The 72,089-nt window shown below is 36.9% G+C and overlaps 1 protein-coding gene across 12 annotated transcripts; it reads left to right on the top strand.

The window, feature by feature from the left end:
* Positions 1–17,096: 17,096 nt before the first annotated feature.
* Positions 17,097–69,346, top strand: NME8 (NME/NM23 family member 8). 12 transcript variants are annotated; one of them, XR_008526938.1, is made up of 17 exons: positions 17,097–17,290; positions 18,820–18,859; positions 18,938–18,995; positions 19,195–19,301; positions 25,856–25,927; positions 30,605–30,721; positions 31,856–31,922; positions 32,800–32,873; positions 33,977–34,069; positions 36,160–36,356; positions 45,275–45,450; positions 53,198–53,342; positions 54,040–54,147; positions 57,173–57,324; positions 63,387–63,531; positions 65,850–66,040; positions 69,184–69,346. XR_008526938.1 is itself a non-coding variant. In XM_054559293.1 (17 exons), exons 2-16 carry the CDS (start codon positions 18,827–18,829, stop codon positions 66,023–66,025), a joined length of 1,767 nt encoding a protein of 588 aa, XP_054415268.1. In that variant the 5' UTR covers positions 17,097–17,290; positions 18,820–18,826; the 3' UTR covers positions 66,026–66,040; positions 69,184–69,346. The 12 variants fall into 12 exon arrangements, 11 of the variants coding, with proteins under 11 accessions (XP_054415268.1, XP_054415266.1, XP_054415272.1 ...); XM_054559293.1 differs by having other exon boundaries at positions 65,803–66,040; XM_054559292.1 differs by lacking the exon at positions 17,097–17,290 and adding an exon at positions 17,385–17,618 and having other exon boundaries at positions 65,803–66,040.
* The last annotated feature ends 2,743 nt before the right edge of the window (positions 69,347–72,089 follow it).

Raw genomic sequence — 72,089 nt, 5'->3', positions numbered from 1 at the left:
GGAAGTTTAAAAATGCAAGTACTCATGGGAAAGGTAACACACTCTACATCTTAGCCACTGTCGTCCCTGACTGCACTGGCAGAGGATAGAAGGGGAGGGAAGAGCTGCGCGTATATGGAGGCGCATGTAGATTCTTTACAATTTGTCTCAGGTGAGGAAGGGTTAATGTGCGTGCTCAGATGTGCCAGTAAGTAAAGGAAAGAGTATGTTTTCAAGCTTTGCACCAAATGTGAAAGTCACTTCTTTCTTTTTTCCCTTTTAATTCTAAATCCGAGAAAAAGCAATGCTCTGCTTTGAATTTCAAATGTCTTCAACATTGAAGTCTGTTAATCAGGCTGTTTTCTTATCAGCTCTGAGTCTCAAATGCTGCATCTGTAAGAAGAGAAGTCCTTTCCAGTTCTAAGAGCAGTGACTGTGTGTGGCTTCAGGAATGATAATTACACATTCCAAAATGCATCCTGGATTAATTTCTTAATTCATGTCTACCAGAGATGTGAGTACCCAATGCTTAAAGAACTATGGTTCCATGACTAACAAGAAGGGATTCACTGAGCCCAACGAGCAATCTAATCTAATTGCCTCTAAGTGTTGTTTAGTAGGGGTAACTTGGCTATTTTAATGAAATATGAATTTTTAGAAATTGTAGACAACAAAACAAGTGTGTGTTCAGCAATTCCTGGCTACAGGAGTTCACACTCACTTAAGGAAGGCAAGGCACATGCAGTTGAAACAACTAGCGAAAAAACAATTCTAAATAAACTAGTGTTGTATGCCAATATGATTAAGTGCTAAAGTGTGCAGTTCGATTAGATAATATAAGAATTAGAAAAGAAAGGTGATAAAGTATGCCCCCAGACAAAATGGACTCCCTGTGGCTAACTGAGGAGCTCAAAGTTAAAACAGAACTAGGTGTCCATAGCTGGGTGACAGAATGGTCACGTGTTCTGTGCTCTCAGAAAGATGTTGTAAAAGTATCAAAGGACCTCCCTTTCTACAATCAAGCTGAACCAGCTTCTGTTCTGTTGTTGGGCTACAAGATAAACTGCTGCAAAAAGCACAGCACCTGCCCACACCTCCCAATGCTGCAAGCCCCAGGCCCCATTGGCCATTTGAAAGAAACATCTGACAGGGACTTCTGGTTTGGGGCTTGGGAAGCAACCAGAGATCACCTCCCCTAGCCAATTAAGGCTTAGCTGTTTGGGCCAATCAGAACTCAGCTCTGTCAGCCAGTCAAAACCAAACAAGACTCAGCCCTTTGTTTGCATAAATGGACCTGGTTGGGAACCTGGGTGGGGACTTTTCCTATAAAACCCCAGGCATGCCATCCCTTCATTCTCTGGAATGGACCTTCATTTTACACAGCAGCCTGCATATCTGCCTGATTTGCAAACAGTTCCCTGGAATAAAGTCTCTTTCCTCCAGATTCTTTTTCAGAGAGCTTTTGTTCACAAAGGGGATAAAAAGATTAAGCTAAGATGAAAATCAGAAAAAAAAAATAGAATCACTGCAATAATAAGGCTCATTATTTCCAAGATTTTTATGTATTCGGGTCTAAGTATGTCCGTCCTTAAAGCATACAAACTGAAAATAATAGGAGCTGGATTTATGGGTTTTGATCCATTTAAAATATCACAAAGTTTTCTAGTGAAGTTAAATGAATGTCCGCATGTAATTTTTTTACAGAACCCCAGTCGAGAAGGGCTGCAAGAATTAACAGTATTTTGAAAATATACCAGAGTAAGCAAAAATTGCAACATATAATGGTTAAAAAAAACAAGCTCAGTAGTATATCATACTAAAGATTTATATATTAAAGATAACAGAATTTAGAAATTATTTATGTGTATGGGACACTGCCTACCACTTTTTATCATTTTTTCACGTAGAGTTGTCACCATCATTCATTGTGAAGAACAGTATATTTAATATTCATAGGAACATAGTATAAACATTCTTCTATGTAATATTAAATTCACAACAAATGGAGTATTTCTTGGGTCACATGGGAAAAAAATAGCAGAATCTTGCTGAGCCTCCCCAGACAGATTCTATCACCAGGACAGCTCTTGAAGTTCCCAAATGCGGATGCCTCCCTTCCTTGGCAGAATGCCTGGTGGACTCGGCAGCTGCCTTCTCAGCCCTTATCACAGCTGAGGCTCCCTGAGGAGTCACGCTTCTCCTCTTCCACCCACTGTGGGCGTGGGGTGCCACCCCACGGCTTCTCCTGGTAGCTCTGATGCTGCCACTGCAGTGACCCTGGCACCATCTGGTCCTTGGATGTACTTGCTGACACTGCCATCAACATCACCTGCATCTCTGCCCCAAGACAAGGTTGAGGATATTTTTCCCAGACCAGTTTCCCCAGTTGGGGACATTTGTCCTAGGCCTAGATGCCATTCTAGAATCAGGAACTTAATCAAATCATAGATCTTTACTTGAAGAAAGCATAATGTTGATGGCCGTGAACCAGCAATTTTTCTTCCTTTCTCTCATCCCCCTACTCCTTTTTAGGACTATTCTGCCCAGCCTCATTTCCCCGTTCTGGATGGCAGATCCATCTTCTAGAAATAACTTTCAAGATGGAACTGTAATCCAGGTCTTTGGTTGTAATCGAGGTCTTCTGAGAGTTCCATTTTGGGATTCAGACTTATATCAAATCCTACATTTGCTTCTGGGGAAAGTTAAAATTTTGATATACAAGAGAATTTAAAAAAAATACTATGCCATCAGAGATTAAAATGCTAATGGAAAGTAATTCAGGAGAGAAGAAAAATTGATTATGCTAATAAAAATAATATCAATTTGGCTGAAAATGCAAAATACAGTTTAGGTCCTCAGGGGCCATGGTAGAGCGTGTGGTAGGATTAATGAGAGAATGAGTGGGGGAGTCCCTGCTTTGTGCGGGGTCTAGTCTTGCTGTTCATGGTTGATGTGTGACGACACCTCCATACTTGTATTGGAATCCTAGGAATTTCTGGGCATCGGGCCCCACTTCTAAAGACAGGGACTCTCCTGTGTCCGAGCTCTTGGGGTTCTGCTGAGAAAGGGGGAGGCTGAGTAGCAAGAACTATCTTGATTGATTAGTAACGTCTGCTACAAAAGTGGGAGGGTGGCGTACGGCTCATATGGCACATATTTATCACCTTACCCCATAACATGCTTTCTGGCTGTATTGTCAGGCTGCTAGGAAATCCTTTCCACTCGGAACTGAGACCTAAAACTGGAAACCAGGCTGCAGGACCACCTGGGTACGTGTGAATTACAGAGGTTCATGCATTTCCAAATAGGGGGCATGAGAACTGGGGCGTAAGATGATGAGCAACAGAAAAGACAACGCCGAGCCCCGGAATGTGAACTCAGAACTCTTTACATGTTTGATTCTCCAAATGGTCTAGGGCAGGGGGACTTCAGGGCCTTGGCAGCGGAACGTGGTCGCGTAGATGTTTATCTGATTTTCTGCTGCGCTGCTGCTCAACAGCCACTACAGAAGTGCACACTGCCACCTTATGGACATCTTGAGAAGTTACACTTAAACGTTATTAATTATATTAAATGAAATTCAAATGTAATAAATAATGTCAGGGGTAGTTTTTATAAACATTTGCAACGAAAATTCATGAGGACTTCAGACAGAATATATTCAGATGAAGAGTTGATTTCGATTTCACTGATGAAATTAAATAATAGGATCAAGATGAAATTCTCAGCTGTTTTAGCATTTTAGTGTTTTTCTGCTACTGAGTTGTAGGGGTTCCTTATATGTTTTGGCTTGTCATAAATATGGTTGGCAAATATTTTACCTGATTTTATAAGTTTTTTCACTCTGTTGATTATTTCCTTGGTTGTACGGAAACTTTTTAATTTTATGTAGTCCCACTTGTCTATTTTTTACTTTTGTTGACTGTGCTTTTGGTGTTGTATTCAAGAAATCACTGCCAAGATCATTATCATGAAGCTTTCTCCCTATGATTCCTTCTAGAAGTTTTATAATTGGGGTATTACATTTATTTATTTATTTAAAGACAATATATTGTTCTGTCACTCAGCTGCAGTGCAGCGGCACAATCAAAGCTCACTGCAGCCCCAACCTCCTGGGCTCAAGTGATCCTCCCATCTCAGCCTCCCAAGTAACTGCAGGTAACTACAAGTGTGCACTACCACATCAGGCTATTTTTTGTGGAGACAGGGTTTCTCTGTGTTTCCTGGGCTGATTTTGAACTCTTGAACTCAAGTGATCCTTCCATCTTGCCCTCCTAAAGTGCTGAGATTACAGGTGTGAGCCTCCAACCCTGGCCAGGTCTTACATGTAAGTCATTAATCTATTTTGAGTTGAATGTTGTGTGTGGTGTAATATACACATGTGAATATCCAGTTTTCCTAACATTTGTTGAAGAAACTACTGTGTATTCTTAGCATCTTTGTCAAAGATCAATTAATCATATGTGTGTGTGTTTATTTCTGCACTCTCTATTCTATTCCATTGATTTATGTGTTTATCTTTAAGCCAATACAATACAGTTTTAATTGCAGTAGCTTTGTAATATATTTTGAAATCAGGAACTATGATGCCTCCAGCTTTCTTTTTTTTTCTAGAGATTGTTTTGGTTCTTCTGGATCTTTTATAGTTTAATATGAATCTTAGGATTGTTTTTACTATGTCTGTAAAAAATACCATTGGGATTTTGATAGAAATTGCATTTAAACTGCAGATCACTTTGAAGAGTATGATTATTTCAACAATATTAAGTCTTCCAATCCATGAACATGGGATTTTGTGAATATTCTTGTATGGTTTTAGCCTAATTAGAATGTTTCTAATGTTTTGATTTTACATACAATGTTAGCTGTAAGTTTCAGACAGAATTATTTCTCAACTCTTAGTTTGTTCAGAGCTTTCTAAAATTATTATTAATGAAAGTTAATCATTTTTGGCATAGACTTGGTTTTTAACTTTGATTAAGTCCAGTTATTACTTTTAAAATTTTATGATGACTCTTTGTGTTCTAAGAAATATTTGATTACCATCCTAAGGTTGTAAAAATATTCTATACTTTTGGAAAACCTTTATAGTTGTAAACCTTTATGTGTAAGTCTGTGATCCATCTTGAACTACATTGCATATTTTATGAAGGTGAAGTTTCATTATTTTCCATATGGAGTTTAAATTTTTCCAGCATCATTTATTTGAAAGAACTTCCTTTCCCTGTTGAACTACTTTGATGTCTTTGGAGAAAATAAATTGACGGTATGTGTGGGACTCTTTCTGAACTCTGTATTTTTTTCATTGATCTATATATGGCATCACCACACCATTTTAATTGCTGTAGTTTAATAGTAAAGTGCATGTTTTCTACCTTTTTTCTTTCTGACTCTTCTGGGTACTTGACATTTCAAAATCAATTTTAGAATCAGATTGTCAAGTGCAACAAAAAATGGTTGGGATTTTTATTATTATTTCATTGAATCTATAGAATAATTTTGGTTAAAAGTGACATCTTGGGCCGGGTGCAGTGGCTCGCGCCTGTAATCCCAGCACTTTGGGAGGCCAAGGTGGGCAGATCACGAGGTCAAGAGTTCAAGACCAGCCTGGCCAACGTAGTGAAACCCCATCTCTGCTAAAAATACAAAACAAAAAAACAAAAAAAAAAATTAGCCGGGCATGGTGGCAGGTGCCTGTAGCCCCAGCTACATGGAAGGCTGAGGCAGGAGATTCGTTTGAACCTAGGAGGTGGAGGTTTCAGTGAGCCAAGATCACGTCGTGCCACTGCACTGCAGCCTGGGCAACACAGCGAGACTCTGTCTCAAATAGACCAAAAAAAGTGACATCTTGGCAATTAGTCTTCTAATTAATGAATATGATACACTTTTTAAAAATTTGTTTCTTTAATTTTTTTCAGCAATACTTTGTTGTTTTCAGCAATAAGATATATTTGTCTTTTTAAATTTATGACATACTTTATCTTCTTTGATGGTATTGTAAATTTGAAAGTTAATTTTATTTTCCAAACCTTCAATGCTAGTTTATGGTACACAATTAATTTTTTATATTTACCTTGTATTTTGCAACTTTGATTAATCATCTATTAGTTCTAGTAGATTGATTTTTCCCCAAGATTCCTTAGGATACAAAATTGTGCCTTGCCTATATATATATACTTTTTTCAATCTTTACACCTATTATTTATATTCCCCTTGTATTGCACTAGCTAGCACTTCAATATAACATTTAGTAGAAGTGGGGGAAGCAGACATTCTTGGCTTGTTAATGGTCTTATGGGAAAGTGTTTAATAATTGACCATAACATATAATGTTAGCCGAGGGTGTTTTATAGATACACTATATCAGATTGGAGCAGTTTGCTAAGAGATTGTGTGTGTGTGTTTATCATGAATGAATATAAAGCTTATCACATTATTTTCTTCATTTATTTATATCATGATATAGTTTTTCTCTTGTATTATGCTAATATGGTGAATAAATGCTTCATTTTCAAGCTTGCATTGATAGATAAACCTCATTTGGTCATGACACATGATCTTTTTCATGTATTATTAGAATCGATCTGTTAATATGTTACATATATTTACATCAATGTTCATGAGGTATATTGGTCGATAAGGGTTATGCTGGCCTGGAAGCAGACACATGTCAAGATATATTCCTCTTTGTTTATTTTGTAAAATAGTTCATATAGTATTAAATTATTTTTCTTATTTGGGCATAAAATTTCGTTTATAAAAATATTTTAATTATATACTCAATTTAAGTAACAGATACATGGTAATTCAGTTTCTTGTGACCCTTTGCTAAATTGTATTTTTCAAGTAATTTTTATTTCATCTAAGTTTTAAAAGCTTATGGCATAAAGTTGTAATATTCCATCATTGTATAACTTCATTGCTATAAGGTCTTTAGTGATACACCCTCCTTCATTTACAATACTGAAAATTTGTATATAGCCGATTTTTCTTATGTAGTCTAGCTTTGGGTTTGTCTTTTTTTATCTTTATTAAAAAAACCTTGTATGTTTGTCAGCTTCCATTTTTTTGTTTTCTATTTAATTAATTTTCTAACTTTTGTTAGTTTCTTCTCTCAATTCACTATGAAAAATAAGTCATTTATTTCAACTCATAAGTTGTAACTTACATCCTTATTTTGAACATATTGTATTCTCTAATATAAGCATTTATAGTTTCCCACTAAGAACTGCATTAGCAACATCCAACAAACTTTGATATGGTATGTTTTAATTATCATTCAATTTAAAATATTTTCTAGGCCGGGCTTGGTGGCTCATACTTGTAATTCCAGCACTTTAGGAGGCTGAGGGGGTGGGTCGTTTTGAGCTCAGGAGTTTGAGACCAGCCAGGGCACCATGGCAAAATCATGTCTCTACAAAAAAAATACAAAATTAGCTGGGTGTTAGTGGCTCACGCCTGTAATTCCAGCTACATGGGAAGCTGAAGCACAAGAATCGCTTGAACTTGGGAGGCAGAGGTTGCAGTGAGCAGAGAGAACACCACTGCACTCCAGCCTAGGCAACAGAATGGGATCCTGTCTCAAAAATAAATAAATAAATAAATAAATAAATAAAATACGTTCTGATTTCCCTTTTGATTTCTTGTTTAACTCATGGATTATTTGGTAGTATATTGTTAACTTTCAGGTATTTCAGATTTTACCATTATTGTATTGTTCTTAATTTCTAACTTATTTCTATTGTGATCAGAAACAATATAGTGAAAGATGTAAATATTTGAAGTTTATTGTGATTTTATTATCTGGCTTATGATTCATTAAATATTCAATGTGCATTTCAAAAGAAAGTATATTCTGCAGTTATTCAGTAAGTGTCAATTAGGTCCAGATGATTGACAGGGTTGTTCAGATCTTCAATAATCTTACTGATTTTATATATTTATATCAATTATTGAGATGTAATGAGTTATCTATTTTTCATTTAATTCAGAAAATTTTGTTTCATATATTCTGAATCTCTGTTCTTAAATATACACACATTTAGAATACTTAGGTCTCCCTAATGAACCCTTTTATCATCAGGAAATATTTATTATCTGTGAAAATACTCCTTGTACTGAAATCTACTTTGTCTGATATTAACAGGGTCATGTCAGCATTCTTACTTTTTACATTATATTTTTTCCATTTTTGACTTTCAACTCATATATATCTTTAATTGAAAAAGCATGTCCTTTTACCAGATGCTATAAATCATGGGTATTCTAATTTTGCATTTTGAGTATAGAAATGTATGTCAATTGCCTACTAGAATAATAAAATAGAAATGTTTAAAATAACACAACAGAACTCAAAATTGTTACAAGGCTGGCTTTATTATCTACAATGTCCAGTTTTATTACTAAAATTTACCAGATATGTAAAAAGATGGAAAAGTATGACCTATGCAGTCAATAGAAATTGACTGAATGGGCCCAAATGTTATAATTAGTACACACAGATTTCAAAGCAGTTGTTAAAAATATGTTGAATAAATTCAAAAAAGTTCAATAATTAAATAAAGTATAATGTTAATTAATAGACTAGACAGAAAATCTCAATAGAGAAATGCAAACTATGGAAAATGTAAATTCTAAAGGTGGAAAGTAAAATAACTGAAATAAAAAGGATTCATTAGATGAGCTCAACAAATAATAAATGTATAAACTTGAAAATAAATCAACATATGTTATCTGCACCCAAAGAATGAATTAAAAGAATAAAACTAAACAGAGTTACAGAGACCTGTGGGGCAATATCACACTCTCACATACATGTAATTGGAATACAAGATTGAGAATAGAGAAAGAAGGCAAGAAAATGTTAGAAGGAATATGATCAAAAACTTGAAATTCAATGGAAAATATTAACGTAGGAGTCTGAGAAACTCACAAAACACATGCAGAATTAATTCAAAGAAAACCACCACTAGGCATATCATAGTCATTTTGTTGAAAGCCAAATTAAGGAGAAAATCTTGACAGGCAGAGAATAATGACATATTGCATACAGCAGAACAATGATAACATTAAAGACTGATGTCTCATCAGAAACTATGGAAGCCATCATACTTTAGAAAGATACATTCAAAGTGCTGAAGAGAGGAAATTAAAAACATGTCAAGCAAGAACTCTCTATCCATAAAACATTTTTAAAAATGAAGGAAAAATTAATACATTTTCAGATAAACAGAACTGAGAGCATTTGTCACTAGAAGACTTACATTGCAAGTAATCCTATAGTGTTCTCCTGGCTGAAGAGAGATGAAACGAGATGGCAATTCTGATGCATAGAAGAAATGAAGACAACCAAAAATGATGGTAAGTATGTGGGTTAGTAAGTTAAGAACTCTTCTCTCTCTCTCTCTGTCTCTCCCCTCACCACATATGTGTGTATCTGTATTTTCTAAAAAACATGACATTTTAAAACAAAAATTATAGCACTTTATTGATGAGTTTACAAGATATATAAATATAATGCCTAAGATGATAATAACATTAAGGATGGGGGAGAGATGACTAGACATATACTGTTGCAAGTTTTCTATATTTTACCTAAAAAAAAAAATCAATACTAATTCCACGTAGGTACAGATAAGTTATAGGTGTGTATTTTACACTCTAAAGCAATGAGTTAAAAATAATTTCAAAACATATAGTTAGAAAACTAAAAAAGACATTAAAGTGGAATGCTTAAAAATATTCAATTAAAATAAGACATCTAAGAAACAAAAGACAAAAACAGATAAGGCAAATAGAAAAATGGGACACCTCAGTACAACCATATCAGTAATTACATTAATGTATATGGACTAGATACTCCAATAAAAAGGCAGCAATCAAGATTTTTCAAACTGTGTAAAAAAGTAAGAACCGTCAATATGCCATCCACAAAATAATGCACTTTAAATATAAAAACACAAATAAATTGAAAATAAAAGGATGGAAAACAGTAAACATAATAAAGTGGAGTAACTATACTAATATCAGCCAACATGAAATTTAAGACAAAGATACTTACAAGAGACAGAGGGACATTTTGTAATGATAAAGAGACAGTTCAAAAGAACACATAACAACTGCAAACATATGAGCCTAATAAATGAGCTTCAAAATATATACAGGAAACTGACAGAACTAAAGGAAGTCAAGCACCATTCCCACAGTCATAGTTGGAGACTCTATCAGACTTTTTTTTGCCATTTAGATTTTCCAAATATTAATATTCCTTTTATTTATCAGGTTTTATAAAGGAATAAAAAATTACAAATACAGCTGATGTCCTACCTTTCTATCACATTCTCCTCCCTCTTTCTTTGGGCATTGGTAAGCTAATAATAATTCAGGATGTAAATCTCTGGAGTGTGTGCTCTTGGAGTGCAGCACTATATCTTATTAATCTAGAATTTTTAGCTAATAGCAGTGCCTGACTCTAGAAGAGATAAATAAATATTCAAACAATTAAATAATAAATGAATGAAAGGGATTGTTTTTATAATAATAATAATTTTTATCTTTGCCATATGTAATAGGGGCTCTGTAAATGTTTGATGAGTTTGGGAATTAATAAAATAGTTTTGATTTCTTACTGAGTATAATTGCCCCAACTCTTTTTTTTTTTTTTTTTAATACTTTAAGTTCTAGGGTACATGTGCACAACATGCAGGTTTGTTACATAGGTATACATGTGCCAAGTTGGTTTGCTGCACCCATTAACTCGTCATTTACATTAGGTATTTCTCCTAATGCTATCCCTCCCACACTCTCCCACCCCAGGACAGGTCCTAGTGTTTGATGTTCCCCACCTTGTGTCCAAGTGTTCTCATTGTTCAATTCCCACCTGTGAGTGAGAACATGCGATATAGTTCTTGAGACAGTTTGCTCAGAATGATGGTTTCCAGCTTCATCCATGTCCCTGCAAAGGACATGAACTCATCCTTTTTTATGGATGCATAGTATTCCGTGGTGTATATGTGCCACATTTTCTTAATCCAGTCTATCATTGATGGACATTTGGTTTGGTTCCAAGTCTTTACTATTGTGAATAGTGCTGCAGTAAACATATGAGTGCATGTCTCTTTATAGTAGCATGATTTACAATCCTTTGGGTATATACCCAGTAATGGGATCGCTGGGTCAAATGGTATTTCTAGTTCTAGATCCTTGAGGAATCACCACACTAGTTCAATGGTTGAACTAGTTTATACTCCCACCAACAGTGTAAAAGCATACCTATTTCTCCACATCCTCTCCAGCATCTGTTCTTTCCTGACTTTTTAATGATCACCATTCTAACTGGTGTGAGATGGTATCTCATTGTGGTCTATCAGAATTTTTAAGTAATTGTTAGAACAACTACACAAAAAAAGGTCCTTAAGAATCTGAATGACAATGTCAGTGGCTTTAACTCAAATGAGATTTGTAGAACACTGCCTCCAATGACTCCATAATACACATTATTTTCTTTTCTTTTTTTTTTTTTTTGAGGTGGAGTTTCGCTCTGTCACCAAGCTGGAGTACAGTGGCACAATCTCAGCTCACTGCACCCTCTACCTCCTGGGTTCAAGCAATTCTCCTGCCTCAGCCTCCCAAGTAGCTGGGATTACAGGCATGCACCACCATGCCCAGCTAATTTTTGTATTTTTAGTAGAGACAGGGTTTCACCATGTTGCCCAGGATGGTCTGGATCTCTTGACCTTGTGATCCGCCCACCTTGGCCTCCCAAAGCGCTGGGATTACAGGCGTGTGCCACAGCACCCAGCCTATTTTCAAATGCATATGTAAGGCTTAACAGGCTAGACTATAAGCTGGGCCATTAAACAAATCTTAGCAGATTTCAAAAGACTGAAATCTTACAGAATATGTTCTCTGACTACAACAGAATTAAGGAAATCAGCAACGATAAAACACCTAGAAAAGTCCTATCTGGAAATCAGACAACTAATATGTAAGTAACCAACCCATAGGTAAAAGAAAAAAAGAAGTAAATTAGAAAATATTTATAAATGAATGGTGATTTTAAAAACACAATATGTTGAAATTTATAGAATGCAATTAATAAGTCAGTTCTTTGAACTTTATACCTTAAACATTTTATGTTAGTAAAGAAGAACCCTTTAATTTTGAAGATTATGTTAACTAATTGTTATTACTTTGTTCATAAGCCTCATGTTGCTTTTGTTGTTGTTGCCGTTATTAACGTTTTCATTGAAATATATATCTTCACTCATATAAGTATCTGTCATATGCCTAACAAAAAGGTGCCAGGTTTTCTTGGTTTTACTCACTTACACATAGTTGTTGATTGAATGCACTTTGAAAACTAGATCTAGTGAAATGGCAGACATCTGGTGCTGCTCTTCTTGTCAGAAGTCAGATCGTCTCCTCTTCTCTAATATTCTGAATGCATATACCATAATCATCCTACATTTCCACTCCTTCTTTTCCTATCGCTGTCCCTGTGTAAGACATCATTTAAAATTATTATCTAGCGGAGTCTTGGAACCACCTTATACTAGTTAATGGGAACAAATTGTTAGGTTTCAGGAATTATGTGAGATGATCATTAATCACAACCATTACAAAAAATATATAAAGTAACAAATTATTTATATTTAAAACATAAGTAATAAATTTCTCAAACTTACTACTTCCTTATCACTTTATCACATTTTACTATTTTCTGTGCTCTTAAAATTACTTATATATATTGTATCTTTAGGTAAAAACACCAACCATATAATGAAGTGTTAGTATATATCTTTTGTGTCCCATGACATCATGCTGGTAACTTGAAACTGAACATGGTGGGAATATTTACATCACGGAAATCTGCAAATGCTACAAATTAGCACTTTATTGATTTGTTGGTCATTAATGCAGATTAAAAGTTAAAGTATGTTGCATCTGTAGTTGTTACATTCTAAAAAGCACCCAATATTTGAGAAATAATCTTCCAGTATTTGCAAACTATTACCATATTCAGCAAGAAGTCGTTTATGTCATTGATGAGTGGGTGAAATTCTAACTTATATCTTCATTGTTTCACTTGTCGAACTCATTAATGTATATTGAAATGTTGACCAACATTCTTACTGGGCCTACACACATTCATTGATGACATGAATAATTTCTTTGCTGAATCATATAGTAAACAAGCATTTATTCATCTTCTGAACAAATTGCAACCATGAATTAGCTATGGAAACATGAGTTTGGCAAAAATTAAAGAAAAACACTTTCGTAAAAATCAATTGACTATATGGGATTTGCAATAAGGAGTACTGTATATTTTATAATATATATTAAAAATGTGAAACATTTTAACAATTAAATTCATAATACTTTGTTGTATACATTTTTTCCAAGAGAACTGGTTATTAACATTTACCAGCATATCACCGATTATGACTCTCAGGATGTCACAAGTTAATTTTTCCATTTTCTCACCCTTGCTTTTCTTATTTAGAAAGAATTGTGATCTTCCATAAATACAGCAAAAAAGGTAGTAAAAGGTAGAAAATAGTACATAAATTGCATTACAAATCAATGCCTGGACTGCAGAGGGATGGCTACTGTTTTGGTTTATTGCAACTCGCTGAGTCTCTGAGACAGAAAGCAGACAGGGAGGTCCAAAGCCTCTTTCCGATTAGTCTCAGGCTGGCAAATTTGCTCGCATATAGAAACTGCACAAAATTTTTGTCTCAATCCAAACCCATCAACCTTGCAGTTCCCAATAGGTTGCAGTTGTAATAGGTTCACTCATTCTGTTTTATTATTATGAGTTTTTATTATTCTCAGTGCCTTAATTTCATATACAATGGGAAAAGAGAATATCTAATTTAGTATTATTATGCAGGTGACTTTTAAAATTGGAACTCAGAATCTGTGATTTTGATCTAGTGGGGATAGGAGAAATTTTTTAAAAGTTATATAAAGTTCTCCTGGATAGATGACTAGCTTACTTCTATCTCTAGATGAAGTGATAAAATTAAAGTAAGTCCCTATACCATTTATTTTCTTTATAGTCTACTTAATTACCTGGACCAGGTTTCTTCTTTTTTTTAAGCATTGTGTCTTTATTTTATTAAACTTTAAAAAAATTTCAACTTTTATTTTAGAAATGAGGGGTACATGTGCAGATTTATTGCATGGGAATATTGGATGATGCTGAGGTTTGGGGTACAAATCCCATCACTCAGGTAATGAGCATAGTATCTGATAAGTAGTTTTTCAATCCACGTCTCCCTCCTTGTCTCCCGCTTATAGTAATCTGCAGTGTCTATTGTTCCAATATTTACGTCCATGTGTGCTCAGTGTTTAGCTTCCACTTACAAGGGACAACATGCAGTATTTGGTTTTCTGTTCCCAAATTAATTCATTTAGGATTATAACCTCCAATTGCATCTATGTTGCTCCAAAGGATATGATTTCATTCTTTTTAATGGCTGTGTAGTATTCCATGGTATATATGTTTATATACACATTTTCTTTATCCAGAGTACCATTGATGAGCACCTGGATTGATTCCATGTCTTTGCTATTGTGAATAGCTCAGTGATGAACGTATGAATGCATTGTCTTTTTGGTAGAATAATTTACTTTCCTTTGGGTGTATATCCAATAAGATTGCTGGGTCAAATTGTAGCTCTCTCTGTTTTAAGTTCTTTGAGAAATCACCAGACAGATTTCTTGAATTCAAAAATTAAGAATTTTGTTTATCTTCATTAAAGAGTACATAAATGTGTCAAGAATATCTGCTATTTCCAAATGCACTAGCTTGCTATCTAATTTTAAAGTGTTTATGCACAAATGGTGATGCTAGGTGCCAGAGAGGATTTCAAGAGGAAGAGAGCAAAGCGAAAACAATTCTACAATCCAGTTCTTCTTTTCTGGGTCTTCATATATATTTAGAAGTCATGAGAAGACACAAATGAAATAATTAGGCACTAATAAACTTGTGCCCCAAGGAAAGCAAATTGAGCACTATACATAGTGCTGTGTGAGGGTAAGAAAAGGCAGGTCAATGTAAGAGAGTATCTTTAATGAATATTGAAAGATAAAGTCAAATATATGCAAGGAGGGAAACAAACTATTAGATCCCTTGAGAAGTAACATCTCTCATAGGCTTTTTGGCATTTATGGCTTACACTCTCCTATAATAAAATATACATTGTCTTGTAACCAACATTTTCAGAGAATTTGCTCTTAAAGTCAATTCTGGGCAGACCCAAGTCAAAGGCTCTTCAGGTTTATGTTTTAAAGCCTCAACATTCAAAGTTTTTGCAATTAGTAGTAATGATGTAAAAAAAAAAAATAGCCTAATTACACCTTCCTTCCATGTATTGGTCACTGGTAAATGTCTGTTCTAATTTGAGAATACACTGAAACTTCTTGCATCAAAGTGTTATATGAAGAATTTGCCTGAAATATTTGCATGAACATTTCACCATGTGAACTATTGTGTTGAATCAAAGAAGAATCAAAAATCAATTTACTAATCTGACTCTGGTGAAATAGCAATTATAGGAAATACATAAAACTTCTTTGAAAGTAGCAGATGGTTTTAGATCCTTGAGGAATTGCCACACTGTCTTCCACAATGGTTGAAATAATTACACTCCCACCAACAGTGTAAAAGCGTTCCTATTTCTCCACATCCTCTCCAGCATCTGTTATTTCCTGACTTTTTTTAATGATCGCCATTCTAACTGGTGTGAGATGGTATCTCATTGTGATTTCGATTTGCATTTCTCTAATGACCAGTGATGAAAAGCTTTTGTTCATATGCTTGTTGGCCTCACAAATGTCTTCTTTTGAGAAGTGTCTGTTCATATCCTTTGCCCACTTTTTGGTGGGGTTGTTTTTTTCTTGTAAATTTGTTTAAGTTCCTTGTAGATTCTGGATGTTAGCCCTTTGTCAGATAGATAGATTGCAAAAATTTTCCCCCATTCTCTAGGTTGCCTGTTCACTCTGATGATAGTTTCTTTTGCGGTGCAGAGGCTCTTTAGTTTAATTGGATCCCATTTGTCAATTTTGGCTTTTGTTACCATTTGACCCAGCAGTCCCAGTACTGGGTATATACCCAAAGGATTATAAATAATTCTATTATAAAGACACATGCACATGTATGTTTATTGCAGCACTATTCACAATAGCAAAGACTTGGAACCAACCCAAATGTCCATCAACGATAGACTGGATAAAGAAAACGTGGCACATATACACCATGGAATACTATGGAGCCGTAAAAAATGATGAGTTCATGTTTTTTGCAGGGACATAGATGAAGCTGGAAATCATCATTCTCAGCGAACTAACACAAGAACAGAAAACCAAACACCACATGTTCTCACTCATAAGTGGGAGTTGAACAATGAGAACACATGGACACAGGGAGGGGAACATCACACACTGGGGCCTGTCAGGGGGTGGGGGGCTAGGGGAGGGATAGCATTAAGGGAAATACCTAATGTAGATGACAGGTTGATGGGTGCAGCAAACCACCATGGCATGTGTATATCTATGTAATAAACCTGCACTTTCGGCACATGTATCACAGAACTTAAAGTATAATTAAAAAAAAAAAGGAAAGAAAATTGCAGATGGTGAAGTGAAGGAGTACTACGTGTCCTGTCTTGACAGGATATGATCCTGGTCAAAAATCCTTCTGTAGGTAGCCCTGCTCATCTATTTGGTCAACTCCAGGGATGAGGATCCCTACAAAGGTTCATTGTGTCCCTCTACTCTACAGTTGCTTTCTGTATCTCGGCCTGTGGATTAATCAGAAACTATTGTTAAAAATTATTTCCAGATGCTGCAAGTGGGAGGGAGGAAGGAAAGTAAAGAGAAAAAAAAAGAGAAAAAGAAAGAAAGGGAAAGAAAGAAAAAAGAAAAAGAAGAAGAAGAAGAAAAAAAAACGAACCAGGGTAGATGAAGACAAAGTTAAAAAGAAAGAAAAGGCTGGTGCTGGCAGAGAGCCTTATGCTCCGATTTGAGGTGTATGCATTTTATGCTGTAAAGCATGGCCAGTCACGGGAGGATTCAAAGCCAAGGAGAGATATGATCAAATCTGCACTTGGGAAAGCGCACCTTGGTGCGCATCTGGGGATAGGGGAATGTAGGGATGGGAGGATGGGGGATGGGAGTTTGGGGAGGAGGCAGCTGAAGAAGAGTCTTGTGATGGTGGAACCAGGACTTCGTTGTTCCTTCATGTGTGGGCAGAAGAGGTGGAGGATTTTAGGCGCCACCTGGTCTTGTCCCCACTGCTCAGGTATAGCTGCTGGCTGGAGCAGCGGCCTCGAGACGCCGCTCAAGTCTCATGGGCAGATGGGTTGGACAAAACGTTGCCCCCCTTCTTCTTCCCAGACAGGCAGGGAATCCCTCTTCTTCCTTTTGCTGAATCAGCTGGAGAAGAAAGCCCAGCAGGAGGCCGGCCAGCCTCAGTCCCGGGCCCTACCAGGGTCCTAGGTACTGGAATGGAACTTCGCCGAGGTCACCGCTCAAACGGCCACAACGGGGGAGCTGATTTAGATCCTCTGGGCCTGTTTCTTCCTTTTCTTTAAACGTCCCAGTCTAGCTTAGAGGACGACCTGTTTTGTGTAAGGCTTGTGGGAGCAACCAGCACCTTTCCTGGGATACACTCTTGTTTGTGGCTTTTCCTTTGTTGTACGCTAGTGTCCACTATCGCCCACACGCTGACTGACCCCTGTTCTACACCGCCCCTGATACCACTGAATAGGGGGAGTTTGGGAAGTTTATGTTGTGCCCCAGAAAACACTAGTGGCCTTGTTCTCAAGATTAAATATCCTTAGAGCAGCCAGATCTGAAGAGGGACCCCAGAAAGATCCACGGACATGTTCATAGACAATATGTTTGCAATTGATAATATAGGAAACACTTTCTAATATTTCAGGAAAGTAAAACCTTTAAAAAAACCAGACTCCTAACATTCTTACCTTGCTTCAGGACTGTTGGGAGGATAAGATAGTGTGGCAGCTATAAGCATTTAGCATAGAGCCTAGCATACAATAGTCCTTCCATGACATTAGCTTCTCTCTCCCCAGCAAAGATGACACTGCATAATCCAATGTACAGTGGGGAAATTTTTCACTAGTACATTAAGATGTTATTTGCAGTTAGAAATAATGAATACTGTAATCCCAGCACTCTGGGAGGCTGAGGTGGGAGGATCACGGGTCAGGAGGTTGAGACCATCCTGGTTAACATGGTGAAACTCTGTATCTACTAAAAATACAAAAAAAATTAGCCGGGAGTGGTGGCGGGTGCCTGGTGCCTGTAGTCGCAGGTACTCTGGAGGCTGAGGCAGGAGAATCGCTCGAACCGGGAGACAGAGGTTGCAGTGAGCCCAGATTGTGCCACTGCACTCCAGTCTGGCAACAGAGTGAGACTATGTTCAAAAAGAAAAAAAAAAAAAAATGAATAAGACCTAGTATTTGCTAGCGCAAACAGGTGACTGCAGTCAAAAAATCTAAATTGTACATTTAAAAATAACTAAAAGAGTATAATTGGATTGTTTGTAACACAAAGGATAAATGCTTGAAGTGATGGATACCCCATTTACCCTGATGTGATTATTATGCATTGCATGCCTGTATCAAAATATCTCAGATTTAAATACACAAATATTTAAGTACATAAATACAGAGATACATAAATATATACATCTACTATGTACCCACAAAAATTAAAAATTTTTTTAAAAGATGTTATTTGCATGCATAAATAAAATATTATTTAAATTTCCTACTTAAAAATTTTTCTTTCTTTTTCCTATGACAGTAGATAAATGGCAAGCAAAAAACGAGAAGTCCAGTTACAGGTGGGTCTGACATATCAACAATTCTTTATCTGGTGCACTGGTGCTTGAATACCTTTTACAGTGCCTTCCACTTTGCAGACAGTCATCAATAATCAAAGCCTGTGGGATGAGATGTTGCAGAACAAAGGCTTAACAGGTATAAGGACTCCCCGGCTGTATGACCACCTGGGGTTTGACCTAGGGCACCTCCTGGCACCCTGTCCCTCTAGAGTGTCACTCCCCACTTTGACCAAGAAATCCTGCAGTGCCTTTGCCCTGGCCATGGCTCCACATTGGGATAACTGCTATCCTAGATTGGTAGACTTAGTTATTTCATAAATATCATCATCTTCTAGTGATTGATGTTTACCAAGCCTGGTGTGGACCTTGCAAAGCAATGCAACCTTTATTCAGAAAATTGAAAAACGAACTGAACGAAGATGAAATTCTGCATTTTGCTGTCGTAAGAATTTTGTTTTCATTAAACCACTGTTTTCATATTATATTTTATAGTTTTTAAGTATCCTCTAATACTTTAAGTATTGTCTTAATTTAAACAATCTGTCAGTTCTTCAAAATAGATAGTCTTTACTTGACAGTTTTACTATATATTTAATTCTACTAGATCTGAGAATGAACATGATTTTTATCCCATTCTTATAACGTCGAGGCTATTTACCATTACTGTGAAAGTGAGGAAAGTGTAATAATGGATATGTCTATTGTTCTGTTTCCTTTCACCTGACCACATGTTCAGTGTGTCCTTTAGAATAAGGGCTGCAAAAGCTGTTTACTGGGTATCATTGAGTAGTGCCTTTGCATTAACCCAGTTACCATATTTTCCAGTGGCAATGATTTTTTTCCTCATTTATTTGCTGCCTGCTTGCAATAAGGGATTAAAATATTATAGCCAAACACATTTTACTTAATTGTACTGTTTTTTCAATCTATTCACATAAAATGATCAACTAATTAGAATTTTGTTGTCCAACATGGTAGCTACTAGACATAAGTGACTATGGAGCTCTTGAAATGTAGCTGGTCCAACTGAGGAACTGAATTTTTAATTTTAATGAATTTAAATCTGAATTTTCAAACTGATACTCCATTGAGTTATTGTAAAACTTTTAAAATCTGAGATAACTTGAGTATGTGAATCTACTACTTAACTGTAAATTTTATTAAAGCTAATTAAGGATTAATTATTTCTGATTAACATTTAGCATATGAATTAAGATGTACTCTTAAGTGTAAGAGACACATTAGATTTTAAAAATTTAATATGGAAAAAAGAAAGTGAAATATGCCATCAATAATTTTATACATTGATTACATGTTGAAATGAAAATATTTTGGATGTATCGGGTTAAGTAAAATTTATTATCACATTATTTTCACCTTTTTTGTTTTTAAATGTCCCTACTGGAGAATTTATATGTGTGGCTTATATAATATATTTATGTTATATAGAAAAGCTCCCAAACCAACTAGACTTAAAATACAGGAGGAGATAACAGATGATAACAGATCTTTACTCCTTATCTCTGGAATACATAGTTCCTAATGCAGACATGCAACCACAACCCACTCGTGTTCTTCCAGTTACAGGTCTTTCATGGCCCCTTTCAACCCAAACATTGGAATGGGTTTGCCTACTGACCTTGTATTTCACTATCCATCCCCTTCTTTAAATGCATTTTCCATAGGACTTATTTTCCTTAGTTCAAGATGATGAATAAGCAGTTTAAAGCCTAGACACTCACCTCTTATTATTTTTCTATTCAAGAGAGTAAGTGGCTGTCTACAGTAGTTAAATCCTGTTGTCCTGGTGAAGGAATTGACTTTTTTTTTGTCTTCTGAAATAAGGACTTTGTAAGGTTTTCATTCTTTAATTTTTTTAAAAAAGTCTTCATATAGATGTTATTTTTAGAGCAGTTTTAGGCTCATAGCAAAATTTACCAGAAAGTAAAGAGTTCTCATATATCCCCTATCCCCACACTCTCATAGCCTTTTCCACTATCAAAATCCCACATCAGAGTGGTACATTTTACAACGGATTAGCCTACACTGGCACATCATTATTTACCAAAATCCATAGTTTACGTTAAAGTTCATTCTCAGTGTTATACATTTTAGGGAGTTTAACAAATGTGTAATGACATGTACTTATTATATTATGGCATCATATAGTATAGTTTCATTCCCTGCAAAATCCTCTGTAATCTGTTCATCTCTCCCTACCCCATAACCTCTGGCAACCACCAATCTTTTGACTACCTCCACAGTTTTGCCTTTTCCGGAATGTCATATAGTTAGAGTCACATAGTGTAGAGCCTTTTCAGATTGGCTTCTTTTACTTAGTGATATGTGCCATGTCTTTTAATGATTTGATAGCTCATTTCTTTTTAGTGTCAAATAATACTTCATTATCTGGATATACCAGGGTTTATTTATCCAGTCACCTGCTGAAGAACATCTTGGTTGCTTCCAAATTTTAGCAGTTAGGAAAAGGCTGCTATAAACATCCATGCTTAGGTTTTTGTATGAACATACATTTTTCAACTCATTTGGGTAAATACCAAGGAGTAAGACTGCTGGATCATGTGGTAATGATATGTTTTATTTTGTAAGAAACCACCAAATCACCTTCCTAAGCAGCTGTACCATTTTGCATTCTTACCAAAAATGAATGAGAGTTTCTGTTGGTCCACATCCTCACCAGCATCTGTTCTCTGGATTTTGGTCATCCTAATAGGTGTGTAGTGGAATCACATTGTAGTTTTAGTTTGCGTTTCCCGAGATTATGTGATGTGGAGCATCTTTATATATACTTATTTGCCATCTGTATATCTTCTTTGAGGAGGTGTCTGCTAAGGATTTTGGCTTATTTTTTAATTGGGTTGTTTGTTCTCTTATTGTTGAGTTTCAAGCATTCTGTGTATTTTGAATAACAGTGCTTTATCAGGTATTACTTTTGCAAATAGTTTATCCCAGTCTGTGGCTTGTTTTTCCATTCTCTTGTCATCATGGTTTTTTTAAAGACAAGATTCTGTAACAACCTGTTTCACTCTGGAGAATCGGAACCATCAGAAAGGAGCTAGGAAATTATTCTAGACTTGATTCTTTGCAGGGAAGAAAAATCAAGTTAGAAGAGTAGAGAATAGGGCCTAAAGGAGATTGCCACATGCAATTGGAAATGGGTTGATAGAAGTTAAAAGACAGTATCAGAAGTGTCTAACAGCTGACAGATAGATCACAGGGAATTGAGGATCAGGAAATTCTTGTGAATCCTGGCAGTTGGCATTAGGAAAATTTGTTCAAAAGTGGTAGGAGTAGACATTCACATAGACTAGGGGTTCTGGATTCTGGTGATCTGCCCATAAAGGTGAAAGAAAATTATATCTCCAAACCTCCACTGTGAGCAGCAATGGGGGGATGTCCTCTGCCAGACATATTGTTTTCTGCTGTTAATCAAGGAAGACAGACATTCTGAACTTGACTATGTAGGTCCAAAATTAAAATGTATGAGGTTATTACCTATTAAAATTACCCTGAGCTTAATGGTCAGTATACAATTTTTTTCTGCTGTGTGCCTTTTTAAAAGAGGAACATTAAATATTTTATGTATATATATATATAGGCATATAAAAATTTAGTAAATGGTGTTTATTATAGTTACTATCATGTTATTATTAAATTATTTAATCCTTAATAATTTATGTATTATAATATAAACATTGTAATTATAATACCTGAATTACTTCTAAATAGAGTTGACCCTTAGCAATGCTGGAGTTAGGGGTGCTAACCCCCCTATGCAGTAAAAAATTCATGTATGACTTTTGACTCCACCAAAACTTAACTACTAATAACCTACTGTTGACAGGAAACCTTATGGGTAACATAAACAGTCGATTAATACATATTCTGTATGTTATGTGTATTATATACTATATTCTTGCAATAAAGTAAGCTAGAGAAAAGAAAATAGTATTAAGAAAATTACAAGGAAAACAAAATATATTTACTATGCATTAAGTGGAAGTGGATTACCATAAAATTCTTCATCCTCATCATCTTAACATTGAGTAGGTTGAGGAGGAGAAGAAGGAAGAGGAGTTGGTATTGACGTCTCAGAGGTGGCAGAAGCAGAAGAGGTGGAGGAAGTGGAAGGGGAGGCAGGAGAAGCAGGCATGGTGGATGTAATTTTATGGAAATACGTGGCAATTTCTGTCTGATGTTTTTGCTTTTTCATTTCCCTAAAAATGTTTCTATGTGGTACCAATCCTTCTTCTACCATTTACTTTGGTTTCAGTGTCCATATCATAGAAGGGTCCATGTCATAAATGAAGTCAAAAGCAGTCTTGAATAACTGGAATTCTTCTGCCAGATGTTCTAATGTCAGTTTGTTTTCTGGCACTGGCTCTTCTACATCTTCTCCCTCATCATCTGGCACTGCTTTAGAGGCACTCATCTCTGTCAATTTGTCTTCTGTTAATTCCTCTGGTGTGGTGTCTCTCAGCTCTTGGATTTCTCCAACATCCATATCTTGAAACCTTTCACCCCCTACCTTTTTGCCATGTACACAGTCTCTTTTATAACTTCCTTAATTGGCTCTGTCATAAATCCCATGAAGTCATGCACAACATCTGGACACAATTTTCTCCAGCAGGAATTTATTAATTTGTGCTTGATAGCTTTTGCAGCTTTTTCTATAACAATGATGGCATCTTCAATGGTGCAATTCTTCCAGAGTTTAATGATGTTCTATCAGGGTTCTCTTCCATAGCGCTGACATTTTTTTCCATAGAGTACCATGTGTAATGAGCCTTCCAAGTCCTATGACCCCCTGATCTAGAGGCTGAATTATAGATGTTGTGTTTGGGGACAAGTAGATCATTTTGATACCTTTGGTGTTGACCTCATGGGATTCTCGGTGATGAGGGGCATTGTCCAATATCAAAGAACTTTAAAAACGGTCTCTCAATGGCAAGGTACTTTCTGACAGCAGGGACAAAGCACTGATGGAACCAATCCAGAGTAAAAGGTTCTCATTGTCCAGGATTTCTTGTTGTACACCTGAAAGACTGGCAGCTGGTGTTGTCTTTTCCCTTCAAGGATTGGGGGTTAGCAGTTTTATTGAGAAAGACAGCCCTGATCATAAACCCGACTGCAATGCGTAAAAGGGTTGAGTTAGCCTGTCTCTTCTACCTTAAGTCTTGGTGCTCACTTCTCTTCTTTACTAAATAACGACCTTTGTGGCATTCCCCTCCCCCCACCAAAATCCAAGTTTAGGGCACTTTCATCTGCATTAAAAACCTGTTCAGGTAGACATCTTTTCTCCTTAATTATTTTCTTAAAGGCATCTGGAAACTCTTCTGCTGTCTCTTGGTCAGCAGCAGCTGCTTCTCCTGATATGTTAATATTTTTTAACCTTTTCAAAAATTATCAAACCATCCTTTGCAGGCATTAAATTCTTCAGCCTTAGATCCTTCACTTCCTTTTGTTTTAAGTTGTCATATGATGACTTTGCTTTTTTTGGAATCATATTAGAGTCCTATAGGCATGCCTTTCTTATAGTAATCCTGCACCTGCATAAAAGCTGCATTTTCAATGTGAGATAAAAAGGTATTTCAAAAAAAGTGCAAGATTTATATGCCTGCTGGCATAGCTGCAGCAATGGCTTCATGAACTTCCTTTAAAAAAAATTACTCTTAGGCTGGATTCTTTTATCTTGAAATGGTGGGCAACCGCAGCTGCAGACCTCCATCTAGGGTACCTATCAGGCAAGTCAGCTCTTTCTTGTAATGTCATGATTTTTCTCAGCTTTTTAGGAGCACTTCCAACATCCCTAGTAGCACTTTGTCTGGATCCCAAGGTGTTAGTCATGGTTTATGGTATTGCACTAAACATAGTGAAAATGCTTTGAAAAGCATTGCCTTAGGTTACAAAAACCAACTGCTATAAACTGAATGTTTGCCATCAAATTTCATACATTAAAATCCTAATCCCCAATGTGATGATATTTGGAGATGGAGACTTTAGAAGGTAATTAGAATAAAATCAAAGCCTTTAAATAAAGGAAGAGACATGTGATTTCTTCAAGGTGAGGACATTAATGGAGAAGAGGGCCTTCACTTCTGGCACCCAGACTGTGCTGGCACCCTAATCTGAGACTTCCAGCCTCCAGACCTATGAGAAATAAATGTTTGTTGTTCAGCCACCCAGTCAATAGCAATTTGCTACTGCAGCCCAAACTGACTAAAACACCAACTCTTACAGAAGACCCTACCAAATGATCTCATTCTGGCCGCTGGACCAATGGATACTATGTTAATATGGAAGAAGACACTATTATTGAATGTATAGTTGTTCATAATTAATATGGAACAACTTGAAATTTATGAGAAAATATTAAGAAAATTACAGACATAAAATTCAAAATCTTTAAAAGTTGACTACTGATTTATTCAAGGAATGGTTAGTAAGCCTCTTTTAATGTATGGCCCTATGACTGACAGAGGGAGATGAGATACAAACGTGGATAGGAAACATACTCTCTCTGTGCACACAACTCTCCTTCTAACAGAGCAGGTGCAACAGGCCCACACGTGCCTGTAGTAGAATATTGAAAGGGACATAGGTGCCTTGGGAGAGGGGCAGTAACGTGCTGTGCAGAACAAGAGATGATTTACAGCAAAAGGAAGTGAGACATAATTGGAGGAAGGATAGTTGAACAGGGACAATAGAAGAAGGACAGGACCAAGGAGGAAAAGATGAGTAAATAAGTTTGGCTAAAGGTTGGTTAATGTAAAGGGAAGCAGTGCGGAAAGGTTAAGGCCAAATGATGTAGGGCTTGAATCGCCAGTATGTGCAGTTTGATCCCTAAAACCACTAAGGCATACCGAATGTTGCAGTAAACCTAAAAATTATATGTATCTCTGCATTGTTTCAACATAGTGTATCAAATTGAATATAGTTTTATTTATTATTATATGAAATATTTACTTTTTCCAGGCAGAAGCTGACAACATTGTGACTTTGCAGCCATTTAGAGATAAATGTGAACCTGTTTTTCTCTTTAGTGTTGTAAGTATATATACTTTCTCAATTGCATTATCAGATTCCAGTTTGCAGTTAAGAACAAGTAACATTGTAAAATTACCATGAAATTGTTTGCCAATGACAGTAATTATACAATGTTCGCCTTATCTTTTCTTGACTATTTATAAATTTTATAATTTGGCCGCTAGGAGCTTAATATGGATTGAAAGGATTAGATGATGACACACTGGGTTGATCAGGGAAAGGAAAAGTAAGATGGTGTTTACCTTTACTAAGGAAATGATTGGAGATTTGTACAATAAATTATTTACAGCAGTAAAACCTTGGAAATTTCTTAGATACCTAGCAAGAGAGAATTGGTTATAAACATTCATGCATATCCATACAAGAAAGCATCTATATGATCAGTCTTTTGTAATACATATTACTCTTATCTCTATATTTATAAAGAAAAAAGCAAGTGGATCCACCAAAATGTTATAGTAGTTTTCTATGTGTGAGGAACAGGTGACTAAGTTTTATTATTCATACTATTCTATATTTTCCACATATTCTGTGAGGAACACACAACTTTAATAATCAGACAGAGGCCAGGCATAGTGGCTAACGCCTGTAATCTCAGCACTTTGGGAGGCTGAGGTGGGAGGATTGCTTGAGGCCAGGAATTCAAGGTCAATCTGGCCAACATAGGGAGAGCACATCTCTATTTTCAAAAATAAGTAATAATAAAATAAATATAAAATATAAATGAATAGTTAGAAAGACATAAAAAGTGCTATTTTCTAAAAGCAGAGTGTACAGTTAGTGCTAAATTGTGTGACACAGGGTATAGCTGCTACAGAGTTCGAGAATTGAGACAGAAGAAAGCAAGCCTTCACGGAGGAGATAGACAGGACTTGGACTGTTCCTCCACTGTGGTATATTTATTTTTGATATTAGAAATACTCATTAAAAACACATCTTGGATATAACTTTTTTCTGCTTTTGAATAATACTCTTGCAACCCTTTCAAAGAGTTGAATTGCTGGGTTAATGATAAAAAAATGCATTGAATGGTAAAAAATGCATTGTAGATCTCCTCTAAGTTGGATGTTTAGAATTCAATGATTTAGGTGAGGGGTCAGCTAACGTTGTTTTTGTTGTTGTTGTTGTTTTTGTTTGGTTTTGTTTTTTGTAAAGGGCCGGGAGTGAATATTTTCAGCATGATTAAAATACAGTCTCTGGACTGGGTTGAGGTTTGCTGACTCCTAAACTAGATGTCATTACACTCATGAGGGGACCAGAATGAATAACAACACAGAGGCAGAATGGGTTTGGGGGGCTCATGGAACAATGAGGAGGCTTTAGCTGCACATAGTGGGCAGGAGCATGGGACTGAGAGAAAAGATTGGGCAGGTGGGTCACATTGTAGAGTCTGGAGCTCTGGGATAGTCAATAATATAGTTTCGATATTTGTTTCCTGCAAATCTTATGCAGAAATGTGACCTCCAATGTTGGAGGTGGGGCCTAGTGGGAGGTGTTTGGGTCATTGGGGAAGATGCCTTGTAAATGGCTTGGTGCCCTCCCTACAGTAATGAGTGAGTTCTCCCTCTATTAGTTCATGCGGGAGCTAGTTATTTAAAGAGCTTGGCACCATCTCACCTTTCTCTCGCTCCTTCTCTCTCCACGTGACATGCTGTCTCCTTTTCCCTTCCTCCATGAGAACAAGCTTCCTGAGTCCTCACCAGAAGCAGATGCTGGTGCCATGTTTGTACAGTCTGCAAAAGTTTGAGCCAAATAAACTTTTCTTTACAAAGTTCCCAGCTTCGTGTACTCCTTGATAACAACACAAAACAGACTAATCGGGCCATTACCCCAACAGCTAGTCCAGTCTGACCAGTAGACCCAGCCCCACTCTCCTCAAGTGGACCATCCAATCCATGTTCTCTAACTCCTGCAATCAGTGCCCAGAGTTTAAGTCCACCTTCCTTGTAGCCATGTTTCATCCAACCTTCTGGTGCTTATTCTTTGTCACACCCAGTTCTCCAACTCTTCCCCTGTCTCCCAAACCTTTCCACTCTATGACATCTGGAATTAAAATGACTTCCTAAGATTTTTGACCATGGCTCTGAGCTTTTGTCTCACTTCCTTGGCTTACCTTAGTTCTACCTTCTTTCTTTGGACACTCTCTCCACAGCCCAGAAGTGATAACTGTTTATTTCAGAATGTGGAATAGAGTTGGTGTTTCCCTTACTTCTTAGTTCTTCAACAACTTTCTTTTCTTTGCTATTACTAGAGGTCTGTTTCACGTGGCTAAATCTCCTGTTCCCCCATCTCACTCCTGTCATTTACCGACCTTCAAATCAGGTCTATTGATGACTGAAGTCTTTGGCGTGTGGTTCAAAGTCTTACTCTCAAGCCTGAGTCCTGTCATCACCTTGAGGACTTTAGTATCCACATTGACAACCCACCCAATGTCCTGGCCTTTCAATTCTTGACCTCCTAGCTGCTAATAAACTTTTCTTCCAATAAACTTCATCCAATCACTCCTGCAATCATGTCTCAGACTGCCCATTGCTCCACATCCATAATCATTAATTTAAGAATAGAATTCTGTGATCACAAAAACACCATCAAGCCCAATGCTCATTTTATTCAGATATTCCTTCAATGTCCCTTTGTATGGGTCAGCATTTTTAGCTGACAACAGATTCATTCCAGCTAGTCTCAGCAGAAGCCTTCCTCAAGAGTTATTAGATAGTTCACAGAATTGTTGAAAGATACTTTTTAGTTAGAAATGGTAACTAGAGTTTCAGGTTTTATTTAAACCTTACTCAACTGGATCCTTCTCATTGGCTTTTGAATATGATTAAGTCTTTTCAATTTAAAAAATATATAATACTTCTTTCTGACAGCATATCCGTCTCTAGCCACCATCCATTTCTTGTCTTCACCTCATAGCTAAATTGGTCAGAAGACTTTATATATTTAATTTTACTTCTTTTCTTTTCATCCCATTAACTCCTTAATCCATTCTACCTGAGTTCTGATTATTCCACCAAAATTGCTGTTGCTAATGTATCCAAATACCAGCCTGCGCTAAGTATAATGGATATTGTTAGGTATTCATCATGTGTAACTCTTAAATGGTTTGAATATGGTGACCATGCCCTCCTTTTAAAAATATTTGCTTCTTTTGGCTTATGTGACTTGGTTTTCCTTTCACCTTCCTGGATGCCACTTCCCTCTGTCCCTTTGGCAAATTCACCCTTCTTTATTCCATAATTAAATATTGACTTTATCAGGCTATACACTCTCCTTAGAAAATTTCCTCTACACACAGTTTCAATCACCACCATCTGTATATCAATAAATCACATTTACATCTTCAGCTGAATGCTATGCTTTCCACTCGCAGCATTTCCAGTTGGTGTCTTGGCATCTCCTATTGGCTTTCTCAAAAAGCATCTCACAGCAAACTCATTCAATACCACATCTTCCTCCCCACAAAACACAGTCCCCTTCTATTGTCTCTGAATTTGGCATATAACATGATAACTTATAATTTATCCAGTTTTCAAGTGAGAAACAGAAGAGTCGCCTTGGTGACATCTCTTTACATCACATTCTATCCAAGTCATACCTTGGACCTGTCAATTTTACTGCCCAAATCTCTGTCACACTCATCTACCTCTTTCCATTCTTTCTATCTCCACCACCATCATCTCTCCACCTCCACCTCTAGCGTAGCTCCTAACTTGTCTGCGAATATTTTCTTTTGCTCCCCCCAGCACTTTTTCCACACAGTAGGTGAAATAATTTTTACAGACAATTTTAATCGTGGTCATGGCCTCTGTTTAAACATTCTGACTGCACTTAGGATGAAGACTGAATCCCTGGCCCACGAGGCTGTGCATGGTGTGGCTTCCCCTGGGTGCTGGGCTTCAACTCACATCAGGCTCACTTTGTCACCTGGCCTTGTCACTTGCCATCTTCCCTTCCAGCTTTAGAACTCTTATGTCTGTTATTCCTTTTGCTCTTCCTTCTCCTTTTTGCCCAATTAGCTGTTACCCGTCTTTCATATTTTAAACCAAGAATCACTTCCTGACATTGAGAAGTACATTTCCTGATCTCTTTGACCAAAACCCATTATTATAGGTGCTCCAAGGGCTTTGCACCACTCTTGGTAGCACCTACTAAGGTTGCTGTTTCACATGTTTGTGTTTTTACATAGGGCTTTTTTTTTTTAATCTAATTAGGTCAGGTACCAGATCTATTATTTTATACCATTATGCCTGGTATGGCCCAGTAAACAGATGCTTAGTAAACAGGTGTTGAAAGATGAGTGAGTGAAAGGGGCATGGTGTCAAAAATAACTAGGGAGGATGTCATTGGGAGGCCTATCCTGAATTGTTCAACTTTAAATCAAGGATGCCTCAGGAGAGACTGCATCAGGTGAGAGCTCCTGCAGGGGGATGACTTGCTGCAAGGTGCTGGAGGACATGCAAATTGGACGCAGAACTCAAAGAGCTGAGTTTATCAAGTCAAGAACATTCACAGTATTAAGACCTTACTGTAAAATGGTTAATTACCATAGCTGAAAGAGGATTCATGAGGATGAGAGTAGGGTAGAAGGGAGGGATGACTTAGTCCAGTTTAAGTGTTAGTTCTTGATGTGTTCTGCAAATGAAAGTTCGCCTCCTGTTTTCATTTCCCTTATAGAATGGCAAAATTATTGCAAAGATTCAGGGTGCAAATGCACCGCTTGTTAATAAAAAAGTTATTAATTTGGTCGATGAGGAGAGAAAAATTGCAGCAGGTGAAATGGCTCGACCTCAGGTAATACTTTGGATTAACAACAGTTTGAAGACAAGCTTATCATTTATAGTGAAATAGAACAAAATGCACTACTGGTGCTAGGTACCTCTAAAGGCTTAGAGTACTTTATGTCTTTTAATTTTTAAAAAGTACGTTACCTTTTGTTTGATGTTTTCCTAAGTTGTTTAACCTAATTTTGTAACTATCCAGGTGTCTAAATTGTGCAACCTTTCTGGGAAGCATTTTGGCAATGCATGTGTATATGTATTTATATACATAAAAATGAAACCTTTCGGATAGTTCACAGAATCACAGAAGCATATTCATGGCTTCCCTGAAAGTTAGGAACCTTTGTCCTTCTGGTACTTTGCTCTTTAATAGGATATTGATTATTGGTTTGAGAAAGTTTTTTTTTAAGTTAAGGAAATATCATTTTGTTCCAAATTTGCTGAGAGTAATGGTAAAGAATAGATCTTCACACTTATCAAATGCCCCTTTTATATTTAACACGATTATGATGTGTTTACAGTTTTCTTATTTATTAATTTCTGCTTTGTTCTTATTTTATCTCCCATGCTCTTATTAGATTTTAAGGTTTGGCTGGGTGCAGTAGCTCACGCCTGTAATCTCAGCACTTTGGTAGGCCAAGGAGGGCAGATCACTTGAGGTCAGGAGATCAAGACAAGCCTGGCCAACATGGTGAAATACCGTCTCTACTAAAAATACAAACATTAGCTGGGCATGGTGGTGGGTGCCTGTAATCCCAGCTATTCGGGAGGCTGAGGCAGGAGAATCGCTTGAACCCAGGAGGCGGAGATTGCAGTGAGCCAAAATAGCACCACTTCACTCCAGCCTGGGTGACACAGCAAGACTCCTACTCAAAAAAAATTTAAAAAAAAATTAAAAAAATTAAGGTTTGCTACCCTTTTCATACTGCACATATGCATTATTCCTGCCCCTTCCATTTTAAAACATCCCTTATTTTATTTAAGTGGAAAACTGGAGACAGTAATGTTAGATAAGTTCAGGAATTCTTCTACTTTACTTTCTATTTCTTAGACTATAAATATTTACTAGATACAAAATTTCTAAAAACCCACTCACTATCATATTAAAACATAACTGTTATCTTTGCATTCCATTTCTTTTTCATAGTATCCTGAAATTCCATTAGTAGATTCAGATTCAGAAGTTAGTGAGGAATCAACATATGAAAGTGTTCGTAAGTAAATTTACTTCAAAGTAATCCAAGGGTTTTTTGTACATGGGCGGTCATCACAGCATCACTTGTTTCAGCAAAACACTGGTAACAAAATCCATGTTTATTAATGAGGAATTGTTCAGATAAATGATGATTTGTGCCTTGCAAGACTCAGCTATTAAAAAGCACCTCCTTTTCCTCACTCGCCTTACCTTTGGTTCTGGCCCTGGAGCCTTTCAGAGGTTACCCAGTACAATGGATTCCTGTCTCCTGTGACTTATCTGGACAGCAGCTTCCTATTTCATCCTTCATCATCTTCCAAATATTTGTGATGATAACTTCTTCCTTGATGACCCATACTCTTGGTTTGCTTTGCAGTTAACAATTTCACGCCTTCACTAGATTATCTGCATTGGGGTAGCAGGGTGTATGTGTTCATACTCTGGAGGGAGCAGAGGCAAACAGCCACAACCAAATGAGTTATCTTACACTAAAAGCTCATTATAATACATTCATAGACGGATCTGTTGGTGATGTTTACTTGCATGATTCACAGTTAAAACTTCACTTACTGGTAGTACTGTGCTGGATGGATCCCGTGTGTGATTCTTATGCATGGGAATTGCATTCAAACCACCAGGGCCTACCTACTCAATTTTTGTTTCCTCTTGATTAAAAACTCTTGTGAATGTTTCCCCTCCATGCAAATATAGGAACTGCCATTTGATTCTAAGTAGGAACCCTCTGGTAGTCGAAATGCCATAGTAAAATACACAGCTATCAATGGGCAACAATTAACTGATCGTTAGAAATTTATATTGCTAATTGCCAGATCCTGCATTATCCAGACTTTGTGCCAAGAAAATGAAATTCTGTCTTTTTCTAAATTTTTTTCTAGAGGAATTACACAGTATTGCTGTTATCAAACCAGATGCTGTGATTAGTAAAAAAGGTCTAGAAATTAAAAGAAAAGTAAGTAATATTTTCCAACTATGATTAAATTAATTGCAAAATAACAACCTCTTAATCGTCAGTTTGAAGACAAGCTTACCATTTAGAGTGAAATAGAACAAAATGCACTACTGGTGCTAGGTACCTCTGGAGGCTTTGAGTACTTTATATCTTTACAAGGCTCGATCTATTCATGCATCCTTCTGTAAATGATCCTACTCTACCAGCGTCCTATGTAAATTTAAAAAAATTACAGTTCTTATACTAGATTGTATATTAGTCTGTCTTCATGCTGCTGATAAAGACATATCTGAGACTGGGCAATTTACAAAAGAGAGAGGTTTATAGGACTTACAGTTCCACATGGCTGGGGAGGCATCACAATCATGGTGGAAGGCAAGGAGGAGCAAGTCACATCTTACGTGGATGGCAGCAGGCAAAGAGAACTTGTGCAAGAAATCTTCCATTTTTAAAGCCATCAGATCTCATGAGACTCATTTGCTACCATGAGAACAGTGCAGGAAAGACTAGCCCCCATAATTCAATCACCTCCCACTGGATTCCTCCCACAACACATGGGAATTGTGGGAGTTTAAAATTCAAGGTGAGATTTCAGTAGGGACAGAGCCAAACCACATCATTCTGCTCCTGGCCCCTACCAAATGTCATGTTCTCACATTTCAAAAACCAATCATGGTTTCTCAATAGTCCCCCAAAGTCTTAACTCATTTCAGCGTTAACTCAAAAGTTCACAGTTCAGCATCTCATCTGAGACAAGGCAAGTCCCTTCTGCCTATGAGCCAGTTAGATCGAAAGCAAGTTAGTTACTTCCTAGATACAATAGGGGTGCAGGTATTGGGTAAATACAGCCATTGCAAGTGGGAGAAATTGGCCAAAATGAAGGGGCTACAGGCCCCAAGCAAGTCTGAAATCCAGCAGAGCAGTCAAATCTTAAAGTTGGTGTATTTTTGAGCCACTTCAAACCAAGTGTCCTATAGATTTTGCTGAGGTTCTTATAGAAAATGCATTGAAAGCTGGTGGTTTGTTAAGCCCAAAAAACAAACTTAACTTGTTTTACATGTGATCCCATGACACCTGAATTTGACCTTACTCTCTAATTGAAGATTACCAAAGCCGGATTTATTATAGAAGCACAGCATAAGACAGTGCTCACTGAAGAACAAGTTGTCAACTTCTATAGTCGAATAGCAGACCAGGTATGAAAGTTAAAAAGAAAAAATCCTCTATGTGTTTAAATACAGTGGTCTCCATAAGCTTTAAATCTTTATTACAGAAAAGCAAATTGGTAAGTCTGAACAACTAAAATAAGCTCCTGGTGTCCCTGTTGGTGTCCATATCATGGAGATGCCAATGATAGTGGCTCTGAAAAAATCTTTGGTAGAAATAGTGGCTGCCCAGCAAAACTGGATGGTCTGATTGTGTTTTGTTGACATGAAGACCTCTTTATGTCAGGCTCTCCAAGAGCCTCTGCATCAGTCCTCTGGAAGTGAATATCCAGTCCTTTTCTATTGATTTTTATTCTGGGTTGAAGGCTCTGTCATAAGCTTCACAAGAATGCTTTAATCTTTTCTTTACCTAAGGGCCTTTCTCTCAGGCTGCCCCCACCCCAACTGCCCCACTCCTGCCACCTCCCTGCCCCACCAACTCTTTTTTGTCTGGGGATATAATATAATAAAGGCAATGCTGTGTATTAGAAAGTGTACTGGCTTGGGAGTCAGGAGACCTCACTTCTAGAAATGAACTGTCCAATATGGTAGCTACTAGATACATGTGATCATTTGAATTTAAATTCATTAAGATTAAATTACATTAAAAATGTGAAGTCTCAGTTGCACTAGCCACATTTTAAGTGTTCAAATCCACATGTGGCTACTGTGTTGGAAAGGGAAGAAGAGCATGTACATCATCACATACCATTCTACTGGACATCACTTTGTGGAACTGACTGCACTACTCATGCCATATCTGTTGGCCCCAGCTTCCACGTGTGTAGAAAGAAAGGGTTATGCCAACTGTATTCGCATTAAATGTAAACTTCAGAGAAAATCCAATTCCTGGGCCCCACCTCAGACTTACTAAATCAGAAACTGTAGGATTGGGCTCCAGAAATATATGTTTTAACAAGCCCCGTAGATGACTTGGAAACATCCTAAATTTGGGAATATTATTAGGTTATCTTTAAGATAAATTCCTACTAGCTTTGAACTTCTGCCACTTAAAAATGTAGGAGACTAGTGACTGGGAAGGGATAGGGAGAGATTTGTTAAAGGTGTGAACCAAAAGTATCTGAGACAGGTTGCAATCAATTTAGAAAGTTTATTTTGCCAAGGTTAAGGACACACCCATAACACAGCCTCAGGAGGCCCTGATGACATGTTTCCAAGGAGGTAGGGGCACAGCTTGATTTTATACATTTTAGGGAGACATGAGACATCAATCAATATGTGTAATATGTACATTGGTTCTTCCTGGAGAGGTGGGACAACTTGAAGCAGGGTTGCTTCCAGGTCTTAGGTAGATAAGAGACAATCAATAGCATTCTTCTGAGTCTCTGATGAGGCTTTCACTGAATACACGATTTACATGTGAGATGACATAGAGGAATAGTCACTTATGCCTTAGTCTTGCTTAGTGAATCTGCGTTTTTACATAAACAACTGAGCAGAGGAAGCCATCAGATGTGCATTTGTGTCAGGTGAGCAGCGGGATGACTTTTGGCTCTGTCTGTCCTCTGTCCCCCACCTGTGAAGATAAGCTATCAATTATCAATTTACATTGCCAGGGTGAAATCCAACAGAACTGTTTTAGGGTAAAGATCTTGAGGCCCACAAGGAATTTCCTTGTGGACAAATTATGAGGGAGGTATGTAGCCTTTTTTTTTTTTTTTTTAAATATTTGTAGCAATCTTATTTAGGAATAAAATGAGAGGCACGTTTGCCTGATGGAGTTCCCAGCTTGACTCTTCCCTTTGGCTTAGTGATTTTGGGGTCCAAGAGATTTATTTTTCTAAGGATACAAAATTACCCTGCTCTGGTTATTATACATTTTCTTTATTGAAACATCACTATGTCCCCCATGAATATATGCAATTATTTTTCAATAAAAAACAAAAATAAAAACCCCCAAACAATAAAAATGTATTGTTAACAGGAGATTTATAAGAGTAACATTCCTTTGCCCAGGGACCATGGAGAGGGAAGATTTCATTTGACTTGGGTAGTGACCACCATTTTAGTCCATCCATTTCAGGAGCCTGAAGGAAACAGTTTATCATTTTATTTTGTAGCCTGACTTCGAAGAGTTTGTCTCTTTTATGACAAATGGCTTAAGCTATATTCTAGTTGTATCTCAAGGAAGTAAACACAATCCTTCCTCTGAGGAAACTGAACCACAGCCTGACACCGAACCTAACGAACCATCTGAGGATCAACCTGAGGTCGAAGCCCAGTTTACACCTGGAATGATGAAGAACAAACGAGACAGGTATAGCTCAAGACCAGGAATTGTGTTACTTGCTATGTGTTATTGGGTGATGAAGCATAGTGTAGGCACCCCAATACCTAAGGGCAAATGTTTTTATGTTAAAGGCATAAGTATTTCTTCCAGTCAACCTAACATACCGTATATTCAGAAGAGCTGTGTGCCGGATGAAGTGTCAGATATCTGGCACTGGACAAAGTAGTTGCCTTGTGGGTTGTAGGGTAGTAAGAATTTACAGATGACAGTGTAGGTTTGAAAGGAAAGTTTTGTTAGATAGAAAGAGCACTGCAGAAGAGTGCAGCGGGGCTCCTCAGTGAGAGAGGACTGAGCTCGCCATGGTGAATTTTTGTTTAGGGATATTTATGGACCTTAAAGCTGGAGCTTAAGGTAATTTGGACCTTATTAGCCACACAGGTCACGATAAATAATTGCACTTGTAGATATGTTGGTGACTTGATGTCAGCAAGGGTTGCACAATGAGTTTGAACATGCATGCGTTCCGGAGATGTATAGAAATTCTAGTTACTTATAATTTTTTTTTAAAGCCTGGTACCAGATGCCAGCTTTAAATAATAGGGAAGTCTAGTTACTTCCAAATTCCTCAGATAAGGAGTTTTGCCTCTGGATAGTCAGTTTTGTGGCCCTCAGGTGATCTTTGCTCCCTTCACTATGACTGCCCTGAAAGTTTATGTCAAGACCACTAGAAAGGGAGGTCTTTTCCCTGTTTGTGTTCCTAGAGCTGGGCATACCAGTCTGGCCACAAGGGCTGGGGCTTGAAGGGTGTATTGGAGCCATGTATAATCCCTCCCAACTCAGTCTCCTCTCCCATCTCCCCACCTTCCCCTTCCACCTTCCCGGTGCCCTAAAAACATGAAACATGCACTTTTACTTTAGATGCTTTGTGGTTACAAATTACTGAGAACAAAACAGTTGTATATTTTTTGTTGATGGATTTGAAAATATTAGAAAATGGATATAAATAATTTGTAGAATGTTGGTTTTATGTGCTGCTGTTTGTGCCTATTATTCCTCTGAAGACTCAGAGAATGGAGAGTGTAAAACAGCAGTTGTCAGGCTGCACCGGAAAGAAAGTCAGGTGAGCAAGAACATACTTAGATTATCTGAGCCTTGAGCCTTCCTGGGATGTGTCTCCCCGTGCTTGGCAGCCCATCTCCATTGCATTTTCTGGCTGAGACTATCCAGAATGTCCCTTGTTGGTCCTTCTTGACTTATTAATGAATTGTAGTGGCTTTTCTTGGGTGCCTACCTCTGTTGGCTCCTAGTGATGTCATATTTTTAGGAAGTGGGAGATCCTAATATCATTAGTCTGAAGTTGTATGCAGGATAAAGGAACTCATAAGGTAAATCCTGCTGGCAAGGAGCTTTTTGAACAGTAGCAGTTACTTTCAGGGTTTTAAGGGAAAATAAGAATGATTGGGCTGAGGGAAGGTTTGTTGGGTAGGGTGTGTTAAGTTTAAAAAGATACCAGGTTTTATCCTAGAATTTTTGAGCCATTCAAAAAACAAAAAGCGTTCTATGAAGCACTCATTAATGTAACGAGTGAAGTCATCATTCCATGGGGCTATTGTTTAGGTAGTAAACCTCCATTACATCCAGCTTTGAGAAGCTCCAATTGTCCAATACTTGCATGACACCGTGGGCAATTTAGGCATGTTAATTGGCATGTCAGAAGGAAGTGCCAGCAGCTCTCCCTCCAGAACAAGGGCAAGCACTGTAGGGGCCAAGGTCAGAGTGAAATGAAATGTGTACACCTTGCTCTGGCACAGTCTACAGTATTTCCTTTCTAAACTTAGAGTCCCCATGTGCCTTTGGCCCATGTTTATCCCAAGCTGGCCACAGAAGACAGCATGGGACAGTGTGGAGCATGCTTGTTTGTTGTGCTGGGGCTCAGAAACTGATACCCAAAATATGGCGCTTTGACATGCTGAACTGAAAAAGCCTCACAATCTCTCTGACTTGCCCCAGCACTCCCTGCCAGCAGTCTCTCTCAAAGCACAGGATGAAGCTGAATTTCTTTTATCTGCCTAAGATCCTCAGATCCAACAAGAACAATTGTTTTTCTTCCCCTGCCTATAAGACCAAGAATGTAATCACATCTGAACAGAGATAGTGTACAAGTTAATTTCTGTGCATTGGTCCATTCATTCTCCCTAGTCATCCTTTATTGTCCTTCAACAGAATTCTTCTCCCCGCTCCCATTACCTGTTTTGCCAGATGGTCTATAATAGGGCTGTCCAATCTTTTGGCTTCTCTGGGGCACACTGGAAGAAGAATTGTCTTGGGCCACACATAAAATACACTAACACTAACGATAGCTGGTGAACTTAAAAAAAAAAAAGAAACTCGCAAAAATATATATCTTAATGTTTTTAAAAGTTTACCAATTTGAGCCAGGTGCGGTGGCTCATGCTTGTAATCCCAGCACTTTGGAGGGCCGAGGCAGGCAGATCATGAAGTCAGGAGATCGAGACCAGCCTGACCAACATGGTGAAACCCAGTCTCGACTAAAAATACAAAAATTAGCTGGGTGTGGTGGTGAATGCCTGTAGTTCCAGCTACTTGGGAGACTGAGACAGGAGAATCGCTTGAACCTGGGAGGCACAGGTTGCAGTGAGTCAAGATCGAGTCACTGCACTCCAGCCTGGGCGACAGAGTGAGAATCCATCTCAAAAAACAAAAAAAAAAGTTTACCAATTTGTGTTGGGCCACATTCAAAGCCTTCCTGGGCCTCATGCAGCCAGTGGGCTGCAGGTTGGACAAGCTTGGTCTATAGGCTTCTGAACCTCATTGCAGGGTGGGTACTCACTCTGTGGTTCTCTCTGTGTACATGTTAATCAAATTTGTCTGCTTTTTCTCCAACTAATCTACTTTTTGTCTGTTGATGCCCGTTGGTTTTTCAGTAAAACTTGAGAGGACAGAGGGGAAGCTTTCCCCTGGCCCTTATAATGCTTGTTCTTATTTTCACAGCTCTTGCTCTGGAGGGAGGGCCTGAAAGGCACTGTCACTTCCATGTGACATCTTTCAAGTAGGTCCAGAATCTAAAGGAATAAGGACAAAAAACTCTCGTGTGTAATTTATTCAGTTGTTCATTTTCACTCTTTATTGCCCCCTCTCCCCTATCTCCCAGCCTGCTCACTCTCCTCTCTGGGTGGTGGGGATGGAGAGGGTGAGCCAGGAGAGAAGTTAAAAGCAGAGCAATCGAACTGGGAGTGATTGGTGACCCCTCTGCGTACAGAGCAGCGGAGTCCCAGGGCTTTATTGGCTGGTTATTCCTATGGAGACAAACACTCACAGCTTATGAATTCACATGTTGTGGGGAAACTCTGTTCCACGCCATTGATGGTCTGCCTGCTCCAGTGGCTGCAGAAGGGTGGGGGAAGAGCCAGGGAAACCGGGCAGAGGTACCCATGTTTGTCGTTCACATTCCAGCTTCCTTCATGATGGCTTTTTATTACATTATTTACATGTCTGTCCCTTTAATCAGCCTGTTTTAAGAAATCAAAGGATAGTGTAATTTATCTTTGCTTTCCAGTCTTTCTACAGATCAGGAAGGTGTGGTTCCATTAGCTACATTGCTCAGAGTCACACAGGTAGTAACTGGCAGAGTCTTCTCATTCATTGACTCATTCTGTTATGGTTGATTCATTCATCTAGTATTTATTAAAGACCTACTATATGACAAATCCTAGAGATACAAAGATGGGGAAGAATTAGATGACGACCTCTGAGGTCACTTTCAGTTTTAAGTCTTTACGACAGAGTGAAGGTGACATTTCCAACCACCTCTACTATATTGTATTCCTCTGTCCATAGAAAATATCTGTTCTCTTCTCAGTAGCCTCTCTATTTGTCCCTATACATGTCATAGCTGTAGGGAGCTTAATTTTTTCCTTTATGATATTCTCATTTAAATTAAACATAATAGATACAATTCCTAAAGTAATCCTTAAAAGTGTTTCTGGGATCAGGGAAGTCTGAATTCTATACCCTGACTCTACTCCCATCTGCAAAGCTTTCTTTCCTCTCCATAGTCAAAGGAAAGCTTAACTGATAAGCAGCTGGCTGTCAGTGAGGTCTAGAGCTCTGTTGAGTTCCCCAGGGCAGGAGAAGATGAGGGTGGTGTGGCGTTTTCTCCACCAAGAGTTTGGGGAGCTCCTGAACTCCCCAGAAAACAAGGACCTGCAGACAACCACAGACCCTGAGAATAACAGACTTGTGGACTTCACTGAGACTTCTTGACTCCTAAAGGGCCAGGATAGAACTGAGTAGAATTATTGAATTCTTTGCCCTAGCTAGGTCTCTGGGGGCTTTTCCTGATTGCCCCTGCAGAAGAATAATGACCCACTGTCTTCTACAGCACAAGCTTGTAGAGGTCATCTTGCCTTCCAACTACAGGGTTTCCAACACATATCAAAAATCAGACCTAAGCCCCAGTGAGCTATCAAGGAAAAATGACTACCTGCCTAAGGGAGACTGGCAGCCAGAGAAAGGAAGGCCTGTACAAAAATCACAACACAAGTCTAGTGAAAAAGAACTGCTTAGAGACAGAAAAACCCTTAAATAAAATAACAATAAAAAAAGGACTTGAGATTCAATTGCTAGGTATACATTTAAAAAGCCTTTCAAACTTGAATTATACAAATTGTGATTTGAATTATAAGTTCAGTGGAGAATTGGTATGATCATCGTTTGAGACTCAAATTAATGACATGGAAAGTCAGATGCAAGAAATAGCTGAAAGTACACACAAAAAATTAGACAGACATGTTGAGAGCAGAAGTCTGCAATCTGGATAATATACTGAGGGGATCAATTGCTAATGAGAAACTCTGCACAGAGAAAGAACAGATGGACAAACTATAATTCAACAAATAATGGGGGAATTTTTTTCCCAGAACAAATGCAGTTGTCTGCCAATTGCAAGGGCTTACAATAGTCCACCCTCAACTGATGCCACCCCACCCCCACCCCACACACAAATACAGGAACATCCTGGGAAGAAACACTGCACACTGTTTCCAGACAGACAGAGTAAGCACTTGTATACTTCATATGTTTGAAACCCAGAGCAGATCATCTTCCTAACGTCCTCTTCCTCTGTATGATGAAATTATTTTTAAGTACTAGTTACTGAATGAGGCAAACAATTATGCTAGCATAAAAATACAGACAATGAAAATAGTCTTTTATGGGCCAGATGCCATGGCTCGTGCCTGTAATGCCAGCATTTGAGGTCAGGAGCTCGAGACCAGCCTGGCCAACATGGTGAAACCCCGTCTCTACTAAAAATACAAAAATTGGCCAGGCATGGTGGCCCATGCCTATAGTCCCAGCTACTTGGGAGGCTGAGGCAGAAGAATTGCTTGAACACAGGAGTCGGAGATTGCAGTGAGCCAAAATTGCGCCACTGCACTCCAGCCTGGGCGACAGAGTGAGACTTTGTCTCAAAAAAAAAAAAAAAAAAAGAAAAAGAAAAGAAAAGTCAAAGAAAAGAAAATAGTCTTTTTATGGACTTTTGAATATATAAACATATGAGTATAAAATAAAAATAAATGTTACAATGTCCCAAAGGAAAAAAGTGATAGAAGAATTGTTTAATATTTTTATCAATAAAACACATGTATGTCTGTATATATTAATCTATCACAGAAAATGAAGTACAGTTTTTGCTTTTCGAAAGCCTTAATTTTTGAAGATTTGTCCACGATGTTCTCAAAATTGATCTCCACTCTATGTTTAATAGAAAAAGATAGGTGAAATTCCCATTTTACAGTACATTGCAGAAATTGCAATACTGCCAATAGCTTTGTTGTTTTGGGATTGATTCTATGTAGAGCACCATGTACAGCACACTACTTATGAAAGGATAAGTAATGAATATGTGCGAACTCCAAAAGTACATAGGCGCATTATCACTAATGTTGTTTAGGAGTGCTGGTACATGGTGCTGATAAAAAGCAACCAGACTTTTAATTGATTTTATTACTGATTTAAAATTGCACTTGCACTTTAGGTGGATCCCTTCCACCAACTGCATACTTGGCAGCAATTGAGAATAAGTTACTTACAAGGGAAAAATACTTGACTGCCATAGGGCTCATTTTAGGACTACTGGAAGAAAAAGACTGCAACCCCTGCATTCTTACAAAGCTAAGATATTTCCCTGGTAGAGCAAATGAAGATCTTCAAGGACATACTTAGAAATATATCACCTATATACTCCTTCTGTGGAAAATATGTGAGGATATACTCAACCAAATCAAAAATATGGGAGGAAAAAAAAGAAAAACAGTTCTTATCAGTGAACCTTGGAATCTCTGAACACACACACAGACACATACAGTCCATAATTCTGGGTTTTATAATATAACAGCTGATGAAGGACTGTAGAAATAGAAGAAAATTCTTTTAGATTCTAAATTATCTCAACAAAACCTAGAAGTTTCTGGGTGTATGTGGCAAAATGGTTCAAAGATCAAGAAGGCAGTATTTTGACAGTTGTATTTTGAGGTTCTTATTTGCAGAAAGGGCATAAATGGAGTATTAAAGTTGGGAGATAGTGTGTCAGAATGCAAGAAATATTTGGGACATACACATTTGACAACAGGGGCAGGAAAAAGACATTAAACATTAATGCAGTGGATAAGTATAGTAAAACTTCCACATTAACAAGGGAAAAATATGGAATGAAGAGCAGCTTGTTCAGACCAGCAAAATAAGGGGAAAAAAGAAGAAACCTCAATTTAAAATAAATAGTCTAGATAAAGTAAGATGAAAAAAATAAAGTCAAAAGTATGGCTATTAGGCTAACTATGAAAAGGTTAATTTTCCCATCACATATAGACGTTACTAGGTAAAGGTTAAAAAAACCTGATTTAAAAACCATCATATTCATGATGTGCACAAGAATCATCGATGGGTTTAAAAATATTGTGTGAAAAATATATACGCAGTTTCATATAATGTCCTCAGAGATTACTTATTAATTATAAGGGGAAAATTGTAGCTTTTCAGTAGATAAAATGGGGGGATATCAACTACATTAATATCACCAATAATGGGAAAAACTGACATCATACACCTCGTATGTGATGGAGCAAGTAATGAACCAAGAAGGACGCAGGCTCATGAAGATAGTTTTCCTGCCAAAGGTTCATAACCAGAATGTAATAAGAAACTACTGGGCCATCCAATAGTTTGAAACCATCCAAAATGAAGGGAAGTCTACAAACAACTGTCCTGGAATCTTCAACATATCAATATTATTGAAAGACAAAAGAGGTTGAGTTGCTGTTGGAGATAAAAGCAAATTAAGGAGATGGGACAACAACATGCAATATATAATCCTGGATTAATATAAAAATTACTATAGATAAGATGGTATTAGAAAATTGGTGAAAATTGAATATGGACTGCTTATGAGGTAATAGTTTTGTATTAATGTAATATTTCCTGAAGTATTTAGAGGTGAATGGTTAAAATATCTGCAGCTTACTCTCAAATGGATCTTCCAAGACACACACACCCACACCCACACAGCCTCCCATAGCCCCCACACACATTGGGGGATGAAAGCAGGAGATGGAGAGAACAAATATGGGACAGTGTTAACAGTTGGTGAACCTAGATGAAGGGTGTAAATGGGAGTTATTTGTCCTAGTCTTGTAACTTTTCTATTAATTTAATTTTTTCAAAATAAAAAATTTAAACAACTTTTCTCATCTATATTCTGTTTAGAAAAAAAAAGATGAAAATAAAGGGATGGCCAAAAAATAGCCAGGAAAAATAAAGTATTAACACTGATCATTAAAATTGCTAAATTTGATAAAGACATGATGTAGAAGGCAACATTTATGACAATAAAGCACCCAAAAAAAGAAAATATTATGTCCCCACCAACATAACGGCTAAGTACCTACGGAGGTAATTATTGGAAAAATAAGGAGAACTGGAAAAAATACCTGCTAGCAGACAAGAATAAGTAAGGATGAGAGGAATTAAAAATACATATTCCATAAATAATATATAATAAGTTGACTGGGCACGGTGGCTCACGCCTATAATCCCAGCACTTTGGGAGGCCGAGACCATCCTGGGCAACATGGTGAAACTCCATCTCTATGAAAATACAAAAAAAATATTAGCTGGGCTGGTGGTGCGCGCCTGTAGTTCCAGCTACTCGGGAGGCTGAGGCAGGGGAATCGCTTGAACTTGGGAGGCAGAGGTAGCAGTGAGCCAAGATTGCACCACTGCACTCCAGTCTGCTGACAGAGCGAGACTCCATCTCAAAAAAAACTATATATATATATAGATAGATAGATAGATAGATAATAAATTATCTATAATATATGAAATATAAACATATATACAACCTTACACATTACAAATAATTTTTTCTTTTACACAGAGAATACCTCAACAAATTTTTAATCAAAATTTTACCACATGTATTTTTCTGATTATAATCCAATAAAATTGGAAATAATAAAAAGGTAATTGAAAATGTTCATTTGAAAATATGAAATGCACTTTTAGATAACCCTTAGTTCAAAGACAAGATTAAAAAGAAAATTAAAAACTATCTGGAAAGTTCTACATAGGGAAAAGAAAAATTTTTCCTTAAAAACACAAAATTTTATTTTGATCTTTGTTTATTCTCTCGTAAAGTCAAACATAGATAATATCATGTAAGTAATTTTTGTAGTGGGCTCAATAAAAAGTTGAATTAAGTATCATATTCTTGGATATAATAGGGAGATGCAATTTATCTTTACATGACATTTAATTTTTGTTTTATTAAACTTCTAGTAATTTCTGAACATATTATCAGTTTTAATTTGTTGGCATGGTTATAAACTTCAGTTTATAATAATCTTAAATTATATTTTGTATTTTGACAGTTTACAAGAATATCTGGAAAGACAACATTTAGCTCAGCATTGTGACATTGAAGAGGATGCAACTAATGTTGCTAAGTTCATGGATGCTTTCTTCCCCGATTTTAAAAAAATGAAAAGCATGAAATTAGAAAAGACATTGGCATTACTTCGACCAAATCTCTTTCATGAAAGGAAAGGTAGGGAATCAAACATAAATTGTTTAAGTATTTTATATAGATGAGATTTGAATAAACCCTAGTATAATTACATTTAAAGACATTGTTTTAAAATTTAACATTGAAGAAAACGCACCTTAAATTAATATATTAACTTACTAATATCTTAATAGTGAATAAAACATATTTGTAGCCGAAGAGTTTACAACGTATTTTCTAACCTGTGAATTTGTTAGAGTAGATTTTAACATTGCAGGAATTATTACATAATAAAGATTTAAAGCTTTTATGTCTGAAATGCCCCAGTTCAAAGCTTGGATCTACTATAACTGATAGTGTGACTTGAACAAGATATTTTACCAAGTTTATTTCTTCACGCGTAAAATTCAGAACATTAAAATGAGAAAACACAAATAAAGTACCTGGCACATAAAGAGTTAGTTCTTTTTAATCTCACCCCATATTCTTATAGCAGAGTGAATATGGCAGAACAAGAACACAAGTCATAAATTAACACTTCATTCTTTTTTTATAACTAATATATGGAAACATAATTACCATTAATATTTATATATTGGCCTTTTATTCTCTGACTTGTCCAACTACCTTGGAGCTTTCTAGGAGCTTTGACATAGTTTCCTTGGCATTTCTATGTAGACCAGGATTTCTCAACCTCAGACCGGCTTACATTTTGGGCCAGATCATTCTTTGTCCAGGGTGGAGGATTGACTGTGTTATGTGCATTGTAAAATGTGTAGCAGCATCCTTGGCCTCTACTCACTAAAAGTCAGTATCATACCCCCCTTCCCCCCCGCCCCACCTCTCAAACTGTGACAACCAAAAATGTTTCTGGAGGTTGCCAAATGCCCCTTGTAGGGCAAAACCTCTCCGGCTGAGAATCATTGATAGACGCAGTAATAGGGTTTGCAAAGTGACATACTTGTTCCTCTTCATTTCCATCTGTATGCCTTTTATTTCGTTTTCTTTCCTCATTCAGCTAGCTAGCACGTCCTGTATGATGTTCAATTGGAGTGATGAGAGGAGACATCTTTGCCTTGTACCTGATCTTATAGCAAAAGCATTTGGTCTTTTACCACTAAATATGTTAGCTGTGTATGTCCTTTATCAGATTAAGAAAATTACCACCACTTCCTAGTTTGGAAAGAATTTTTATCAGGAAAGGATGTTGTGTTTTCCTCAATTTTTTTTGTATCTATTGATGTGATTGTGTTTTTTCCTTCATTTTGATAATATGGTGGATTATTTTGATTATTGATGTTGAAACAGCCTTGCATTCTCCAGAAAAATCCCGCTTGGCTGTCATGTATTATCCTTTTTACACACTGCAGGATTTGATTTGCTAATATTTTGTTGAGAATTTTTGTGTCTATATTCAGGAGGGATATGTGTTGATTTCTTTTCTTGTAATGTTTTTATCTGGTTTTGGTGTCAGAGTAATGCAGGTTCATAAAGTGAGATGAGAAGCAGTCACTCCTATTTTATGGACGAGATAGTGTAGAATTGGAGTTATATCTTAAATGTTTACTGGAATTTATGAGTAAAATGATTTAGACATGGGGTTCTCTTTATTGGAAGATTTTTGTCTTTTTGCCATTTTCAATGTCTTTTAATATTTAAAAAAGATAATATTTTCAAATACATGTTATTTTTAAATAAATAGACTTTACAGAACAGTTTTAGATTTACAGAAAAATCAAGCCAAAATATTAAACCGTTGTAGATTTTGAGAAAAATTAAGAAAAATACTACAGAGTTCCCATATACTTGCTCCCTCCCACCTTCTCCTATCAACATCTTGTATTACTGTGATACACTTTTACAGTTAATGAACCAATATTGTTAAAATGTCATTAACTAAAGTCAATAGTTTACATTAAGTTTCACTCTTTATTTTGTTCATCCTATGGATTGTGACAAATGCATAATGTCAGGTATTCCCATTACAGTACCATACAGAATAGAATTGCCACCCTAACAATCCCCTGTGTTTTACCTACTAATCTCTTTCTCTCTCCTAACCCCTGGCAACCACTGATCCTTTTGTTATTTGATATGTTAAGGAATGTCTTACAGTTGATATCATACAATATATAGCCTTTTCATTATATATATATATTTGTTTTTATTTATTTTTTATTTTTTGAGTTGGAGTCTTGCTCTGTCACCCAGCCTGGAGTGCAGTGGGGTGACCTCAGATCCCTGCAACCTCCGCCTCCCAGGTTCAAGAGATTCTCCTGCCTCAGTCTCCCAAGTAGCTGGGATTACAGGTGTGCCACCATGCCTGGCTAAGTTTTGCATTTTTGGTAGAGAGGGGGTTTCCCCATGTTGGCCAGGGTAGTCTAGAACTCCTGACCTCAAGTGATCACCCGCCTCGCCTCCCAAAGTACTGGGTTTACAGGCGTGAGCCACCACACCCGGCCAGTAGATAGCCTTTTCAGATTGACTTCTTTCTTTTTTTTTTTTTTAACTGAAAGTTTTTTTCTTCTTCTTCTTCTTCTTCTTCTTCTTCTTCTTATTATTATTATTATTATTATACTTTAGGCTCTATGGTACATGTGCGCAAGGTGCAGGTAAGTTACATATGTATACATGTGCCATGCTGGTGTGCTGCACCCACCAACTCGTCATCTAGCATTAGGTATATCTCCCAATGCTATCCCTCCCCCCTCCCCCCACCCCACAACAGTCCCCGAAGTGTGATGTTCCCCTTCCTGTGTCCATGTGTTCTCATTGTTCAATTCCCAACTATGAGTGAGAATATGCGGTGTTTGGTTTTTTGTTCTTGCAATAGTTTACTGAGAATGATGATTTCCAATTTCATCCATGTCCCTACAAAGGACGTGAACTTATCATTTTTTATGGCTGCATAGTATTCCATGGTGTATATGTGCCACATTTTCTGACTTCTTTCATTTAGCAATGTGCATTTTGTGTTCCTCCATGTCTTTTGGTGACTTGATTGTTCATTTCTTTTTATCACTGAATAATATTCCATTGTATGTATGCAACTAAGTTTATTTATGTAGTTACCTATAGAAGGGCACCTTGGTTGCTTCCAGTTTTCAGCCATTATGAAGAAAATTGCTGTAGGTGTTCATATGCAGGTTTTTGTGTGGATGTAAGTTTTAATTTAATTGGGTAAATATCTAGGAGCATGAGTATAGGATCATGCTGTAAAAGTATGTGTAGTCTGTAAGAAACTGCCAAAATGTCTTCCAAAGCGCCTGTATCACTTTCCATTTTTATTAGAAATGAATCAGAGTTCCTGTTGCTCTACAACCTTGCCAGGATTTGGTATTGTCAGTTTTTGGGAGTTTAGTTACATTAATAGGTAAATAACATTACCTTAGTGTTGTCCTTGTTTACAATTCCCTAATGACATATTATGCAGAGCTTCTTTTCATATGCTTACTAATCATCTCTATATCTTCTTTGATGATGTGTTGTCTCTTTATACTTTTTGCCCATTTCTTAATTGAGTTGTTCGTTTTTCTCATTGTTGAGTAGAAAGGTTTTTTTTTGTTTATTTTGAATACAAGTCTTTTATCATGTATGTGGTTTGCAAATATTTTCTCCAAGTTTTTGGTTCTTGGTTTCTTAAAAGTGTCTTTCACAGAAAAGTCTTTATTTTTAATTTAGTCCAGCTTATTAGTTATTTCTTTTTGGATTGCAGTTTTAGTGTTGTATCTAAAAACTCATTGCTAACCACAAGGTCACCTAGATTTTCTTCTGTGTTATTCTCTAGAAAGTTTATAGTTTTGTGTTTTACATATAGGTCTATCATCCATTTTGAGTTATTTTTATGAATAGTGTAAGGTCTATGTCTAGACTTATTGTTTTGAGAGGGTATTTCTAATTATTTCAGCACCATTTGTTGACAAGACTGTCCTTCCTCCATTGTATTGCCTTTGCAACTTTATCACATACCAATTGACTATGTTTGTGTGGGTCTTTTTCTGGGCTCTCTTCTCTGTTCCATTAATCAATGTGGCTAGGTCAGGTAGTATCAGCTCTCTAACTTTGTTCTTCTCCTTCAATACTGTGTTACATCTTTGGCCTTTTCATAAAAACTTGAGATCAGTTTGTCAATTTCCATATCCACAAAATAACTTGCTGGGCTTTTGGTTGGGATTGTGTTTAATCTACAGATCAAGTTGGGAAAAACTGACATCTTCATATTAAGTCTTGTTATCTATGAATATGGAATATCTCTCCATTTATTTAGATCTTTGATTTTTTTTCACCAGAGTTTTGTAGTTTTCTTCATTTAGATTCTTTACGTATTTTGATAGATTTTTACCCATGTATTTTCTTTTTTAGTGCTAGTATAAATTGTTTTGCTTTAAATTCAAATTCCAATTGCTCATTTCTGGTATATAGAAAAAAATTGACTTTTGTATATTAATTATAACCTGAACCTTTGCTATAATATTCTCTTATCAGTGCCCGAAGTTTTGTGGTGGTGTTGTTGTTGTTGTTGTTGTTGACAATGATGATGATGATTCTTTGGGATTTTCTACATAGACAGTCATGCCCTCTGTGAAGAATAACAATTTCATTTCCTCATTCTGAATCAGTATACCTTTTATTTCCTTTTCTTGTGTTATTTCTTTAGCTAAGATTTCCAGTATGAATTTGAAGAGGAGTAGTGAAAGGGAGTAGCTTTGCTTTTTTTTCTGATCTTAGAGGCAAAGCATCTAGTGTCTCTCCATTAAGGACAGTGTTAACTGTAGGATTTTTGAAGATGTTCTCTAGTAAGTTGAGAAAGTTTCCCTTTATTCCTCCTCTGGTAATAATTTTTATCATGAATTGGTATTAAATTTGTCATATGATTTTTCTGCATCTACTAATATAATCATATGACTTTTCTTCTTTATCCTATTAGTGGAGATTATGTTAATTGATTTTCAAATGTTGAACCACCGTGGCATACTTGGAATAAATCCAGCTTGGTCATGGTTTGCAACTTTTTTATACATTGTTAAATTTGAAAGGTTAATATTTTGTTAAGAATTTCTGCTCCTATGTTCATGAGAGCTATTGGTCTTTAGTTTTTTTTTCTTGTGATATCTTTTTGAATATTATGGTAAGCTTGGCCTCATGGAATGAGTTAGAAAGTGTTCCCTCTGCTTCTATTTTCTGAGAAAAATAAATTGTTTCCAGAGAATTGGTGTCATTTATTCCTTAAACTTTTTGTAGAATTCACTAGCAAAATAATCTAGTCCTGGTGCTGTATTTTTCAGAATGTTATTAAGGACTAATTCAATTTATCTAATAGATATAGGGCTAATCATATTACCTAGCTCTCATTGTGTGAGTTTTGGTATTTAATATTTAGTGTATTTCAAGGAATGGGTCAATTTATCTGAATTATCAAATTTGTGAGCACAAAGTTGTATTCCAGAGAAAAAGTCTGCTGTCAGCTAATTTTTTGTTCCTTTGCAGATAATTCAGTTTTTGTTGTTGGTGGTTGTGGCTTGATTTATTTAGATACTTGCAAAATATTTTCCCTTTATTTTTGCTCAATTGTTTTTCAAGATTGTATAGATATCTAAGAATGAACTGATATTTACACATTTATTTAACTATTAAGCACCTTACTTAGAAATTTACCTGTGATTGATGAGAAATAAGGTATCAAGGTGTGGGCCAGGTGCTGTGGTTCACGCCTGTAGTACCAGCACCTTGGGAGGCCAGGCAGCCGGATCGCTTGAGCCCAGATCAAGATCAGCCTGCACAACGTGGTGAGACCTCATCTCTACTAAAAATAGAAAACGTAGCCGGGTGTGGTGGCCCATGCCTGTGGTCCCAACTGCTGGGGAGGCTGAGGCAGGAGAATCACTTGAACCTGGAAGGTGGAGGTTGCAGTGAGCTGAGATGGTGCTACTGCACTCCAGCCTGGGTGACAGAGTGAGACCCTGTCAAAAAAAAGAAAAAAAGAAAAGAAATAAAGGAAGGAAGGAAGGAAGGATGGAGGGAGGGAAAGAAAGAAAGAAAGAAGGAAGGAAAGAAAGAAAGAGGAGAAAGAAAGAAAAGAAAGAAAGAAAGAAAGAAAAAACGAAACAAAGAGAAAGAAACAAAGAAAGAGAAAGAAAGAAAGGTCAACAAGGTGTTCGGGGCTTTGAAGTATGATTTTTTATGCATCAGGTTATTCCATGAAACTTCTATGCAATTGCTAGCCACCTTTATCTAGAACCAGGAATTCTGTGTGTCTTCACACCTGTCACCAAATACGGCATCAGATAGTGTCACTGGAATGCTTGAAAGGATGTTTGAAAATTCTCATGGACATAGTGCAAGCGAAATAAAATATTTATTATTATATTCATCATGGAATTTAGAGTGAAACAAAGAAACTCAATGCCGTCTTGCAAATAAGGCATACTCACCAATATTTTTTCAATTTATCCGTTGGACGGTGAGGACCCTCTCTACACCTGGTTTATAATTCCTTTGTGATCACCTAACTGAGAGAGTGCAAATTAGGGAAGGCAATCTCCAGGATTCTCAAGGATCGACAATCGAGCTACTATCCCATTAAATCTACTTTCTTTAGCTTTATGCAGATTTACCTTCCCTGAATATTTTTCCTGAGCTTTTATCGTGAGTCATTTCAAGAAGCTATTAATATTATACGGCAATTGCTTGGGGATTGGTTGTCACTTTTTAAACTGTGGTCATCAGGTACCCTCATTTGAGAAATCTTTTTACAAAATTAGTAATTAAAAAAAAAACTTCAGTGTCTTCTAAGAATTAATATGATTCCACTTTTTCAAATTTCAAGAGCTATATATCCTGTGTTTTCCTTTTTTTTCTGTGAGGTAGTTCTGAAGCAAATTATTTCTTAAACTGTATTAACATGCATGATACTTTGTTTTATTCTTTCCTTACAATTGTTTGCTTAGTTCTACTTTATTCACTTTATTTCCTGTTTTTTGGCCTCGATAAGGAGTTTAAGGCTGTTCAAGATCTTAGTCAATATTTGTGCTTTTGACTTATCCTTCTTTGTCACAAGATGACCTGCACAGCTCCAAAGATCATGTCCCTCAAACATTCAAAAGCAGGAAGCAGAAGATGGTGTAGGACAGAGGTTCTCCCTGAGTGCCTCTCTCATAAGAGTCCCCAGTGTATTTCCTATAAATATCATTGACCATAGCTGGATCACACTGCCACACTATCTGTAAGGAAGGATGGAGGTGTGAGTATTGGATTTTCTAGGCTTCTGTAGTGGGAAGTAGGCAAGAGAGAAGGTTGAGAAATATCTTCAGGTATTCAATCACCTTGTTTATCCCCAAATGGGATAAATCAAATCATGGTTATTGAACATAAAAATTATTTATAATGACTTCCATAATTGTGTTGGTTGATTATTTAGGTTACTATCTACACACACATACACACATACACACACACAATCACTCACATTCACATGCATACACCCAAGAAAAAGATTTAATGAGATACCTATGTGTGTGTGTGTGTGTGTGTGTGTGTGTGTGTGTTGTATATGTGTATGTGTGTGCATGCATGATTCCTATATGAAGAAAAATTGGAAATAGCATCATAATGAGATGTTAAGAGATACTGTTCACCTTAAATTAAAACCTAAGAAGGTATTTCTGCAAACTTTCAAAATTTCGTACGAGAATGAAGTGCATTGTATGCCCTCATGATAGTATATTATGTATTGTGTACATAACCAGTAATCTACCAGTTTAAAACTTATTATGTAACTGTTTTTATTTAGATGATGTTTTGCATATTATTAAAGATGAAGACTTCAAAATACTGGAGCAAAGACAAGTAGTATTATCAGAAAAAGAAGCACAAGCACTGTGCAAGGAATATGAAAATGAAGACTATTTTAATAAACTTATAGAAAACATGACCAGGTAGAATTCAGGTTGAGAAAATTCAGTCTGATTTATTTTTGAATCATGTAAACTTTCTCTTAAGTCTCGTTTCTATTTAAGCTGCCAAACTCCTCAAGTCTGTAAACATGTTCTGAGTTTACTTCTCTACCAGTCCTGCTCCCATCCCAATCCTCTGCTCACCTGCCTGTCTTCTCTAGTCTTCCTGGAATGTTACTGGAATAGTAGGAAGATCTCAGAGGAAGTTACTGGAGTCCGGCTGAGTTGAACACCAGAAGTCCAGGGTGTACAATACTGTCAAGTTTAAGCAGAGAACTGACTGACTCTCAAGAGCTTTTGTAATCTTATAGTTAACTAGTTCTAGGAAAGAATGAGTTGCTAGAAATGTACTGGGTTTCTTTCTAGAAGAATAACTGAAATAGCAATTGAGGCCGAAATCCTGCAGGGGCATATAAACCAGCAGGACCATGGAAACAATGAAAGAAACATCTACAAGAATCATGGCACTCCCCTTCCCTTCCTTTCTCTGCTTCTATTCTTTTATAGATATGCTCTTGAAAACATATCAATGGAAAAAAATTACAGACCTCTGTTAAAAGATTATTTTACATGTTACATATTTTTGATATATTTAACAATATGCATTTGTATTGCCTATACTTAATTAGCTACTGAGCTACACTTCTTATTACCTCTTCTTTGTTTTCTTTTCTAATAGTGGTCCATCTCTAGCCCTTGTTTTATTGAGAGACAATGGCTTGCAATATTGGAAACAATTACTGGGACCAAGAACTGTTGAAGAAGCCATTGAATATTTTCCAGAGAGGTAGGATTCATACCATGGGTCCCTAGCTGTTTTCATGGGCTCCATTTTAAACACCTTTTTAGATGTAGAGTATTGGAACCACAGCTCTAATCCAAGGGAGCCTCTCAGGAAAGCTGCCTTTCCTGGGGAAGGAGTGGACCGCTTACGACTGGAGGTCCAGCCCAGTGCCAGCCTGAGGATGGCCAAGGATTTGCAAGAGACCATTGTGAGATGCTAGGCTTAGGGCTGGGAGCTAAGAGGTGTATATTTCAGTCAACAGGTCATCTCTTGGGAGAAATATCCACCCCACCCGCTATTTAGGAGAAATTCCTTTGAGACGGTTGTGGTGGCAGCTGTAGCTTCGTTAACTGATCATGAGTGTTAAGACAATGATGACTAATTGAGTATGTACTCTACAATTTAGTGGGAACATTTATTGACTTAGCTTACTGATTAATCTTAGATATCAGCTAAATTTGTAATCAACTTGACCCCTGGCATATTACCTGGTACATAGGGGGAACTCTTTGGATATTTTCTGAGCTTACCTGCTAGGCTTAATATCATCTGCAGGATAGAAATAGTTTCTCATGCATCTCCATATTTGGCACGAAGCTGATGGAAACAAATTGAATTTCAATTCCCTTGAATTCTTCATGCTGATTTAAGGGTAGGATTCAATTCAAAGGAAGAAAGGACACCCCTCATACCCCCTTCAAGTGTGCAAGAATATAGATGCTCTTTAAGGCACTGCAAATCTGACATACATGTTGACACAATAAATCACAATAGTTATGAAGCCTCACTTACATGAAAGCTGAAGTGCTTTCTTTTGGGTAGGATATACTTAAATCTGACTTGTGTTGCATTAACATGTATTGCCCCTTAGTTAGCCCTACTCAATTATGTCTTTGCTTATGTGCTAATGACTGTGAAGGATAAGCATAGAACCTCTGCAAGTGGTGTGAGCAGAGTGCCATGGAATCATTTAATAAAATGTGGCATAGAATGCAATGCATGCTACCAGAGAAAGGGATTGCTATCAACACAAGGCCTGTGCCTGTAAGCACACTGGTCTAGACACTGTGGCACCAAGTGTGGAGGCTCTCAGTTACTGCCCCATCTCCACCCCACTATCATACTGAAAATTTCCACAGGTTCACAATTAATCTTGACCTTTATTTCTAATTGATCCCCACTTTTCCGCTTTCCTTGGCTCCACCCAGCACTTACGGTTGCTTTAGGAATAACTCTTTAAATGGAACTTCACCCCTTTCCTGTGCCTGAATATCAGATTCTATGCTGGCATTGTTTTACCCAAAATATGATAATTTGCATAGAAGAGAAGCACAGCAACCCCTGACTGTTACCTGTTACTCCCTCTATCTCACTATTCCTCCCCCGACATTTTCCAATAATCATGTTTCACAGCATAACGGGTTGGGAGAATGCTCTGCATTGAGTAGAGTAAGTGCTCAGGATGGCTCAGGCTGTTTCATTCAATCATTGTGCAAATCCCTCACCCCTGGCAATCACAGAGTCCAAGGGACTAGGGCTGAAAGTATCTCCAAATTAGAGGTGTGGGAACAGCCAAGGGCAGAATGGAAAGGCCAAGGTGATAAGGCAAAAAAACAAAAACAAACAAACAAAAACCTGAATGAGTCATTGAGACCAGAGAGAAAAGAAGAGGATCTTGAAGCTGGGGACAGAAAACCAAGTTTCCAGTGATGTCAAGAATCCACATCAGTGTTAGCAGGAAGGAACATTATTCACCATAGCTGGAATTTGTTGGGTTGACTGCCCTGGACTGTTTAAAGAGAAAAAAGTGAAATGGGCAGTGAGCATTATTTGCTACTGAAATATGCATAGATAGATAGAAAAACAGATAAAAAGGACAACTGAAAAAATACCAAAGAGCAACAACTGATTCAAGAGATGCATGCTTATTTATAGGAAAGAAAGCATAACAATAAACTGTCTAATCTAATGTGGATGGTCTGGTATTATCAGCATCACTCCTGCCTCTTCCCACAAAGCTGTCCTGTCTACTTCTCTTTTATTGCTGTTGTTGCTCACCTGGAGGGTTCCCTTACAGTATCTTCTGGATTTAATGTTTATAATTTTGTATCTTTGGTCTAGAGTCAAATGCCATGTAATGCTTGATAACGTGAAGCATTATCACATGGTGAAAGCCACAGAAGAAAATTTATTTGGAGTTCAATACACACACCATATATTTCAAAGGCATCATCTGATTGCATCTGCAAAATCACCTTCTCAAACAGGTTTTATTGTCATATTTATATTTGAGACAACTAAAGCACAGAGAAGTTAAGCAGCTCCCTAATATCACACAGCTAGCAAGTAATGCAACAAGGATTCTACCCTCTGAGCTTTTTCACTGCACAGGGCATCTATATCAGTCCGTTCTCATGCTGCAATGAAGAAATGCCCGAGACTGGGTAATTTATAAAGAAAAGAGGTTTAATTGACTCACAGTTCCGCATGGCTGGGGAAGCCTCAGGAAACTTATAATCATGGCAGAAGGTACCTCTTCACAGGGTGGCAGGAGAGAGAATGAGTGCCAGCAGGGCTTGTAATACCAGGTGCTTGTAAAACCATCAGATCTTCTGAGAACTCACTCACTAGCACAAGAACAGCATGGGGGAAGCTGCCCCCATGATTCAGTTAGCTCCCACTAGGTCCTGCCCATGACATGTGGGGATTTTGGGGATTACAATTCAACATGAGAATTGGGTGGGAACAAAGCCAAACCGTATCGGCATTCATTCCTCTTTCATAGTTATCTGTCAATTTTCATCGTCATGATGATTTAAATGATCACATCCTTTCTTCCTGATGACCGTTAACCTCCTTGAAAAGAAGTAGCATGTCCTAAGCCGCCATGTACTTAACTTCCTTTTGCACAGTGTCAAGATCTGGAATGATTTGCTGTTATTTGATAACTTTTGAACAACTTATATAAATTGTGTTATATTATTCTGTTCTGTTCTAATAGCTTTTAAACCTGACTTCTTTTTCAAAGTTTATGTGCACAATTTGCGATGGACAGTTTGCCGGTCAACCAGTTGTATGGCAGCGATTCATTAGAAACCGCTGAAAGGGAAATACAGCATTTCTTTCCTCTTCAAAGCACTTTAGGCTTGATTAAACCTCATGCAACAAGTGAACAAAGAGGTAAATATTTAAGAATAAAAGTCAGTGTATACATTTTCTCCAAATTTTGTGAACATTTAAAAAATTTACAAGCAGAAAAGCAAAACAGGAAACAGAAAATTCAAAAAAAGAAAAGTTGCGATGAATACTCCCATCCTTCATTTAGATTCAACAATTAACTTTGTCATATTTTCTCTTGCTATCTGTCTCATCTCTCCCTCCCTCATCCTTCTCTTTGTCTTTCTCTTAATCAGAAATGATATTGAATTTTGCTGAAGTCCTTTTCAGAATTTATGAAAATGATGAGTTGTTTTTTCCATGGATATATTAGTACGGAATATCATGTTAATGATATTTCAAAAATTGAACTATATCCTTCCATTCCTGTATAGATGTTGCTTAGTTATGATGCATTTTTAGATATGCTATTGGATACTATTTGCTTATATTTTACTTGTTTTTTTTTTGTATTGAGACTTAAAAGTGAGATTGATCTCTGCTTTCCATTTTTTTGATTTGATATCTATCGGGTTTAGAAATCAATGGAATACTTCATAAAGAATGTGAACATATTTTTCAGTGCTCCAAAAGAGCGTAAGCAGCACTGAGATTGGTATTTGGAGGTCTGGTATAATTTTCCTGTGAAAATATCTGGGTCTGCTGTTTTTTAGTGGGATAATTATTTGATTGCTTTCTCTGTTTCTTTTGTGGAAATTGCTCTATTTAAGTTTTCTATCATCCTTTGAGTAAATATAGTTAAATTATATTTTCCTAGGAAGTTATCTATTCCAGCTATGTAATTTGTAATTTCTTATCATTATTATATTTCCTCCATTTCAGTGATTATTTCTACTTTACCATTTCTTATTTCATTCTCTTTCAAACAATAAAAATTTAATTTATTCATGAGTTCTATGTTTTTCTCTTTTCTAACTACTATTTTTGGTTTTATCTTCATAATTTTCTTCCTTCCATTTTCTAGCAGTTTTTTCTTATGTTCTTCTTCTAGCTTTTTGAGTCGAATATTAAGTTTATTTATTTTCAACTTTTAATTTTTATTGATAAGAATTTTTAAGGTTATACATTTTCCTTTGATTACTGCATTAATTATAGCCCACAGGGTCTAATGCATAGTGTTTTCATTATCATTATTGATTATTGATAATTAATTATAGAAATTTTGTAATTTTGGTTTGTATTTTCCCTTAGGCCTTTGAGTTATTCAACAAATAAATTATTTTTAAAGAGATTTTTTTAAAATTCTAGTAGAAGAAAAAGCTTGCATTTTTTGAAATTATCATGGTATTGCCAAACTACCATATGGCGAACTTTTGTGAAGATTCTACGTGTATGAGGAGAAAAAATATTATCACTAGTGTCATGGTGAAAAGTTTGAATATAAGATAAAACCAGCCTTACAGTTTGATTCATCTTGATTTATTTTTTCCCAACTTGATCTGTCTTGAATTTGGGGGATCTGTCAGAAACTAGAGGTGTGAGTCACCTGTTTTCAGTATATTGTTGGCTATATTTCCTGTATTTTCTGATTTATAATGGTGGTGGCCATGTTATTTGATACATAGATATTTAAAACTATTATTCATGGTAAATTTAGTTTTTAGCATTACACAATGTTCTTATTTGTCTCATTTAATGCCTTGGGGCCTGAATTCTGTATTGTTTGCTATCAAGACCACACACCCTGCTTTCTTATTATTTGCATTTGCCTTGTACATTTTTGCCTATTTATTTATTTTTAGCCTTTTTGAATCACTTTTTTTAGGCTTGTCTCATACATAAAATCCATAAAGGCAGATTTGTATTCATGACTTTCTCTCAAAATATATGTTAAACAGCCAGATTCACTGTAATAAAACAGTACACAACTCATGTATTTTTAATTTTTTAAATTGAAACAAAATTGTCCATATTCATGGGATATATTATGATGTTTTGATACATGTACACCTTATGTAATAATCAAATCAGGGTATATAGTATACCCATTACCTCATAACTTTATCATTTCTTTGTGGTGAGAACATTCAAAATCTCCTCTTCTACCTATTTTGAAATATACAATGCAATATTATTAACTATAGTTATCCTACTATGCAGTAGAACACCAGAACTTATACCCATAGACTTATCTCTCCCTATTTCTCCCTCCCCCATACCCTCCCCTCTTCTAGTAAGCACCATTCTGCTCTCTACTTCTAGGAGATCAACTTCTTTAGGTTCCACATATGAGTGAGATCATGCAGTATTTATCTTTTCTGTGCCTGGCTTATTTCACTTAAGATAATGTCCTCTAGGTTCTTCTATGTTGCCACAAATGACAGGATTTCATTACTTTTTATAGCTGAATAATATTCCATAATGTATATACATCACACTTTCATTATCCATTCATCCATCAATTTTTATTGATAATAAATAGGTTGATTTTATTTAGGTTGATTCCAAATCTTGGCTATTGTGGATAATGCTGCAATAAACATGTGAGTACAGATATTTCTTCAATGTACTGATTTTATTTCCTTTGGATATATACCCATAGTGGGATTGCTGGATCATATATGGTAGTTCTATTTTTAATTTTTTAAGAGATGTTGAGCCTTTTTTCATGTATCTGTTGGTCATTGTATGTTCAACAAATATCTTTTGAGAAATGTCCATTCAGGTTTTTACCCATTTTTAAACCAGAATCCTTTTTTGGGGTTTTTGTTTGTTTGCTATTGAGTTTAGTTCCTTATATACGCTGTATATTAACCTTTTGTCAGATGCATAGCTTGAAAATATTTTCTTGAATTCTGTAGGTTTTCTCTTCACTCTGTTGATTTTTTCTTCACTATGTAGAATTTAGTTTGATATAATCCCATTTGTCTAGTTTTGCTTTTGTTGCCTGTGCTTTTGAGGTCTTACCCAAAAAAAATCACTGCAGAGACCAATGCTATGAAGCATTTCACCTATATTTTCTTCTAGTAGTTTTGTTGTTTTAGGTCTTACAGGAAAAAAATTTAGTAGATGAGATAAACTTACATAATATGTTTATTTTATGTTAATAATATGTTTAGTTTCAAACATATTATTTTAAGTTATATTTACTTTACATTCTATTTTTCATTACTGTTGTTCTTCTCTGTGTGGTCTTTTACATTTTCTTTTGTGTTTGAGAAATTTATTTGTTCTGGAAGCCATTTTTATTGCAATATGTATCAGGGTTGTCCAAGGGAAAGAATATAGTCATGGGTTCTTAGTTTCTGTTTCTGATTGGGCCAGTAAAGCCCCTTCCTCATCCTTCTTTTCTGGTTATCACTAGAGACAGAAACTAAAAACCATGACTTTGGGCTGCTAAAAGCCTAAAACAAAACACAACAACAACAAAAAAAGGTGGGATGGATAGGCTTGAAAGTTCACTCTTCTTGACTGAGTGCCTATTATTTGTTTTCTCTGCTTTAAATGATATCCTATTACCTTTGTGAAAATTAGGTACTTAATCTACTTTCTCATTTCTTGAGCTATTCTCATATTTTTTGAACTTGTGTTAGATGTTAAATGTACTTTGTCAGAAAATATATTATTTACATATATGCTGATAGAAATAATCCTAGGCTCACATTTTTTTTCTTGGAGTTTCTTGACAGGGTATCTCTATTCTTGTTTCCTGCATTTCTTTCAAGAAACCTGGTGCCATATTGACTTTTGTTTCATTGTAAGTAATATGGTGTTTTGCCAGAAGAAAGGGTTAATTTTTGTTTGTTTCTCAAGTCTAGTAGTTTTACTAACATATGTCTGAGATATGACCACTCTTGGTTTCTTTTTCCAGATGCATGTTAGTCTTTTCCAATGTCTAGATTCTTATCTTCTCTTATTTCAAGATGGTTTTCCTGCCTTATAGTTTTAAATATTAGTTCTGTTCCATTGTTCTTTTGTTTTTTCTTTAGGGATTTCACCAACTGGAACTAACAGGGGATTCTTTTGAAGTTTCTGAGTATTTAGATTGACTTACTCAATTTTTAGTTAAAAATATTCTCTTTTGGTATGATGAAGTCAAATTTCTTAAATAAATATAGTAATATATATTATTTAATTATATATATACACAGATATGTACACACACACACCTACATACACACACACCTACATACACACACGTGTAGACATGCTTATCTTTGCCTAACTTCTGTATCTATCACTTTCCCTATTGACTTCTCTTTCTTTATTTTGCTTTCCTTTACTTGGCTATTTTTACTTCTGTTCTCTATGTCCTTCTCTGTATTTTAAGTTACATTAGACACCTAGTTTATTTCTGTTATTTTATCTTTGTCTTTTGTGAGTGCAGCTTTTATTTCACATCTACTTATTGCTTGGCCATTTCTAGTTTTGAGTTTGAAGTTTTGATTTATGATTTATGATTTTTTTAATGTTCAAACTGTTTAATTCACATTAGGGTGTTGTGTTACAGTTTGGGGGGTATTTGCCATCCTTCTGCTGGCTTTCTTTCTTCCTCCTTCCCTTCCTCTTTCTCTTTCTTTTATTTATTTCTTTAACAGGGGAATAAATTTTTTAATTAGCATAGTAATTTTAATTTTATCTTTTATAATGGTTCAGTAAAGATTAATAAGGGTTTGGGTTAGCTCATTTCATTTCTCAGCTCAGATTTTCTCTTGGTTTTGTATGAATATAATTAGGTAGTTTCTTAATAGGTAGGGCCTTTGCAGGGGGTGAATCTGTCTCACTACCTACAGTACTCTCTGTTTATCTTGAACGTTAACCTGAGCCACTTGCTGTCTTTATCTAAGAACTGTAAGAGACTTTTCTTTTCCAAGGTGCCTCCTTTTACCAGGAAGTATTGATTTCCAAAAACTGCATTAGTCTTCAAATACCTTGCTTGCAATGCCACAATCACCCACTCCTACCCTAATTCATTCTTCATGGTGCAAAGGAAATTATCGTTTTAGAGCACAGATCTGAATATGTTCTTGCTTAGAATGCTTTAAATGTTCCTTGTTGTTTTTAGAGGAAAGTCCAGATTTCTTCACAGGGCATAGCTCTTGATAATCCTTCTTCTGCTTACTTGGCCAACTTCATCTCCAGTACATTTTCACCCAGTCACTTCTTCCTGCCCTCTGCACTTGGCATACAATACTCACTCTGGCTGCAATGTCCTTTCCCTACTTGTCCACTTGGTGATCACACCTTATTTTTTCCATGCTTAAGACAAAGGTCAGTGTCTCTGTGAAGTCATCCCTGACCTCTCCAGAGAAAGTTAATTGTTTTCTCACCTGTGGTTCTGGGGACCTTATATATTACTCTACAATAATGATCACTTTCTCATGATATCTTTATAGGCCTTGCTCTCTGTTGAGACAGTTAGTCTCTGAGGAAAGGTTTATGTTTTCTTCCCTTTCATTTCTGCAGTGCCTGTCTTAGGGCAGATCCTGGCGACTTCCCTTCCAGCAGGAGAGGTCCAGCCTTCTCCAGGCTGTCTGTTGGTTATAATCATATTGCCTTTAGCTCCCAGACCACTCTATGTGCTTTTAATCTGGAGCAAAGAAGAGGCCGTTTTACCAGAAAGCTCCCAGTTTCTTAGCTGGTTCACCTTTGCCTCTAGAATGTAGCCCTCAAAACTTAGGCTGTTGGTGAGATTTTGACAACATTTGCTTTGTTTAATTCCCTCGATGGTACTCTGATTCTTCAGGGAGAAGAGTTCAGATTGGCTTTATCCTTCAATCCATATCTAGCAAGAAATTCCTTGGCATTTGTAGTATGAAGGTGAAAATAGATCTTTATTCTTAGCATGAGAGCAGGTCCCTTCCCTGTCTACTCTTGTGGCCTACTAGGTGTTTCAGGTGGTTTCTGGAAAGGTGAGCCTCAGAGACTGAAAATCTACATTAACATACTGAAGTTCTGAATGTCAGTTCGGTGCTTTGGAATTTTAATTTAGTTTGGCAGAGTTTTGCCATGTTAAACCACAATATGCAAGTTAAACTCTCGTTTTCCTTAGTTATTTCAGTCTACTCGAGTATGGAGGAAATGTGAAGCAATCTGCAATATTATCAAATATCTGTTTTTCTTAGAGCAGATCCTGAAGATGGCTAAGGAAGCTGGATTTGATCTGACACAGGTGAAGAAAATGTTCCTAACTCCTGAGCAAATAGAGAAAATTTATCCAAAAATAACAGGAAAAGACTTTTATAAAGATGTATTGGAAATGTTATCTGAGTAAGTTTCTGATACATAATTATTTGCATTATAAAAGTGGTAAATGTGCATTATAGAAACTTTGAAAAATGCAAAAATTAATTAAAACATTTCATCTAATCTCATTCATGAAAAGACATTCTGCTAACATTCATGGTTCACCTTTTTTCTATTTCCTTACCTCCCTCTCTATCTTCTTTTCTCTCTCTCCTTCTCTCTCCTCGCTCCCTTTCTTTCATATTTTCTTCCTCCCTACTTTCCTTTCTCCCTTCCCTTCCCTTCCCCTCCCTTCCCTTCCCTTCCCTTTCCTTTCTTTTCCTTTCTTTTCCTTCCTTCCTTCTTGTTTCTCTAGGTATTCACATTAGATATAGAGGCTGCCTCAGTTCAAACCGCTGCTTTGCCAACATACTTAATTGTTGCCTGAGTTTCCTTATCTGTTGAATGGTAATAATAATAGTATCTATCTAATAGGCTTGTTGGGAGGGCTACATAATTGATGTGTTGAAAGTACCTAAAACAGTTCATGACAGATATTAAACACTTGATAAATGTTAGCTATGATTATTCACATCGTTTTTTTACATGTGTTGATACCTTGTAAAACTGTGTATACATAATAAGATAAATATTACTATAAGAAATACACTCTTTTAAAACTCCTTCTACATGATACATCTGTTCCTGACAACACATACTTTTATAACCACTGCATAGAAATTAAAGGCTAACATTTATTGTTTCCTTAATTCCAGGCCTTGTGATGAGCTGTACACACTTTATTTCATTTGACTCTTATAATAATAACTCTATGAAGTAGTTTTACTAGAATTTCCACTTTGATTTTGAGAGAACGTAGGCCTAGGGCTAGAAGTTGTCCACAGTCACAAAACTAGTGTTTCGGGAGTCCTGAACCCAGGGAGTCTCTGCTTTTAACTGCTGCTTTCCAAAACTCTCTTTTACACAGAGTTCATAATTATGTGAACATCATTATTGATTTACTATGAGTTAAATGTCTTTTCTGTTTTATATATATTAAACATCAAAGATTTTCTATATAGTCTTGCTTTGCAATACAATATTTCAGTCAATAATGAATTAATGTACAGCGGCAGTCCCATAAGATTATAATGGAGCTGAAAAATTCCTATTGCCTTAGTGACATCATGATCATTGTAATGCAGTGCATTACCATTTCTGTTCATATATGTTTAGATACACAAATAACACTGTGTTACAGTTGTCTACGGTATTCAGTATAGTAACATGCTATACAGGTTTATAGCCCAGGAGCCATAGGCTAAACCAGATAGCATAGGTGTGTAAGAGGCTATTCTATCTAGGTTTCTGTAAGTAGATTCTAGGATGTTTGCACTACAATGAAATAACCTAATGTCACATTTCTCAGAATGTATCTGCATTATTAAGAGGTACATGACTGTATATACACACACACATGCACACACACACACGAGTGTATGAAATACTTATAAGAAACCTCTTTAATTGCACATCTTCCCTTTTTTCAGTTCCTGACCACGTGTCAATGAGTTTAGGAAGGCAGAATTTATAAAGTTAACAAAATTTAATGGAATATATGTGCTATTTAGATATAAATAATAAGCAGAAGCCTAGGACCGCACAATGACAGCTTAGAAAACTAACTTTCATACTTATTGCAGGTTGCATTTTCTGGGAAGCTGGAAGAGTTTCTTGTTCAGGCTATTGAGTAAGGATTCCACGAGGAAGACATGGCAAGGAAGCAGGATGGGGATGACAGCAAGTCAAGATGTAGCACAGACCATACAACAGCTTCTGCTAACCACAGCTAGATTGGTCTATCAGAGTTGTCCAGTATTGGCTGAGATGACCAGGCTGTTGTATGCTCACATCACTCAGTTACTTGAAGTAGGCCGTCCTGGCAATGAGGGTGGCCTGAGCAAGGTAGCGGTCTTAACTGGAGGCAATCTCTGAAGGGGTTAGAGGCTACAGGACAACCATAAAGCAACAAGACCTGAATCCATGACAATGTCTCTATTTACAGACCTCAAGGTAGCAATATAATAAGACTTTATTGACAAATATTCTCTAGGATTAAATTATAGCACTCACCTAGCATATAAACCTATTAGAAGAGGGAGAAATGAAAAAAAAGAAAGTACATGATTGCACTGATAAGGACAAAGAATAAAGAGGAGCTCCCTGGCCCAGGCTGCAGTGTTCTGTCTTTAGCCTTGTTTGCAGTGTCAACAGTTTTCAGTAGACTGGGTCTTCTGAAAGCACCATTATTTGCAGGGGTCCATCTATGGTCATGATTCTGACCAAGTGGAATGCTGTTGCAGAATGGAGACGATTGATGGGCCCAACAGACCCAGAGGAAGCAAAAGTACTTTCCCCTGACTCCATCCGAGCCCGGTTTGGAATAAGTAAGTTGAAAAACATTGTCCATGGAGCATCTGATGCCTATGAAGCAAAAGAGGTTGTTAATAGACTCTTTGAGAATCCTGAGGAAAACTAAAGTGTATACTGTGAAGTACGTACCTGTTTAATTATTATTTTATTTTATTTGCTTGTTTCAGTGACTGAGGCTAGGACAAACCTGTCCTAAAAAGAGAAGAACTTTTCCTAAATTCCTGAATCAAACTTTATTTCCTGTGAGACACACTGTTCTATTGCATAGTAGCCGCACAGCCTCAAAGCTGAGCCTTGTAGATGCTGATGACCTGGGGATTCTGGTTGCTTGTAACCAGGCTGAGGATGCTGCATCCAGGCTGCAGGGATGGAGACAACAGGGCAAGCAATGCACCCATTGGTTCACACACCTTGGTCTTGAGCTGTGGTGTCATCTACCATGATATAAAAAGCCTCATGCAGTCCCTCTACTTAACTCCTTTCCACTTCTCCGCTTTGAATGGCCAAAGTTTCTTTGTTTTTATTGTTATGTGTTCTAAAAAACAAAAACAAAAACACCAAACAAAACAAAACAAGACAAAAAAATGGGATACATGTGCGTAACGTGCAGGTTTGTTACATAGGTATGTGTGTGCCATAGTGGTTTGCTGCACCTATTGACTCGTCCTTTAAGATCCTTCCCCTCGCCCCCCACCCACCCACCAGGCCCTGGTGTGTGTTGTTCCCCTCTCTGTGTCCATGTGTTCTCAGTGTTCGACTTCCACTTATGAGTGAGAACATGCAGTGTTTGGTTTTCTGTTCCGGTGTTAGTTTGCTGAGGATGGTGACTTCCAGTTTCATCCATGTCCTTGCAAAGGATATGATCCTTTTGATGGCTGCATAGTATTCCATGTACCACATTTTCTTTATCCAGTCTATTCCTGATGGGCATTTGGGTTGGTTCCGTGTCTTTGCTATTGCAAATATTGCTGCAATAAACATATGTGTGCATGTGTCTTTATAGTAGAATGATTTCTATTCCTTTGGGTGTATACCCAGTAATGAAATTGCTGAGTCAAATGGTATCTCTGGTTCTAGATCCTTGAGGAATCACCATACTGTCTTCCACAATGATTGAACTAATTTACATTCCCACCAACAGTGTAAAAGTGTTACTATTTCTCCACAGCCTCACCGACATCTATTATTCCTGACTTTTTAGTAATTGCCTGAATGGCCAAAGTTTCAGTGTACAGTGTACAATGATTGTACAGTGTACAGTGATTGAAAAACTCACAGTCACTTTGGGCTGGTGGGAATATAAAATGGTACATCTTCTGGATAATCGTTTGGCAGTTTCTTAAGAGGTTAAACATAGAATCGTTATTTAGCCCATCAATTCTATTCCTAGGTGTATTCCCAAGAGAACTGAAAACAGGGACTCAAACATATACTTGTACAGTAATGTTTATAGAAAAATGATTCAGAATAGCCAAAAGGAAGAAACCACCCAAGTGTCCATTAACAGAACAATGAACAAAGTGTAGTATAAAGATACAATGGAATATTATTTAGCCACTAAAAACGAATAAAGTATTGATGCATACTGCAACATGGATGAATCTCAAAAAAATTTTGCTAAATGAAATAGACACAGAAGAACACATATTGTATGTTACCACTTATATGAGGTACCTAGAATAGGCAATTATAGAGAGAAAAAGTAAATTATAGCTTGGGGCTGAAGGAAGGGTGAAATTGTAAGTTATTGCTTAATGGGTACAGATTTTTTTTTAAGTTGACAAAATATTTTGGAAATTGTTTGTGGCGATGTTTGCAAATCATGTAAATGTCATTAATACCATTGATTTGTACACTCAAATGGTTGCAATGGCAAATTTAATACACACACCCCCTGTCATATTGCCAGGATAAAAAAATAGTAACAAAAATAGTGAAATAAGGGAGAATGATTTCTCAGACAAGCACAAAAAGCTCTTGCAAGAGAACTCTTCAAAACCCCTTCTAAAATGATACTAAATTAAGTCACTGTTACATTTTTAAAAGAAAATGCATGTAATCCTAACATCGAAACCCTTAATTAAAAGTAAGCCTTTATGGTGGGAGTGTAAATTAGTTCAACCATTGTGGAGGATAGTGTGCTGATTCCTCGAAGACCTGGAACCAGAATTACCATTTGACTAAGCAATCCCATTACTGGATATACACCCAAAGGAATATAAATCCTTCTATTATAAAGTTACATGCACGGATATATTCATGGCAGAACTATTTACAATAGCAAAGTTATGGAATCAGTCTAAATGCCCATCAATGATAGACTGGATGAAGAAAATGTGGTGTATATATGGCATGGAATACTATGCAGCCATAAAAGGGAATAAGATCATGTCCTTTGCAGGGACATGGACAGAGTTGGAAGCCATTATCCTCAGCAAACTAATGCAGGAACAGAAAACCAAACACTGCATGTTCTCACTTATAAGTGGGAGCTGAATGACGAGAACACATGGACACATGGGGGGGAACAACACACACTAGAGCCTGTCGGTGGGGGCTGAGGGAGGCAGAGCATCAAGAAGAATAGCTAATGGATGCTGGGCTTAATACCTAGGTGATGGGATGATCTGTGCAGCAAACTACCATGGCACACGTTTACCTATGCAACAAACCTGCACATCCTGTACACGTACCCCTGAACTTAAAATAAAGTTGAAGAAAAAAAGTAAGCCTTTAATAAAGTTCTTAAACAGATAGTAAATAAAGGAAATTTTGTTTCAAACAAAATATAACAATAACAACAAACTCCCTAAACTCTTTCTTGGGCATCTCTGACCTGAGAGTCCTGCTGAACCCCCAGCTGCTCCCCCAGGCCACCCCACAGCCCCCATCTTTACACTCCAGCCTGTCCATCATGTTCAGAATGAGCTGCACAATCAGTCCTGGTATTTTTCTCAGCCCCTCCCAATTCTCTTCCTAACTTTTGGTTTAACCAGTAATTCTGAATCCTTGAACGGGTTGGGTAGAAAGCTTACTCACAAGTTAGTATTTTTAACCCTGCCACAAATGTTTGTTCATTAACTCATTGCTCTGTAAATGTTTGATGACTACTTGCTCAGTCAAGCTGTCCATAGGTAAAGGTTAAGGCCCATCTCCCAGCTCTGTGATTTATGTGCAAAACTTCAATATGGAAACTGATAACTGCTTAAAGATTAGTGTACAGCATTGTCATTTATTTTATTAAGTGCATTCTTTCTTTCCTAGAACTTTGAGAAGATAATACATAAGTTCACATCAATATACAACCATTTGGCACAGCTTCCTGGGAGGAATAATAAGAAAAACATGCTTTGGAGGAAAATTCACCTCAAGATACAAAAATGAATGGCTATGCATAATAACAATAAAAATGTATTCCCGAAACAAATCTTAATGTTTCTTTTTACCCGATCTTCCAGAAAAGATTTAAGGTATATAAATGCACACAATATACGAGATAATTGAGGGAGGAACATGGAATGTGGGGGGGAAGAGAGTAGGCAAGATCAAGTAAAGCCAGGAGTGGAGTTAAATACAAATGCATACTGCCTAATGTATATTTAAAATTGGTCAAAGTTTTGACTCCAAATTTCCTTGCAGAAAATGAGGAAAAGGATGACATGTAGATTTATATAGTTTGCAAACTATAGTACAGTCCAGCAGTCCAGGCAGTGTACCTAATTCCCTGATGGTAAGATAATGCAAGAAGGTACTAAGCCAATTTTGTTTTTCTTTTTGTTTCTTTTCCTCTCTCACGATGTACTCTGAATGATGTTTTCTGCAGTGGTATGCTCTTCAGCCCATAGCCAGAGTAATGTGTTGTTCCCAGCATGTTAGCCGTGACACCCTCCTTTTCATTCCACTCAGGAAAAATATTAGATTGCACATGAGTGAGAATAATGTTGCTGAATGATTAACTTTTCAATCTAACTTCTTAACTCCAATATTAATAAAAGTAAGATGCTCACAAGCTTTGATCCTTCTGCGTTAGTAACAGATTACTCACTGCAATACTTCCATATTCCAACATAATGTTTGAGGAGCATGCCTGGGAACAGTGTTAAATTATACAAAATCTAATTACGTACATAGGCGTTATCAGTAAGGATATTTCTCAATCTTTCTCCAGAATGCATTAAAAAATAAGGTAAATCAATTATCGGCTTCCTTTAGAATGTGCAGAGAAATAAGTACAGTCAGTATCTTCACTTTCCTCACTTCCTTCACCATCCCTGCTCCCGCAGGTTGAATATTATTATCTGATGCTTTCCATGGCCTGATAGTATTTGGATATTCATAATATGATTGTGCTGAGTGGCACACTGCCATTGCCTCAAGAATGATCCATATCTTCGAATTCATTGGGGGCAAAAAAAAAAGAAAAAAAAAAAACTCTCTTAAAAGTGATATTGTATTTCACCAGCAGATGGCAAGCTACACTCAGTTGTGTGTATATGTGACTAAAGCTGTACAAAGATTTCATACACAAGACATAGAGAAAGTCCATTTCTTTCTAATTGAAGTAGCTAGAAATCTAATAATCAATGTCTAAAGAGACTTATCCAATTAAGCTTCAAGTTGAGTTCGTCTTGGTCTTGAGGGGATTGTATTCAGTGGGTGGAACACAGCAGCAAGAGGTAGGCACGTAAGGACTGGGGTTAGCAGTACTTGGAAATATCTCCTTGCCTCTGGCGGAGAAAGATTTTAAAAGGCTAGAAAGTCACCAGGGCTTCTGCTAAATGGGCTGGTCTTGAATTTCAGCTGGACTTTAGGTAGTAAAAGCATGGCCTGGACCACTGTGGCTGAGGCAAGTAAGGCCTGAAAAATCAGCAGGAAAAGTTGGAGCTTGAGGCTAAGAACTGTCAGCTGATGAGATACCCAGGAGGGTGGGGATGTGGGTCTGAATTCAGGGACAGGCTCAGTAAGTAGGCAATGGGACACCTGTGCAGAAAGTGCCTCTATCCCATCAGCCAAATACATGAGGATGACTTCGCTGGGATGAGGTCAGTGTCTACATGAATCCCCCCAGACAGAACAGTCCCCATTCTCTAGGACTGGCTCAGTCATGCACCTCGATCCTAAAGCCAGAGTCTCTCTGATGGCTACACCCAGTCCATCCAGCCCAGTTCCGTGACAGGACACCCAAAGCATTCTTCATTTGAGCCTAATGCTCTCCAGTAACTTCCTTGGATGCCCTGTGGAAGATGGACAGGTTCTGTAAAATATGCTGTCCTCCATTTGTGGCCCTCTAGCTGGACTGTCTTGGTGCCCTTGCTGGACACTAAAAGGGATTCCTGACACTGATGCCTATCTGAACTGTGTCTGAACCTGCTCAACCACTGGATGCTACTTTGGATGACCTCCAAAGCCAAACATTTTATGCATTCCAAAAAGGGAGAAAGATGACTCAGCAATTGTCTGCCAATTTTCAGCTGCTGAACTATTTCAATGACATAATAAATATTTTAAATGATTATAATTATTATTAAAATGTTAGTGAATTTTAGAAGTCCGTTAGTTTGAATCAACAACATTATTTTAGATTTATTTTGGTACCATGGTGAAATTTTATTCATAATACCATTTTTTTGCTTAACTTCAGTTCTTTGCACCTTGTTGTATTATTGAAGTTCTTATAATTTTATGAGATTTAGGAATAGTCCTCTGATTATATGCCCTCCCTGTTAGCTGAATATAATTGTTAATAAACAATTTAATTGTTTTCCCTTTTCATAATATGTCATTTAAGTGAGCCATACTGGCCATTAGAAAGTTGTTCTCATTGAGATACTGCAGCTGCATGTTTTAGTTGTAAAATTGTTCTCATACAAATATCACAACTAAATATATTAGACTTAGGCTGTAAAGGCAAAATTACACACCATGGCTTTGTTCTTGCCATTAATTACCTCTTTACAAATATTTTCTTACATTCCAGTAGACAGAAATTTCTCTCAGGTAGCAAAGCAAATAAATACTGTAAGTTCTGTAGTGGTGATCAACATATTCTTTCTTCAATAAATTTGAAAAGAAAAAGACATGAAAAAGCATGAAGACAAAAGTCCAAGGCTTAGGGATTAAATAGTGTATGGCTGCCAGTTACAGAAATTGACAGAGACATTCTGTTGCTT

This window comes from Pongo abelii, chromosome 6 (genome assembly GCF_028885655.2).
Source record: "Pongo abelii isolate AG06213 chromosome 6, NHGRI_mPonAbe1-v2.0_pri, whole genome shotgun sequence".
Classification (NCBI taxonomy): domain Eukaryota; kingdom Metazoa; phylum Chordata; class Mammalia; order Primates; family Hominidae; genus Pongo; species Pongo abelii.
The sequence above is the reverse complement of the archived record's forward strand: the minus strand, read 5'-3'. Positions and strand labels throughout refer to the sequence as shown.

What these genes read in the sequence shown, in the direction of transcription:
- NME8 (XM_054559291.1), top strand. Translation starts at nt 18,827, where the DNA reads ATGGCAAGCAAAAAACGAGAAGTCCAGTTACAG. An exon ending in TCTCTTTCATGAAAGGAAAG is followed by an intron (nt 45,451 to 53,197) that starts GTAGGGAATCAA and finishes GTTTTTATTTAG; the next exon opens with ATGATGTTTTGCATATTATT. An exon ending in CTTATAGAAAACATGACCAG is followed by an intron (nt 53,343 to 54,039) that starts GTAGAATTCAGG and finishes CTTTTCTAATAG; the next exon opens with TGGTCCATCTCTAGCCCTTG.